Source organism: Ochotona princeps, chromosome 2, assembly GCF_030435755.1.
Source record: "Ochotona princeps isolate mOchPri1 chromosome 2, mOchPri1.hap1, whole genome shotgun sequence".
In the NCBI taxonomy this organism is placed as follows: Eukaryota; Metazoa; Chordata; class Mammalia; order Lagomorpha; family Ochotonidae; genus Ochotona; species Ochotona princeps.
The window spans coordinates 109,783,837-109,853,404 of NC_080833.1; the positions used below are offsets into that span (position 1 = coordinate 109,783,837).

General features: G+C 52.9%; 2 protein-coding genes across 8 annotated transcripts; both read right to left on the reverse strand.

Annotated features, from left to right (window-relative positions):
- Positions 1–3,464: 3,464 nt before the first annotated feature.
- Positions 3,465–43,526, reverse strand: ARHGEF2 (Rho/Rac guanine nucleotide exchange factor 2). 7 transcript variants are annotated; one of them, XM_058660420.1, is made up of 27 exons: positions 43,381–43,526; positions 41,609–41,726; positions 35,129–35,167; positions 32,024–32,141; positions 31,386–31,425; positions 30,114–30,207; positions 19,107–19,251; positions 16,923–16,990; positions 16,515–16,578; positions 15,642–15,771; positions 15,323–15,432; positions 15,087–15,233; positions 14,041–14,291; positions 13,709–13,834; positions 13,319–13,436; positions 12,954–13,202; positions 10,178–10,254; positions 9,352–9,521; positions 8,109–8,176; positions 5,956–6,156; positions 5,550–5,642; positions 5,324–5,391; positions 5,195–5,230; positions 4,986–5,036; positions 4,362–4,805; positions 3,954–4,137; positions 3,465–3,662 (listed from the first exon to the last, which is right to left on the reverse strand). In XM_058660420.1, exons 4-27 carry the CDS (start codon positions 32,085–32,087, stop codon positions 3,589–3,591), a joined length of 3,072 nt encoding a protein of 1,023 aa, XP_058516403.1. In that variant the 5' UTR covers positions 32,088–32,141; positions 35,129–35,167; positions 41,609–41,726; positions 43,381–43,526; the 3' UTR covers positions 3,465–3,588. The 7 variants fall into 7 exon arrangements, with proteins under 7 accessions (XP_058516403.1, XP_058516400.1, XP_058516401.1 ...); XM_058660417.1 differs by having other exon boundaries at positions 5,523–5,642; XM_058660418.1 differs by lacking the exon at positions 35,129–35,167 and having other exon boundaries at positions 5,523–5,642.
- Positions 43,527–55,434: 11,908 nt separating this feature from the next.
- Positions 55,435–60,538, reverse strand: SSR2 (signal sequence receptor subunit 2). The gene is made up of 5 exons (XM_004589023.3): positions 60,349–60,538; positions 59,905–60,003; positions 59,084–59,192; positions 56,992–57,069; positions 55,435–56,020 (listed from the first exon to the last, which is right to left on the reverse strand). Exons 1-5 carry the CDS (start codon positions 60,501–60,503, stop codon positions 55,910–55,912), a joined length of 552 nt encoding a protein of 183 aa, XP_004589080.2. The 5' UTR covers positions 60,504–60,538; the 3' UTR covers positions 55,435–55,909.
- Between the last annotated feature and the right edge of the window lie 9,030 nt (positions 60,539–69,568).

A 69,568-nucleotide genomic window follows, 5' to 3' on the forward strand; every position in this document is an offset into this window, starting at 1 on the left:
GCCATTTGGGGAGTAAACCAGTGGATGGACGATCAGTTACTCTGCCTTTCAAATAAAAGGAGGGGTTGGCCCCTCAAGCCCCACTTGCAGGTTATTCAGGGGCTCCCATATTCACTCAGACCCATAAGGGACAAAGGGTGAGCCTCAGAACAGCTTTCCAGGGAGCAGAGATCCTTGCTCCTGTTTCTGCCAGGCCTCATACTAAGCCACCCTGGTCACACAAGACCTGGGGGGTAGCAGAGCCCCTCCCTAGGATAGAGGCCATGGTGGTGCCTCGGACCTGGTTCTAGACAGTAGCTGAGCACAAAACTCTTCCGCCTGTCCGGTTCACAACAAAGCACGAGGAGGAGTTAATGAGCCTCTCATTTCATTTCCTCTTCTTGATCATGTTTAAACTGGTTCCAAAACTTCCGGGCTGCCGGTTCAGGGTGGACAATTCTATGCCCCACCTAAACTCCCTTCCTTCCGCTCCCCTGCAGCTCCAAGCTCCACTCCGGATATTGGCTCCCAGGGGGAATCTAGGAGTATGGGACTCAAGGTAAATATTGACAAAATCAATAACTAGGTCCAAAGGGGAGCAGAGTGACTGTGTGTGCATGGAACTACCCTTGGAGGGCTGTGGGTACTGGGTAAGGATGAGACCACACAGACGGGCTGGGCGAGAGCCCCTTCTGAGGCAGCAAGCAGGCAGCAGCTGGTCAGGGGAGAGGGGCCTTCACAGAACACCTCGGGAGGCACACCTGGCTCTCAGCTACCATGTGGGGTGGGACACAGATGAGAAAGGGGCTTGGTAAAGGGGCAGCAGCAGGCATGTCTCCTGGGATTCCTGCTTCTCTCATGCCTGTTACAACTCACAGGGTACACAGGGCATGTTGGGAAAACCTGTACTCCTGTCTTGGTGGTCCTGGGACACCACCTTTTTAAGTCCACGCCACCATTGCCAGTCTTCCTCTACAACCCTCCCCCCACCACAACTGCCACTGCTGTTTTGTTCCAGCTGCTCTGAGCTGACAGGACAGCTCTGGAGCTTTTGCTATGTTCTGGGAACCGACAGTGCTGGTATTTTGAGGCAGGGCTGGGTAGTGTGATTGGAGGGGTAGACCTAGGCAGACCGGCCCCTTCTGGTTTTGCCTAGCCCAGCCGGGCAACCCCTCTGCACACAGGTCTGTGTAAAGTGAGCCTCCCAGCATTCTCGCAGAACAGGGATGAGATGCTTCTGCCAAGGGTCATCTGGATATTCAAAACATCACTTGTGGGTCATAGAAAGAGAGATCAAATTAGCCTGGGGCCCAGTGGGGCTCAGTAGTTAAATCCTCACCTTGCAAGTGCTGGGATCCCATATGGGCACCTGTCCAAGTCCCAGTTACTCCACTTTCCATTCAGCTCCCTGATTATAACCTGGGAAAGCAGTAAAGGATGGCCCGAAGCCTTGGGACTCTACCCACGTGAGATGTCTACAAGCAGCTCCAGATTTTGGACTGGCTCAGCTGTGGCTGTTGCAGCCACTTGGGGAGTGAACCAGTAGACAAATCTGTTTCCCCTTCTCCCTGTAAATCTGCCTTTCCAATAAATCTTTCAAAAAAAAATTAGGCTATAGTGCTAATGCTGTGGTGCACCTGTTTAAACTGCCATCTGTGATGCCAGCATCCCATTTAGGTACTGGTTCATGTCCCAGCAGCTCCTATTCAGTTACCTACTCATGTGCCTGGGCTCCTGCCACCCATGTGGGAGACCAGATGCTCCTGGCTTCAGCATGTCGCAGCCCCAACCATTATAGCTATTTGGGGAGTGAACCACACTGGGTGGAAGAGCTCTCTCGTAACTCTTTCGAATGAGTCAATCAGTGAGCCTTTAAAAAATAATAAAAAGGATGCACTGGATTTCAAGTCCTAGTTGCAGTTGCCAGATCAAATGTTGCTGCCACGGATCTTACACAGCCTACAGGTTGGACGCAGTTCCACACACTGCTGAGGACAGCAGGGTTTTGGCAGGGGCGGATGCTGCCCCCAGATTCCACTCCCTTCTAGTGCAGGTGCTGAGCTCCCCCCTCATCCCCTAAGCACCGGGTACGACATGCACACCTTCCCTCCTCACCCCACCCAGGAGGAAGGCATCCACCAGGAACAGGAAGTGAAACTGGTGGTCTCTCCCTGCCTCTACAGGCACTCCTGTGAGGGCTGCCAGAGGCCTGACCCTAAGGCACCAGGCAGGACAGGACAGGAGGCCGGATCTGAAGAATGAGCAGTGCTGAGGACAGAGGACAGCAGGCTGTGTCTGAGCACGGTGTGTGAACATGAAAACACATTTTCTAGAACTCCCCAATGGCCTAGCGCCCTTGGCTTTGTCCTTGTGAAGTGTGGAAAAATAACGGAGCCCCCAACATCTTCTTCTGTGGGTGCCTTCTCCTCAATGAGGCAAGGACTGCCCCCACCAGCAAGGAGGAGACAGGCCAGCCGTTTCCCTCCCCGCCCACCACCCTGGGACATGGCACACAGCAGGAGACACGGCACTACATGGGGTTCCAAGTTTTTTAATTTTCCCTGATTTCTTTTTTTTTGCTTTGATAACCAAATTGACAGAAAAATGACTGGAGCTGGTGGGCTCTGGGGGTTGGTTAAGAAAACTTCCCCCAAATTCCTGCTGAGGTTTTGGGTCACGGCTACCTAGGTGGAAAGCAGAGGTCAAGGGTTCATCCATATGTCCCCAGCCTGTGCCCTTGAACTTCTCTAGACGGCTGAGGAAGAGGTCAGAATACATGCCCCGTGACTGTAGACCACTGGAGAAGTCACGGTTATCCCTCAGCCCCTTAAGTTCAGAGCCGTGAAAATAAAAGGCTACGGTCCCTAATGGCCTACATTCTTAAAAAATATATAGAACACGTGCAGCTGGCTTTGGTACAAAAAAAAAAAGAGAGAGACTGGTCCTTGGGGGGTGGGGATCTGCCTTCCCTGCCCTGCCCCCCCGGAGGGCCTCTATGCCATCAGCTTCAGCAGGCCAAGGGAACAGAGCAGTGCGAGGCCGGTGGGGGGGGGGAGTGGAGGGGGAAGAGAAGAGACCAGCCGCAGCCCCACCCACAACCCTCCATGAAGGGGTCCTGCACCTGCGGCCCTCCTTGGGGACCGGTGTTGCTGGAGGGGTGTGCGGGCCAGAGGCCAGCAGCAGCCGTGGTGCGGTTAAACCTGACTGCACCCGGTAGTGTTAAAGGACAAGGCCCCTGATCCCTATGGCTTGGTTCCCGTGTCCCTGGTCCTTTAAATTTCCCCTTCCCACCCCCATAGCTAATAAACAATAAATAAATAAATTTTCCTAAAGTAGAGGGAAGAAGGCATGAAGGTTGGCATCTGTGGTGTAGCTTCTGGATGCTCCCCCTCCTCAAGGTGGTGGGGACCGTGGCCTAAATCCCTCCTCCCCTTCCCGGGCTTCCTAAAGGCCCCAGGTATCCAAGGATCCCAAGAGCTGGCAAGGACAGTCAACAGTTCTTTGCAATGATCCCTCCTCATTGGCAGAGTGGAGTCCTCCCACCCACCCTGGACTGGCCCCTTCAGTCATGTTCTTCAATGGGGCACAGGGTGGTGGGGAGGAGCCCCCTTAGCTCTCAGGAGCCACAGGCTCCCCGTCACGACTCTCCGTCTCCTCTGGGATGTCCTGCATTCGGGTGAAGTCTGAAGAGGAGACAAAGCAGAGCCAGCGATAAGGAGTGAGCAGGACATCTCTCGAGGAGCCAGCCTCTCCCCTGGGGCTGCACCTCCCACAGATGCATGCGCACTAGGGCTGCAGGGGGCTGGGAGGACAGGTCATGGCTGGAGCAAAGAATGACATGTCCACTTTGCTGCTAGACTCAGCACCCCGTGTCCCTCCCTAGTGTGACGGCAGGGCTCTCAGGGGTTGGTCAGGGCCCACGCAAGGCCCAGGCCAAGGGTTGTTGTGGATCATGGCCACTGCGAGGTTCTCACCTCGGGGACTATGGGGTGGAGATAGCCGGCTGCTTCCTTCCTCTTCACTGCCAGTGTCGGCGTCACTGCTGTCCTGCAGCCGCTCCTCGGGGCTCGCAAGCTCCTGCCTCTCTCGGTCCTCAAAGGGCCGATGGACAGAGCGAGCAGTCACAGGCAGGTCCAGGCGGTCGTGGCCTCGGCTCAGCTGGGGATGGCAGGCCATGGATTGAGCAGTGCTGGGAAGGGTGGCGGGGCCCTGCAGGTGCCTGCACTGGACCTTCTCCCAATGCATGGCTTCAGGAGCTCCAGCCTTGGCTGGTTTTGCCTAACTCCCATCTAGGTTTAATCCTCCCTTCATCAAAAATGCCCTAACTGCTCTCAGGCTCCTCAGGTCACTCCCTGGCCCTCCCACTCCCACAAGGGCCTCACCTGCGGTGGGGTGAAACTCAGGTATAGGGCGTCGCCTGCTGGGAGGCTGCGCCTCCGAGGATCCAGAGGCCTACGGGCCCAGGGCGCCTCAGGCACAAGCGGCTCTGTGTGACCCAAGGCGGCCAGCTGCCGGCGAGCCTCCTCAGCCTCCCGCTCCAGCAAAGCCCGAGCCTGCTCACTCTCGCGGAGCCGGGCTTCCAGGCTGCCGGCCTCAGTGGCCCGCTCTTCGCCCAGCCGCCGGCAGCGCCGCAGCTCCTCCTGCAGCAACGCATGTTGCCGCTGCAGGAGTGCCAGTTCTGTGGCCTGTTTCTCAGGGGCCACGGGGCCAGCCCCAGCCCTACAGGCCTCCCCGTCCCGGGAGTTGGCTCGAGTCAGCTTCTCCCGGCGTTCAGGACCCTCGGGGAACCGCGCTTCCATTAGAGTGTCTTGCTGGGCCACGGCCGCCTGGGAGAGGGAAAGGAATGGGTTCCCAAGGGTATACCAGAACCAGAACCCTGTTTTCTCTCTGCCTCCTCCTCCCACCCCCCCAGGGGTCTGAGATGGCATTCCTGCAGAGCAGGGCAGGAGGGACCACCTGGGCCTGCTAGTGTGACTAGGCCTGGCTCTTCCCCCAGCCCCACTGACCTGGAGGCCGTGCAGAAGTCCATAGAGGTTGACCAGGCGCTGTAACACCTCCTGAGAACAAAAAAGGGGGTGGGGACAAGGCCCAAGTTTCAGGCCAGTTGGGGGGGGGTTACAGCATCTGGAGAGACCTTTGAATTCTCCCCCACACCCCAACACCCCAACTTCACCAAGGCCACCTGCCCTTCAGTCTCCTGTCCATTCTGTCTCACCTCCTGGGGCGCCCTCAGCTGGTTTCCATTCCGGTCCTACAGGAAGGGTAAGCAGAGGTCAGCAGGTGCACAAGTCCCTCTGCCCCCCGCTGCCTCCCTTATCCGCCCTGGCGCCTCTCAAGGACTCACCTTCTGGCTGGAGTCAGAGTCTGCTCTGCAGAGCTCAATGGAACCATTGAAGGTTCGGGCCTCACCGTCTGAAGCGAAGGGGACACAGACAGGCCGGCTCAGCTTCTGGAGATCCCAACACCTGCCCCCTCAATCTCTGGTGCCACCCCTTGCTCCTCAGCCCCCACCAGCCCCCTCAGTGCCCTGCCCTGTCACTCACTGGCAGTGACCCCAGGGCTCGTGTTACCACCGCTGTCTGCTTCCAAGGGCAGGGGCGGTTCTCGAGGTGTCCAGAGCTGCTCCCCTCCAGGTCCCACCAGCAGGTCCTTCAGGCCCTCCACTGAGAGGACAGGGGATGTGGTGAGAGCGGCAGGGACACTGAACTCCACGGGGTGCCATTCACCCACCCACCATACATGGGCACACTTGGGTATCTATCGAAGGTGCCACTACACAGCCCCCTGAAGATGACCATAGGCAGCATGACAAGTGTCACACAGTGCCAGGGACTGGATCTCCTCCCTCTGTCTGCCCCCAGGAATGGACACTCCTGTTGAGCACTGACAGACTCAGGGATTGACAAGTGCTCGTCTGTGTCCAGCTCTGGGCCAGTGAGCATGCAAGCCTGGATCTGTCCCCGGGAGCTCTCTCACCCTCTCGGATGGCATCCTGCAGCAGCCGCTCGCCGCGAGGGGACTCAAGAGACTCGGAGCGGAAGAGGCCCCTGGGCAGGGTGGGCAGGGGCATGCCACCGCCACCATCCTCCTCTGCCTGAAAATGTGTCATTTCAGCAAACAGCCCAACTTTCTCTTGCAACAGCTCCACCAGAGCCCGGTCCTTCTGTTGCAGCTCCACTGTGAAAAGGACAGATGTGTGTCAGGGCCATGACACAGCAAGCTAAGCCTTCGCCTGCAGTCCTGGCATTCCCTATGAGCGCCAATTTGACTCTCAGCTGTTCTACTTCCCATCCAGCTCCCCATTAATCTGCCTGGGAAAGCAGCGGAGGATGGCCCAAGTGCTTGGGCTCCTGCTACCCACATGGGAGACCCGGATGAAGCTGCTGATGCCAGGGTTCACCTGCTGCCTCCCAAGTTCACAGCATAGAAAATCTGGAATGGAGGCAGAGCTGGGACTTTAATCCAAGCACTTGGATGAGAGGCAGGCATCTTAAGAAATTCAAACCTCAAGAGTGTGATGGGCAGAGCCGGGGAGAGATGCGATACTCATTGGTTCCAATAGAGGTCGGGGCTCAGAAGAGAACCAACCCAGGGGTTAAAACCATCAGCTGATCGGAGTGATGGACGGTGGCGGGCACTGTGCTTACTAGTAGTACATGTAGGAGCCTGGACTGGGAATGCCTCAAAGTTTTTTTTAGGGGGATTCCCCTGAACAAAATGGAGGAATCAAAGCATTAATCAAAAAAAGATGGAAAATGGAGTAGATGAATCAACCACCTCAGCTTTATGCTTGCAGCGGAAAACTGGACAAGGGGAAACCCTAAGACGGACTATGTCAATCAGTGGACTCTGCACCAGCCTCATCATACGTGGACTGTTGCTGATGATATGTTGGTGCTTCTAATTGATCGAGGTGACGCTCTGCTGGCTCTGTCTACAAACCTGAGAGGGCCTCCCTAAGAGGCGGTTGAACTTGAACTGGACAAGTGGGATGCTGGACTCTGTATAGTGTAAACTTTTAATTAGGGAATCTCAACGGAACTTGAGCTGTGGTTATGCATCAAGGTGGAGGAATTCATGATGGGGGAAGGGTTTGGGGTGAAGGGGGGGGAATCCCAGTACCTATGAAATTGTGTCATGTAATGCAATGTAATTAATGAATAAATGAATATTTAAAAAAAAAAAAGGCAAAAAAAAAAAAAAAAAAAAAGAAAGAGCAACAACAACAAAAAAAAAAAAAAAAAAAAAAAAGAAATTCAAACCTCTAGTTCAAACTAACTAGTTCCATCCAGCACCTAGTTTAACTTGCATTTATTTAGACTCTGCTGTGTTACTCAATTCTGACCAGTGGATGTAAGGTGCTTCCAGATCTCCCCTTAAAATGGGATTTGGTGCCATGCTGGGCGCCAGTTCATAACCCGGGTGCTCCATTTTCCATCCAGCTACCTGCTTATGGCCTGGGAAGCAGTCGAGGACAACCCAAACCCTTGGGACCCTGCACCCATGTGGGAGACCCAGAAGCTTTCAGCATCGGATTGGCTCAGCTCTGGCCGTTGCGGCCACTTGGGGAATGAATTAGCAGATGAAGATCTTCCTTTCTATATGTCTGACTTTCCAATAAAAATAAAATCTTTAAAAAAAAATCTGATCTGCCTTTCCTATACAAATAAATAAGCCCTAAGAAGAAAAAATAAATGAGCCATTAGCTCTCCTTGTTCCTTTACTTCTCCTGGTGAGCTGGGATGCAGATGTGACAGTGAGAACTTGAGCAGCCACTCTCAAAGATGGACCACAAAGATGGAAGACTGACGGGCGGAGACACAGAGAGAGACTTTTCCATGGACTGACTCACTTCCTAAATGTCCCCAACAGCTGGGGCTAAGCCAGGCTGAAGCCCTGGAGCCTGGAACTCCACGCAGGGCTCCCATGTGAGGCAGGACACCTAATGACTTGAGCCCTTGATACTGTTTCCCAGGGCCTCTGCTAGCAGAAAGCCGGAGTCTGGAAAGGAGCGGAATCAAGGCCAGTCCTCCGTGATGGGATGTGGGCATCCCTATGCTGAGTGTAACGTATTCTGTGACATGGCTATATCACAAATTGCTTCGTGAGCTTCTAGGTGGCAAACTTACTCTTGATTCGCCGCAGGTAAGCCTCATCTTCCGTCTCAATCAGGGGGAAGTCCTCCCTGGATGGGCACCTGGAGAGGGCACAGGCCGGGCGGAGGTAAGGGACAGAGTGAGGCTTCAGATGAGGGATCAGCTCCCAGGATCCTTTGCAATACATTCTGTTCACCCCCACCCCTTTCTGGGGACACCCTGGCTTCGCTTGCTCTCTTTTTCCTTTCCTTTCCTCAGGGCACATTCTCTACGTTTACTGACAGGCACCTCTATGAAGGCCACCTGGGAGAGTGGCATGGAGCTCAACGTTAAGTCCAGGCTTTGGCAAGGCTGATGGTTCCACCATTTACCTGGTGATGGCCTCTCCATCTCATCAGAAAAGGGAGATGACTAACCTACTCCTGGGCACTTTTGTTAGAATGAAATGAAAGGCTGTGGAGCTCTGGCCAGCCGCTACAGAAGGCTCATCAACACATAGCTAGTCTTCCCCGGTGGCAAGTGCCAGCACTACTAATAGAGCGACCCCTGCAGGGGGAGGAGCCTGTCACTGGGGCAACAGGTGTTTCAAATTCACTTTCCTGGAACAGATCATCTCACACTTTAGAGTTCTGAAAAACTTGCTCCTAAGCCTCAACAGCCAAAAAAACACCTAAACTGCACCAGTAAAAACCAAAATATCATCCAAAAAATTAAAAAACAGGTTTACACATTTAAGAATCCAATCCCTGAAAGCGTAAAAGAAATTAAAACATCCTCATTAGCGGACTCTGGGCATTGGCTCTGAGAACGCAGAGATTCATCCTTGTCTGCCCTGACTTTAGACACGCAGCTGACTGGCTCAGGGCAAACACGCACACGAGGACTTGTGACTGAGCACTGCGTTTGCTTGTGGCTCTCAGAGTCGGTGTTGCTGTGTTCATTAGTGCCTCCTTGATTCATCACCAGAAAATACATGGAAAGTGCTATGCAAGTGTAAGAGCAACAGCCTGCCTGCACACCGAGATGGGAATATAGCCGGCCAAACTATACCACCAGCAAGCAGTTAGCTACGCCATTGGATGCCACCTCAGTCTTCTACGCTGCTTCTCCACTCGTGCTACATGGGGAAGGCACTTAGGGCTGTGGGCAGACAAACCGTGACTCTCTAAGACATGGGGTGTGGCTGACCTTCCCTGTGCTGGGCCACCTGGCCTGCCCTGGTGCGCAGGTGCATGCGTGTACACACATACACACTCACACGCACACACACACTCACACACGGACACTCTGCTGAATGACGCGGATCCAGGTGCTGCGGTCCTCCCGGGACGCCGTGTGCACCTCATACATCTCGGGCGGGGCAGCGCTGATGAGAAACATGCCCTTCTCTTGGTTGGCAATGTCCCGGACAATCAGGTTCTGCAGCGACACCACTGAGGACTTGTCCTGCCAGGCCAACAAGAGGAGTGGGGTGAGACTGGGGACTCTTGACCCTCAGGGGACTGTAGTCTCCAAGCCTTTGGTAGAGCCCACAGGCTTGCAGTCACTGTGGGGCATTGAAGAGAAGAGCCCAGTTTTGGGGCTGCTGAGGGGTAAGCTGTGTGCGTGACCTTACACAGCTGGCCTAACAATCGACTTGACTCGCCATGTGCAAGCTGGCGGTGAGGACAGGCCTTTCTCACAGGTACACACATGCATGGCAGTGACATCTGCTAGCTAATCTGCTTGTTATCACAGTGCCACACATCTTGCCCACAGTGTCCGTGGGAGCCTAACTCCAGGACTCATGGAACACTGACTCCGCAGCCGCTGGAGCCCCTTATACCAAGAGGGGGTGCGTCTTCCTGGGATGCTATGACATCACGCATTGATTGCTTGGAATCCACAACACAGTGCACACAACATGAGGACGGTGGTCACACTGCGGTACTCAGTGATCTACATGAGCAATGTCGGCACACACTCAGCAGACACTGCTCCAGCTGCTTCCTTCTCCAAAGCTGGCTAGCTGACTATGGAGGAGTTCTGTTGACTGAGGGCTGTTGCGAGCTTGGGGGGAAGAGATAGGGGGTGGAGGGGGCCTCAGGGAACAGATGTCTCACCAGGGCAGGGAAGATGTACTTCTGGTCCTTCTCCTGGAGAAACACCAGCACATCCGTCATCAGCAGCATCAGCACATCTGGCAGAGGAGGGGGCGGGGTAACGGTCAGCCCCAAGGGTGCAGGGTGGCCAGCTACTGTGAGCGGCTTCAACCCCTGCCTCCCCGTCTCACTCTGTCCACTCCTTTCTCCACCTTTTTTAGGGTTCTTCATCTCTTTTCTTTTTTTTAGATTTAGTATAAGACAGTGACAGAGAAAGTGAAAGAGGTCTTCCATCTGCTGGTTCACTTTCCAAATGGCTGCAAAGGCCAAGGTTGGGCCAGGCTGAAGCCAGGAATCCACAACTCCATCCAGGTCCCCCATGTGGGGCACAGAGGCTCAAGTATACAGACCATCAGCCACGGCCTTTCCAGACACATTAGCCTGATCATCTCCCTATTCCTTTTCCCCTCCTTATCTACTGATGATCTGTAACAGAGTTCACGTGTCTCACATATGCAGTTTTAAGAATAGAATGGCTAAATTCTCGCCTTGCATGCGCCAGGATTCCAAATGGACACTGCTTCGTGTCCCGGCTGCTCCACTTCCCATCCAGCTCCCTGCTTGTGGCTTGGGAAAGTAGTGGAGGATGACCCAAAGCCTTGGGGCCCCGCACCCATGTGGAAGACCAGGAAAAAGCTCCTGGTTCCTGGCTTTAGATTGGCTTAGATCCAGCCATTGTGGCCATTTGGGGAGTAAAACAGTGTAAGGAAGATCTTTCTGTCTCTCCTCTCTGTATATCTGCTTTTCCAATAAAAATAAGTAAATCTTTATACATATATGTATATAATCAGGTGCTGGCATGGTAGTAGCAAACTAATCCTCCACCTCCAGCACCGACATCCCTTATGTAAGGCACTACTAGTTTGAGTTCCAGCTGCTCTACTTCCAATCCAGCTTGGTGCTAATGGACTGGAAAAGCAGCAGAAGATGGCTCAAATCCTTACACCTCTGCTCCCACATGGGAGGCCCAGAGGAAGCTCCTGGTTCCTGGCTTTGGATCAGCTCAGCTCTGGCCATGGCTGCCATTTGGGAAGTCAACCAGCAGACGGAAGACCTTCCCTGTCTCTACTTCTCTCTCTGTAAAATCTACCTTTGAAATACAAAAATATATGTGTGTATATAAATTTTAAAGATTTATTTATTTTTATTGGAAAGTCAGATATACAGAGGAAGATCTTCTGTCTGATGATTCACTCCCCAAGAGGCTGTAATGGCAGGAGCTGAGCCAATCCAAAGTCAGGAGCTTCTTCCGGGTCTCCCATGTGGGTGCAAGGTCCCAAGGCTTTGGGCCATCCTTGATTGCTTTCCCAGACCACAAGCAGGGAGCTGGATGGCAAGTGGGGCATCTGGGACACAAACTGGTGCCCGGATGGGATTTGGGCACATTCAAGGCGAGGACTTTAGTTACTAGGCTACTGCACCAGGCCCAGTATATACATATATACATTATTTATATTTATAACATATATATATATATATATTATTTTTTTTTAATCAAGTGATTCAAGTTTCACTCAGTGCCTTTGGAGAAAACCCTCCTCTCATGACTGCTTCCAGTTTCCTAAGTTAGAGGCCACGGACACTAATAAAGTCCACCATGGGGCTGTGGGGTTCTGTAGTGAGAATGGCTTTAGATATCAGTAGGAAACACATGTGACTCTACGAGAAGGCTCCAGACTGCACCAGACATGGTGGGAATTCACAGAGCAAGGCCCTCAACTCCAGGCCTTACGCCTACCCGAGGCCAGACCCAACTGGGTGTCTGACTTAGAATCCACATCCCTGCGTGGCGCCTCTCCCCACCTCCACTTACTCCCAGCAAGCCCCTGCTGTGGCTCCTTTCCTGCTCCCCACTCCCCCACCCAAGGAGTTCTCAGAGTCCCCCAGGGTCCTGTGTTGCTATGACTAAGGGAGGCGACCAAGGTCAATTATCAAAGACTCCCTGTCATCCATCTGGAAAGGTCACCATCACCCCGCGCCCTCGGTGGAAGGGGGGGTTTGCTGAACTGTGTGGGCCCACGGCAGGGAAGGGCTTTTGCTAAATGCTTCAGAAATATAGCTCTCCCGCCTTGCTATTTTTAACACCCCCCCTGGTTTATATTCTTAGCTGCTGCGTGGGAGGGATGGGAAGGAGAGAAAGGGGATGGAGGAGAAAGAGGCTGGTGGGGACTGGTAAAATCAATCCCCACACTGCCGGCAGCAGGGACTCCGGGACATGGTGCCCAGGCCACCATCCTTCACTTCCAGCACTCGTTCCTCACCCCCATGGCACTGAACCTGCTGCGTTCTGGCCCTGCTTTAGGTAGGAAAACCTTTGCCAGCGCTGTCCAACTCTGTACTTCCCAGGTCTTCAACATGCTTCCTCTGTACCTGCTCTTCCTTCCCCACTTCTCTCCCTCCTCTGGACCCCATCCCTCTACCCCACCAAATTTCCAGAGTTCCTGCTCCTTCCTCAGTCCTAGTGGCCTTAGAGTTTGTCTTCTTCATCAGAACTTGCAGCACTTTGGGCAAGCTGGAGCCCGAGAAAGGCATCCACACAGTGAAGAAGCCTGGCTGGAGTCCCTGAGGTTGAAGGCAGGATTCACACTTTGCTGCGTGAGCAGATACCTCGCTTCCTGCCCCGCCCCACCAGCCTGGCCCTCAGATGGGGCCACCTCTGGGGGAATTCCCACTGGCTGAGTGGCATGCACTTTCCACTTCCTCTTTCTTGCTCTCTTGCCTGCCAGCGCCCTCTCACCTTTGAAGCGGCCAGTGGCCGTCTTCCACAGCAGGCAGCCGTCATGAATGAGCTTGCGCCTCAGAAGCTCCTCCCGGCCGAAGGGGCCCTTGCCTGGCACGGGGGCCTGGGCACGAGGGTCCATGCGGTTGTAGATCTCCTGCAGGCGGGCCCCCTTTTCCAGCTCATGCACGTCCTGGTCCACGTTGGAGAGCAGCTCCTTCACCAGCCCCAGCGCTGTGGTCAGGTCTTGGCGCTCCTCCTCCATCCCTGGCATAGCAGGTGGGAGGGGGGCAGCTCAGCCAGTTTCACTTCAGCCCTAGCTCCCAGCAGTAAGGCTGGAGGCTGCCCAGAGGGCCACCCCTACCTTCCCTGGGTCACCTCACCGTGAGAATGCTGCAGGATGCGGCTGATGAGCACCGGGTACTTGGTGATCCGCTGAGTCACCAGGAGGATACACTCCTGCACCCCATGCCGCTTTAGCACTGCTGAGCGGGTCACTTTCTACAAGAAAAGGGCAGGGTTCAGGGCTGTGGGAAGAGGGCAAGAGACACCAGACACCTAAGCTCTAGGGACTGGGCTGTGAAAATGGGGATCAACCAAAGGAGTGGAAAGTGCCTGGGAAGCAGCCACCAGGCCATGTGCTGCCAGCAGCAGCAGCAGCAGCAGCGAGGGCTGCCTGCTGACAGCATGCACAAAAATATGAGTGAATGTGGCTCCTGAGCTAGCTTCTTGCACCCAGGAGGCCAGGGTTGGGTTTGGGAAGGCCAGCTCACCCGGATAAACTGCTGGAAGCGCTTGTCCCGGGCGTACAGCTCCTTATAGAGCTTCAAGGCCTTGGTGTGGCGGCTGCAGAACTCCGAGTAGGTCTTCCGCATCTGTTCTGCGCTAGGCCCAGAGAACTGGACCCCAGGGGGAGGGTGGGGCTGCATCAGCATCTCTCCCCTCCTCACCCTGTGCACACACACACACACACACATGCATGCCATGCCCCGTCCTCACTCAGACACATGCCTCTTCAGCTGGCCCCAGTCTCCTAGAGTCTGGTGGGAGGTAAGAAATGTCCTCGCCAGGCAGGCACACATCCCTTCCAGGGAACTTTTCCCACCTGGCTGATGAGCAGGTCCCCCAAACGATGAATGACAAAGTTGCGGGTGCTCCCGGGACACAGGGCCTGGCGGCGGCGCTCCAACAGCTGACTGAGAAAGCGTGTGTGGATGTCACTGAGCTCGTCCACACAGGGGAATAGGCCCTGGACGACACCGGGTTCCAGCTGCAGTTCTTCCAGCATCCCCGTGCGGAAAAGGCGAGTCATGATCTTCAGCGTCCTCACGTGGTGCAGCTCCGTCTGGATCAGCTCTGTGGGCACAGCCGGACATCTGGCTTTCACCCTGGCTTGGATGGCCATTATGGCTGGGGCTGCAAGGCTAAAGACCCTCAGGACGCCCACGGGAGGACTCCAAGGCCCCTTCCTGGCTGCCATACTACATTACTAGGTTTTAGGTCATTTTTTTTTTTTTAAAGTTTTGGCAGCACAAGCTGTTAGCTGTTTCAGGGAAAGGAACAGGGGACTTTCAAATGTCAGGCTTCCCCTGGTTTCCAGCATGGTGTTGGACATGGCACAGGCAGAGTCAGGACTGAGGATGAGGGCTGGTGTTGTGACGTTAACAGGTTAGGCTGCCTCCACCTGCAAGCCGGCATCCCACATAGATGCCAGTTTGAGTCCCAGCTGTGCCACTTCCAACCCAAATCCCTGCTACTATGCCTGGGAAAGCAGTAAAGGATGAATGTTCAAGTGTGTGGGCCCCTGGACCCTTGTGAGACCTGGCTCAAACTCCTGGCTCTGGCATGATCCAGTCCTAATCATTGAAGCTTTTTAGAGAGTGAACCAAAAGATTGAAGCTCTGTCACTCTGCCTTTTGAATAAATAACTCAAAAAAAGAAAAAAAAGCATCAAGTTGAGGCCAAGGACAAAGATGGGGTCTTGGAGACCAATAGCACCCAGTGGTGAAGGCCTAGTAGGCATGTGTGGGATGGCAGCAGTGTGGCGACCAATAGGAAAACAGGGAAAGGGTCCTGGGATGGGGGTGGGCAGACAGGACACTGGCTGATGGCAGCAGTGAAAGTGGAGGGGAGGAGAGGGACTTGGCTCACCATAGATGACATCCTGCTGTTTCATCACCTCCTTCTTATGCTGCTGCAAGAAGCTGCCATCCACGGCCAAGCTCCAGGAGTCGGCAGCAAAATCCTTCTCGTCCATCTCGAAGTCACTCATCAGCTCATTGTAGATCACCTCTGCACCTGTACGTTGAGTCAGGTAGCCCCTTAGAGCCGCATACCCTTGCTGGGACCCTACCCGGGCCTGTCTGCTCCTCACCGGGCCCACCCACCTTCGTCAATGAGGGATTCCACTGACAACGTCCGGTTCCGCATGTTGAGGGAGTCCGTGGACTGAGACAAGATGCGGCGAAGCCCCAGGGGGGACTCATCATTGAAATGGCTGAAGGAATTAGGAGGCTGTTGGCATTACCAGCTCGGGCAAGAGCATTCCCTCCCGGCTAGGAGTGCCATGGACAGGATTCCAGAGGCAGCAGGCAGGTGCCCCTCCACCTCCTTCCCTGTGTGTCTATAATGTAGATGGAGAAGGCTCACCCAGCTCCCCAACCCCCGGGGCAGCTCCATTCCCAATTTCCCCAAGCAGGCACTCACCCAGCGATGTTGGTAGTGGAGACACTCTTGGCTAGAGACAGGGAGGAGCGGCCACGGCGGGAACCCAGGAGAGACTGCCGGAAGCTGTCAGAGGGGTAGATGGCAGAGCTTGGCCGCTCCCGGAGGGTGGCTGGGGGCAGAGAGAGCAAGAGGGCAAATGGTAAAGTCTGTTCCTGCCTGCCCAGGATCCATCTGGTCTCCTGGTCTCCTAGGCTCCCATGCAATGGAGACAACAGGAATGATGCGGTCACCTTCAGCACTCCCCAAGAGCCTTGCTTCATCTCTTTCCAGGGACAACACTGTGAGCAAAGTGAAGCTCAAAAAGGCTAAGAGGGAGGCCAGCATGCTGGTGCAGCAAGCTAATCCTCCACCCAGTGGCGTCAGCATCCCATATGGGCACCAATTCATGTCCTGGCTGCTCCACCTCCCTGCTTATGACTTGGGAAAGCAGCGGAGGATGGCCCAAAGCCTTGAGACCCTGAACCCCTGGGGAGACCTAAAAGAAGCTCCTGATCAAAGGAAAGGAAGATGACAGAGAAGCTCAGGCTGTTACTGAGCAGGGACTGGGGGGGTTCCTCTGTTAAAACGCTGCCACCTAAGCTCCCCAGCCGCAGCACAACTGGTTACAGCAGCATAAGGTGCAGGGGACAGGCTGTCCCCAAGCCTCACCCCCATTTCAGCTCTTCTGTCCCAGGCTCTAAGCCACAAAGTCTGAATCAGCCCTTGTGTTCCCCCTCCCCTTTCTCAGCTTCCAAAGAAGGGGGTGGTGTGTCCAGGAATGACCTCAGGGAGGCAGCAGAACCCATGAGGTGAGCGGCCAGGGCCACTCCAGGGGTCTTCCAGAGGACAGAGCCCAGCAACTCCTTTACTTACTCTTACTGCGGAGAGACACAGACTGCAAGGCCGTGTTGTTCTTCAGCAAGGCGGCTTTCTGTTGCTGTGCGGCAGGGAGCGAGAGAGAGACACCAAGAGCAGCTGTCACCCAAGGGTCTCCCCCACAGGTCTGGGGCAGCAGATGGGTGGCTGGTCCTGCCAGAAGGTGCTGGCACTGTGGCTGGGGGTTATCAGATGGCCAGGTCCAATGCTGTGGGGACTACATCTGTAAGCCGGAAGTCTGGCAAACAATGGGGGCTGAGGCCTGAGATTGAAGGTCTGGGCTGTCCCAGGGTAAGGAGGGGAGCTTGAGGCACACAGGGTAGGGAATGAATGGGAAAGGCATGGAGAGGGCACCGCACATTCCTGACCCTCTCCCCCAGCCCGGTGGCCTCCGTGCCATCTCACCTTCTGCTTGACCTTGGTACAGTTGGCCAGGGTGTCTTTACAGCGGTTGTGGATAGTCACATTGCAGGCTGGGAGGGTGGGTAGAGAGGGTAAAGGGGGGTCGGGTGGCACAGGACAGGACACACCCACACGCAGGCACCCTGTCTCCCCACCCACACACCCCCCCCCCCCAGAGATTTGGCCCCCCACCCCCACCCCTCTCCTGCAAGTTGGAAATGAAGTGAGAAAGGGTATGGATGTTTAGGGAAATCAAGCCAGCAAGAGTGGTAGACCATCGGGACCCAAACATGGTGTGAGGGGTGGTCTAGAGGAAAGTCGGGCTGCTAGTGTCAAGAGACCAGCTTGGGAAGCGCAAAGGTGGCTGGGAGTGGCAAGGAACGCGAGAAAGGACTCCCCCAGAGCAGAAGAGAGGGCAGCTGCGCTGTGGGGGCCGGAAGGGGAGAAGAGAAACACATGCTCTCCAGGCACTGTATGTTCCACAGGATCCCAATCCCGAAGGCCCCTGTGGGTGCGATTCAACTATTCTGCTACAGGTGAGCAAGCTTTCTGTGGAGGTGAAGGTACCTGTTGGAAGTCACACAGCCTGAGGCAGAGCTGGACTCAAACCAGACATGGATTCAAACCAGAGGCCACCCTCCTTTCTGCCACCCCATGTGGGTGCTCAAGCACCTCGAAACTGATAGATTAGGTGGTACAGTAGGGGCAGCCCCTGCCCTGCACCTGAAGACTCCAGGCTGCCTTCTCCCCGCAGGCCCGGGGAGTTCTGTTCCACTGAGGCAAGCCCACAGCTCCCACACTCCATCTGCTGCTCCTCCATCCAGCACCGCAGCTAGCCATGGGAGAGGAGGGAAGAGGAAGGCAGGAGAAAAGAGGAGAGGAGAGAGGAGAAGGGGCCAGGCCTCGGAACCAAGACCTTCTTCACTGACCCTTTCCCTGCTGTCCATTTCCTGGAGGGGCCTACAGCCCTCAGCCCACCTCGGCTGCCCCTCCCCAATCCAGCAACTGAGGAAGTCCTGCTAACTCCTTCAGACAATACCCAGCACCACGCTCATTTCCACAAATACAAGGCCAGCAGGGTGGGGCAGAGGGGGCAGACAGAGGTGGAGTTGCAGCTGTGCCCTTCCCCGCAACATCCCTGCCCTGGGAGCCCCTGCTCCTACACCCCTCCAACACCTAGTGTCTCTGGATCGAACCTCCGCTTTCCACCTGCTCTCAAAATAGTGCCGCCTGCCTCCCCAGTTCCCCTGGCAACGAGCTTCCGGATTGGGTACTCTGTCAGGTCTCTGGAGGGATGAGATGGGGTTCCCTCTTCATCCTCTTAACTAAACTGAGCAGCGAGGAAGTAGGGAGGCCTCGCGGACTGGTGCTGGGGGGTTCCTTCCCTAGATCCCATGGGAGATTCCAAAAGTGGGAGCTTCAGGGCCCTGCTCCTGGGCTGCAGCTCACAAAGCCTGCAGCAGAGGGACTGGGGGAGGGGCGGCCAGGGAATCTTTTCTGCCCAGCACCTTCTGGGGAAGGCAGCAATTCCTGGCCTGAACTCTGTCTCTCTAAGGCTACCCTTGGACTTGGCTAGAGGTCAGCAGTTCTGCCCCCATCTCCCAGGACACACACTTTCCTGCTGTATCCCTCTTTTTTCACTGTGCAATCACATTAGAAACTTTGAGACACAGGGTCCTCATCCTGGCCTTTGATGTTAGCAACAGAGGTCTAGGGCTCCCCAGACAGGGAATGGGCAAGGGGGACCACCCTAAGTACCCTGTCCAGGATATGGGCGACCCCAGCCACCAGGCTGGAAGCTTTCCACCCAGCCTGTGTGTGTGCACACGGGTACACACACACACACTTCTGCTTCTTTCCCAGTCAGCTTCCCTGACCCTCAGCAGCTGCTGCAGGGAACCCAGTGGGTGACAGCTGCCAGGGGAGCCCACCCGACCCCCCCCACGGCCTCCTCCCCCCCTTTTCAGCTTTAGTCTTGCTTATGTCTCTGTCACCAGCCCCCACCCTCTCGGCGTTAGCACAAGCAGAGGGGGATCAAGCATCCGGCCCTGGCACCAGGGCCCAGCTGGGACTCAGGGAGCACAGTGGCTCTCACGGAGCAGGGCACAGAGGACAAGCAGAAGAAGGAGGGGGAGAGGGGTCTGTGAGCAGTGAGTCAGAGCACCACTCCAGCTCCACACGACTCACTCGGACAGATGAGGGCCTCCTTGGCTGTGATGCTCTTGTTGCAGGCGTAGCACATGGTCATGCCTGACACGGAGATGGTGGTGAAGAGGTGCCCGTTGGTGTAGCGGGCGTCCTTGGCTTCCTTCATCTTCTCCTTCTCCCGGGTCTGCAGACAGGGATAAGAAAAGACAAGGCCGTGATGCTGGAGCACATCAGGGGGCTGGTGAGGCAGAGCCGATCCTCCACAGGGCCAGAGGCATGCCCTCCAGTAGCTCCAAGCAGCCTGCTCCTAGGGGGCTCCTGGGCCCCAGACCCACCTGGCCCCTGCGGCTGGGCTGCCTCCTGTTGCCACTCATCCTGCCGGCTCTAGGTCTCTGCGTCCTCACTCCACCTCCCAGCCCCTGCTCTGCTCGCCCCCGAGCTGCTGTACTCTCTCCTCCCGTGCTGGGGTGGGGGTGGGGGGGGAGAGAGATGCGCAAGAGAGGAAGGGAGAGCAGGCGAAGCAGAGGGTGCCAGCTCACCAGCGCTTCCCAATCTACGGGAGTTAGCTCCTCTCATAACCATGACAACCAGTGTTGGAGCCGCTGTCTCTGTGGCAGTCACGGGCGGGGGGGGGGGGGGGGGGGGGATGGGAGGGCAGGAAGGCCCCTAGCAGACCGCCTCAAGGGGGCACGCTGTCCACCCCACTGCCACCTCCAGCCCGGATGTCAAGCTCCCAGACCCTAACTCCTCCCTCTGCAGCACTCTAGGCAGCCGGTGCATATCCCCCTCCGTTCCCCAACCCAACCCACAGGCTACAGGACCGGCTTTCCATACAGGTCCCTCCTCCTCCACTGGGACTCTTAAGGAAGGAAGCCCAGCCGGCCCCCTCCAGCTCATTCCAGACAGAAAAGCTCAGAAAAGTTCTCGACCAGCCTGACTTTTCCTCCTCCCCTCCCTGGGGAATGGAACTTGGGACATCCCTCTGTTCTACCACTCTGGGGTCACTGTGAGTTGCCATCCCCGTCACCTGCTCCCTAGGGCCTTACATCCTGACCTCTCCCCTGTTCCTCTGCAAGGCCCCTCCACCTTCCCACAAAGCCAGCTTCTCAGCTTCTGGCAGGCCACTGGTTCTGAGGTTCAGAGAGCCGGATGTGAATACTCAGGGGTTCTAGGACGGAGAATTAGGACTCAGTGGGTAGCCCCCGGGGGACAGATCCTGGCTCCCAGCTTGGGTGTGGGAGCACTCTGGGCCTGGTGCTTAAGGCAGAAAAGGGGAAGTGCAGAGAAGTCAAGTCAGCAATGCAGGGGCCATGGGGCGCTGGCCGCACAGGGCCCTAAGGTCTGCAGACTTCCTATTGGCCCCAATGTCTTCTCTCCTGTCCTCCCTCAGGAGCCCCCTTCATCCCCATTCCCTACTTTGCTTTCCTCCTTTATCCAGCTTCTGGCCTGTCTAGGCCCTATCTTTGCATCTTCAACCCCCACCTCTCCCTCCATGTCCTCCCCACCAGCACCTTGCTCAGCTTGGGCACCGACAGGACATTCCCTTCCCGCCCCCTCAAAACCCTCCTCCCGGCCTCCCAGTCTCCATTCCGCGCCCTCCCTACCTGGATCACCACCAAATTCCCTTTTTGGTGTAACCTCCATCTGTTTGGTTCTAAATTATAGCTCTTTAATTGATTTAATGTCTTTTGAAGGTCGTATTTCCCTCTGAAGAACAACTCCGGCAGAACCTTCAAATCAGGTCCCGTGATGTCTTCCCACTCCCACACACTCTTTCTCCCCTGCTCTCCCACCCTCCTGGCCTGCTCCGCCCAACACAAACTGAAAGCGGAAGTGCTTATATTTACACTTGGATTCAAAGCAGGTAAGGGACACACACTTGAGAATAGAAGCAGAAAAGACAACGTGAACCCACCCAGGCAGAAAATGAGCTACTTCCTGCAGAGAGCATCCACCCCCTTTCCATATTTGCCCTCTACCCTCCCCAAGAACCCACCTTCCAGGCCAGGGAGGACAGCAACAGCCCTATCTGGGGCCTGGACCTCCCTGGCATCAGTGCCCAGGGATGCTGGCTGTTGCCCCTCTACCTGCTGTCACTCACCCTCTCTGGCAGCGCTCTCCTCTAGGTGGGCCAGCAGCGGGCAGCAGCCATAGCAGCAGCAGAGCCCAGCAGGGGCATGGCCAGCTGCAGACGGGGCCCTGGCTGGCGCTGCCTAGCACTATTGTCCCAGAGATGGCCTGTGCCTGCACCAGGAAGGAGAGAGGGCGCTGACCAGAGTCTGTGTCACCTCCAGGACCCAGTGTGCCAACCAGCATGATCCGAGTTGGGGCCTGGCCTGTCTCTGCACAGTCCACAACACCCAGCCTGGTACCCAGAGGTCCCTCTGGCTGTGCTCTGGCCTCTGCACCCAGCATCTATTTGTTCTGTCCCTTCTCATAAACCCCATAGGAAGCCTTTCTAGCTGGCTCATAGTCTTTAGGTAAAAGCACCCAATACAACACCTGGTATACAAAACGTACTCAGCAGATGCCTGGGAACTCAGGGAAACAAGCAAGCAAGTCCTGGGATCCCATCGCTGCTATGGGGAGGCCCTACCTTCCTGGCCCAGGTCCTTTGTTCACTGGTTCCTCCTCCTCCTCCTCTTTCTCTGTAAGCCTAAGATCACAACGGTTTCTTTGGGAGGTCCCAAGACAAACTTAGGCCTTCCTCCCTTGCAGGCCACTCTGGGAAACAAGGATGGGCAAGTGGAAGAAGGCCCCAGGGCTCAGCTGCTGCAATACACCAAGGCCAGCTGAGATGCAAAGGGACACATACATACGATGACCAAGCTGACCCTTGGCTTCCTGTGTCCCCCAGTGGGTGACAGAGCCTCCCCATGCGTTACAGTTTCTTCAGACAAGGCCAAAGCTCTCAGCTGCCCTTGTCTCAGTCAGCCACGTGGTACTCGGACCCGTCTCGGTGCCAGCTGCACCAAGACGAGGGCGGGCAGGGGTGGGAGTGGGAAAAGCTCTGCCCAGACCCTGTCTGTCTGTCTGGGGTCTAGAGTTCCAGCGCAATGGGAGCAGCCATGTGTGGCCCAGTCCCTGGAGAATACGGTGGTACAAGGGCATTGGCTAAGAAGGACACTAGCCGTGGAGTGCCGCTGGGTCACGGGGTTGAGCTGGAGAGCTAACAAATGAGGAAGGAGAGGGCGCCAGGCCACGGGACCGGGATGGTGTCAGGCAGATCTCAGGGACAGGATGAAGACAGGAGGCTGAGGGAACAGGGACGGTAGCCAAATGGAAGCATGCACTCTAAAGCCAGAACCAACACAGAAAGACATCACTCAGCACACACACACAAAGGCACTTCATCTACGCCTGCCTAGTGAACGAAGATGAGACACTGGGCAGTGGGGGTGGGCACACCCCGTGAGGCAAGAAGACGGGTGCCAAGGGCTGCGAGGGGAAACAAAATCAGGCCAAGAGACCCTGAGACGCCGCCAGCATCCTGGACCCTGGCCTGCCCCCCACTCGGCCACACCTGTCGGGCCAGGAGAGAGAGACAGGCAGAGAGAAGAGAGGGAGAAGAGAGCGATGCAAACAGACGGGTGTTTGTGCAAGTGAACAATGGCTGTGCCAGGACTCCCTGCCCTCCTGGCACAGGGCAGGCCGGCTGAGTTGGGAGGAGGGGGGCAGCTGCTGCCTGCAGCCCCACCCCCAGTACCCCTTCTCCACCAGACATAAACAAACCCAGAAGAGCCCAGTCAGTCCCTGAGAAGACCCCTCTCTTACCAAACTAGACTGTGAGAACAAGGCGACCTCTCCATGTCCAGAGGGCGTGGACCCCCTAGCCTGGTGGCTTCCATGCCAAGCTGTACCCCAGGGCATGGGGAACAGAGGCATGCAGAAGGGCAGACATGTATGTGTGCACACACACTAACCTTTCAACTTCCAGGTGTCACGCACAGGAGAGTCACACACTCAAATCTGCCCACTCCTGGATTCTAGGGTCCCGGTTCCAGAGCCCAGGGCAGGGCAAGAGCAGACCCCTCTTCCTTGCCTTTGCTCCAGAGCCCAGCCAAGTCCCAGTGACTTCCCCAAGCTTTCGGCTCCCTTCCCCCATCTGAGTATACATCTCTCCCCTCCCCCCTCACTCAGTTTTCTCTAACCTTCCCGGAGACCCTTAGAATCCTTATCTAATCTACCCCCCAACCATATCCAAAGCCTCAGCGACCCCCCCAACCCACCCCCTGGCAACCATCGACTATTGGTTCCTCAACTCTCCTTCCAAGCCGGTCAAGCGTCTCAGCTCCCTGAGGTGCCCACCGGACCGTGTGTCTCCTGGCCATCCTGCTGGCCCCTCTGCACACAAAGCCAGCCACCTCTCCCATGTCTCAGAACAAAGAACTGGTCCCTCCTCATGCACTCCCCGTTCCGCCTGCCCTCCACACGCTCTCCCTTCTGCTGCTGGGGTCCCAGATCTCTTGGCCTCTTTGTTCTGAGGGACACAAAGGTGAGGCATTTGGGGTCAGAACAGCAGGTTCAAGAGAGCAAGGGGGTGAAGTGGCCCGTGTGGATGTGGAGTTGGTGGAAGTAGGAAATAGAGCAGAAAGGACTGAGGGGGCAGAGGGCTGAAGGTAGCCTGGAAGACTAGGAACCCAGTAAAGCTAAAGACAGCCCATCCTGGGGCACTGTGAAAGGGGCTCCTCGGCGGGTGGACAGGAAACAGCGGCAGCTTATAGCCAATTCCTCCTCCTGCCAACAGGGAACCAGGAAGGCAGGTAAGGCAAGGGGTGGGGGGCATCAGGACCAGCTCTCTGGTTTCCAGCACCAGGGGAGGGGGAGCCTGTACTTCCCACCACAGTATAAAAAGAAAGGAGACAGCTGGTGCACATGGGGGAGGGGGAAGGGGGACCCAGGGCTTGCTGGCTAAGAACCAACTCCCCCTTTCTGTAACCACAGCTTTCCGGAGGCGGCCCTCTCCTTCCGACCAACCCAAACTGACAAACACCCTTCTCCTATGTCCTCTCGGCTGCCCGCATCCCCAAGTCAGGGTCCCCAAGTCTCCCCAGGGGAGAGAAAACAGCCAGGCTTCTTCTAGACGCCCAGTAGTATCCCCCCCAAATACACACACACAACCAAAAACCAAAACAAAACCCCCAAAACCAGAGCATGAAGACCCACAGTTTCTGGCCTACCAGGTCTCCCCAGTGCTGAAGCCAGCAGCCTACCTCTACCTTCCCGGAAGAACCCCTCTCTACTCCTGGGGCCACACCAGGTCTACCCACCCACCTCCCTCCCCGGACTCCCCCCACTGGCTTTCCTTTTTAGGGTGGAACCAAATTTCCGTGGTTTCAAAAAAGACACTCTCCCGCCCGCCCCCCTTGGCGTTTCTCCAGGGTCTCAGCTCAAACGGTTGAAAAAATAAACAAGACGTTTGGAGCTGGGTTTGGGCCTGGCCCGTCCTGGCCTGGCCAGCGCAGCGGAGCCAGCTACTATACCCGATCACTCTACCACACTTTAGCCACCTTGTGTGTGTGTGTGCGTGGGTGGGGAGGGCCTCTGATTGTCTCAGACCCCACAACCAATCCCCAGCCACTGTCCAGGTAGTAGAAAGCAAGTTCCACCCTCCCTCTCTGGCCCTCTACCCCACCGCGTCCAAAGCTCTGCCAACTCAGTAACCTCCAGACAGGTAGCCTGGCCAGCAGCTAGGCAGATCAGGGGCATCCACCACCCTGGGGGCATTCAGAAGGGCGAGGGCTGCTCTCGCCTCTGACCATGTGGGGAGTGTGGGAGGGAAGAGGTTGTGCCAGGCCAGAGATTAAGCCAGCTCTGGGCTGGGTCCTGGCCTTTCTGATAATGCGGAAAACAAGTGCAGCTGCTCCAAGGAGCCAGGAGGCCCTGAGCGCCTGCACCATCTTTCTCCCAGTTCTTACTTCTTCATCCTTGCCTCCCCTGGGGAGAGTGAGAGGTGCTAGAGTATATAGAGGAGTCAGGTAAAACCGGGCCTGCCCCTAAAGACAGGGATCCAGGCGACTGGGAATGGGAGTAGCCAAGGGGTCACCAGGAGGTGTGCAGAGTTAATTGCACACCCAGACTCATGCAATGGCAGGTGCAGGGCCTCCAGACTAGAAGATAAGAGAGTTAACGGGGGAGCTTGGGCGGGAGAGCACACAGTGGATGGGTCCAAGGCTTTCCGGTTGTTTCAGGTTAGGAGAAAAAGGAGCCTGGAAGGCAGGCGCCACAGATAGGGATTTGGGGGGAAACCCCGCGTTCCAGTTTCCTCGGGGAATTGGGATGGAGGAAAGGATCCAGCTACACAAAGCCCTCAGCTCCCTTCACCTGCAGGTGATAGACAGTCCCTTGGTCGTTCTGACCCCAGCCACCCGCCCACCCAGAGGGGAGAGCTGAATCACAGCTGGAAAGTCCATTGGAGAGGAGGAGCTGACTGTTGTCTCGGAGGGGTGGAGGGTTGGCGGCCTTGGTGCTGGTGGTGGGGGGAGGAAGCTGGGAAATCACCCCCGCCCGCCCCCTGAGCAGGATGGCGGGGACAAAGGGGGACCGAGCTCTCCCGGCGAGACAGCCAGAGGCAGGGGACGCGGGGCTCCCCGAGCGCACGACCGCTCGGCAGAGTGGGGGTGCAGGCAGGATTCCCCACCCCCACCCCAGCGCCCCCCCTTCCCGCTCCTGGCCTTACCAGAGCAACTTTATTTCGTGAGGCCCCACTACCGTCCCGGCAGATCAGAGGAGAAGCGTCCGAGCACCAGCCCGCCCCTCGCCCGGGATCTCGGCGCAGCCAGAGGCGCGGGTCGTGTCTCCTACGCAGCTCCCCAACCCCCTCCCCACTCCCTCCGGCCCCACCCACCCCGTCCCGGCCGCGCCGTTCTCCCGTCCGCCGCTCCGCCCGATTTTGGCGCCCAGGAAGCAGGCGGGAATATGGGGTGCGCACAGACGCTGGGGGTGCGGGAGAACCGCTCGGGGTGGGGTGGGGGGACAGGGTCAGGGCAGAGGGGTGTCCTAAGGGCGGGCCGTGACGGAGGAAAGAAGAGATTTGTGAGCCCACCTTGCTCGCCAGCTCTTTGCTCCGTTCAATCCGCGCCCGCGTGAGGGATTCGATCCGAGACATAATCCAATGGCGCGGCGGGGAGGACGCGGCGCGGACCCAGACGTCCAGCTACTATGGAGGGGAAGCGGGGGGGCAGGGGGAGGGGTCCGGCCCGCACGCGTCGGGCTCGGGCTCAGGGACAGGAAGTCTGACTCCCCTCGCCCAGCACCCAGAGCCAGTTCCTCAAACCCTTGTCTCCTCCCCCCTGCCCGACCGAGCTCAGGAAGGGGGAGGCGGAGCAGAGAGAGGGCGGGTACCGGCGAACGGGACGGGACGCCCGGGCTTGTGTTGGGACAGCTTGGAGAAGAAGTACGGGAGGGAGGGGGTGGCCCCTGGACAGGTTTGAGGGGCCCTCCTGCCTGTTTCCGCTCCAACTGCCTGTGGCACCGCCTGTTAGCTCTGCTTATCCTAACCCCCACGGGTACCTAGCCGGCCCGCAGTTGAGTCTTCCTCTCCCTTCGTGAACTTCAGGCTACATGTGGCCAGCCGACCCCACGGGAGGACTTCATCCACCCTCCAGCTCTCCGGGGAAACCGGGGGCCACTTCCTTCCTGGCCCTCGGAGCCCATTTCAAAGCAAAGACCGGAACACAGACCCCTTTTTACCGAGATCGGGTGGGCTGGGGGATACCGAAGCCATGCAAGCTAGAGGGGAAATCAAAGGGGAACTAGAGGCCGGGTCTCCCCGGTGGCGAGCAGGAGGGAGCCAGGGCATTCGCACGCTGTGGAGGTGGAGGCCAGCTTTCCCTCCTAGCTCCATCTCTGCCAGCTGCTTTGGGGGGCTGGCTTGGGGGTGTGTGTGTGACAGGGGGACTCGGTACCCTTGCTGAAGGCTGAGAAGCTGAGGAAGGCCTTCTGTTGCAAAGGAAGCCGGAACCAGACCAGAAGCCGGCCTCCCCTGATTAGGGACAGGGCATAGCCGGTAGCCGCTCAGGAAGGAGGGGGCGGGGCGGACACTGGTCTCTGGAGACCCACCTCCACCTTCGCCTTCTCCTAAATCACTCATTTTGTAGTTCCCTGCTGCCTTGGACGTCCTGCCATTTCTGCTGAGGACCGGAAAGTACCAGAGGGCTTGGGACGCAACCTAGGTTGGTCGGATTCTACCTGCTTCTGATACTGCGGAAGGTGTAGGGGAGGAGGAAGGAGGCCACGGTGGGGGGCTGCAACAGTCCCCCTGACCCAGATCTGGCAGCAGAGCTCCCGGCTGGGCTGCAGGTTTCGAGCCCAACTCAGCACTCTTGAAGGTGCCAATTTTAGCCTCTGCCACTATTTTTGGGCTGTACTGCCTCACCACTGGCTGGGCGGGTTGGACTCCTCACCCCCGCCCCCCCCCCCACGCTGGCTCTTCTGCCTTCCCCTCCTGCCTAGCAACTCTTTCTTCACCTCCTTCACCCCTTCCGCGTTTTAGGATCCTTACTTAGTCAAGATCAGAAAACAGAGAAGGAGAAACTAAATCTTGTGCAGTCCAGGTGGGACGAAAGACAGAAGCAAGGAAGGACTTTCCCAGCCACCAGGCTGGTTCCTTCAGGTAACTGCTGGGGAGACTTCAGGGATCACCCCCCAGGAACTTCCCAACACCAGCAGTCCCCACCCCCAGAAGTTCAGACTTCACCTCCCAGCAACTGTGGGCGGCAAGGTTGAGGAATGCATTACATTTAAAAACAGCCTAGCCAAAGGCCAAAAGCCTGGCTTCAGGGCTTCACCACTGGGGGCCCAGAGACAGGGGAATTGGGGGGTCAGGGAAGCTGGGACCTCAGCTAACTCCCAGGCCTGGTGAGCTGAGGATAGACTCTTAAAGTGCCACACTGTCAGCCTGGGTCTCCCATCCACCTGGGATTTGAACCCCAGGGTTTCTGGGATCCCCCCATCTCAACCCTTTCATAGAGCAGATCTCTGTGAAAACACAGGTTCTGACCTCCAACTCCTTTTGGTCTCCCTCCCAGGCTGCTTCCAATCCCACCTGCTGCTGTCACCCTGCCCCTCACCCTGGAGGTGAAGGCCAGGCAGGGCAGGAATAGTCAACCTTTAAGAATACCTGTGTGTACCCAGCCAGGCCTGTCCGTGCTCAACCTCTTCTTTCTCCTCGACACCCATGACCCCATTCCCTAAACTCCTTCATTCCCACTCCTCTCCATATTTACAGAAAAAAAAAAACAACTTTTTTTTTTAGATATACAAAAACAAAACAGTTTCTGCCAGGATCTAAAAGTAGCCATCCCCTTACTTGGTCCATTTAACTTGCTGAAACGTGCCTGTTCAAGTTTGGGGGTAAAGGAAGGCAGTAGGCAAACAGAGGGAACCCCTAGGTTTTCTGGGCTTGCCAAGTTGCTATGTCTGTCCAAGGAGGCAGCTTGTTTATCTTCCTCCGACTCTGGACCTTGTGAATTTGGGGTGCAGTTAACAGCACTCTTCTCTGGCCATCCAGCACAAGCTGGTGGAAGAAGGGCAGAAAAAGTGGGGGTAGACTTGGGTCTGCTATGGGAAGCAGAGGCCACCCAGCTAAGCCCAGCTCTGGGTGCCTCGGGAGTTCCACTAGCTGTAGGCCAGCTAGGTTATCTGGTCTGCAGATTGGAGATGAAAAAGGCTTTATCTTTGTCAGGGTAGTTATAAGAATTGAATGAGGTGACCTCTGGCAAAAGGTTTGGGTCAGGCAACTAATCAAGGAGGAAGGAATGAGCCACTTCCTTCTCTCCCCTCTCCTCCGGTCCCACCCCTGAAAGCGACCTGCTTACAGCACCATTGCTGCTGTGAGACCTGGGAGCAAGAGAGGAAACTACAGTGGGGAGGGGGCACACTCTGTAGACAAGGAGGGAGCATAATGGCCTAGGAGATGCCAGGCTGTCAGAGGCACACGTGCCCCGGCCAGGCCCTGACGTGTGCTCTGGCACCTCTGGCTCCCTGGCCCAGATCCAGAGTGTCTGCCGCTTTCTCCTCCGCTGGGTGGTTGGTTGTTTTACGCTCTTCCCCAAACCTCCAGACTGCTCACTGGCCCACCCATTGGGATCTGGACTGTAAATGGCGATGGTGCCTGCTTCCCCATCATATCTGTAGCTGACTAGCAGAGAATCAAGAAAACGTGACCCCAGGCCATTCCCAGGGCCTTGATCTTGGCAGATCCCCACTAACTCACTGGCTAACTCCCCTGAGGCTCACTGCCCCCACCTCACAGATTCAAGCCTCTAGCCCATCTGCCTTCTCACCCAGTAAGGAAACCCTGGCCTAGAGGCTTCTTGAGGGTCTCTCAGGGTCCAGAAGACACAGCGAAGTGGGGGTTGGAGAGTCCACCGGGCTAGGGGCTGGGGCCTGGGGCCTGGGGAAGGCCATCAGTGGAAACAGGGCTGGCTCCTCTGCCAATAGCTGAAGCAGATGCAAATGCCTTTTCCACTGCAGACCTAGCCCCTGGTTTTACCAGAGCCTAAGGGTGGGTCAGTAACAGGGAAGAGAAGTGCCCCCAGGGTCAGAACTGCCCACCACCCCCAGGGTGTGGGTCTGGGCTCCCCTAATCATACACTCTTCTGCTTTCCACTCTGCCCACGGTCTAATTTCAACTCCTTCAGCTGCTGTTCCCACCCATCAAATTATGAGTGTAAGCATGTTTTGCAAACCCTGTTACTTTCCCAAGAAGTCAAAAGGATCATTGGCATCATTATCATTATTATACCCGATGGCTAAGCTTTCCTCTGCCCACCTCTTGGCCCCGGAAGGACTCCTGAGAGACAGGATCAGGCGTGCTTCATCTCCTGAGGCTCCCAGCTCTTTCCCTTCTCCAGCTGTCCACAGCTGGAGCTAAGCTGGAAGGGAGGCATGAGGAGGAGAGGCGATTTGCTAGGACATGGAGAGATGGGGAGGGGGGCTCTCTCTATTGCCCTGAGGTTGTAATAAGGAGTGATGGAGAGGCAGTAGGATCCCGCCACCTGTTTGCACCACTCCCCCCCCCCCTTTGTCCAAGCTGACTCTTACCTTGGTCTTTCCGGTCATGGCCAAGAGGAAGCTGAAGGTCCGGCGCAGGGAGGAGCCTGCCCAAGTGCCCGAGCCCCCTTCCAGTTGACTACAGCTGCAGAGAAAAACAGCAAGAGGGGAGGAGATGGAGACGGAGCTGGAAAAGAAGATAACTGCCAGATAGAGGGGAGATGAAGCTATCCTTTTAGCAGAGAGTGCTATGAGGCAGAGGCCATGAGAGAAAAAGGAAAAGACAACTGGGAAAGACGAAGCCCCCCACCCCACACTAAACCTGACCTCTCAGCACTTCCTGGATGTGGATACTCGGGTTTCCCAGGCCCCCTTATTTATGAGGAAGACTCCAGGCTCCACCCCTTCCATGCAGACTCCCCCTTCCTCCCCTTCCTACTTAATCCAGGCTCCGGATGGGAGGGCCCCCTCTCCTCTCTCTTGCTGTTCCCCACCGGAAGTGGGGTGGGGTGGGGGCTCTCCAAAGGGGCAAGCTCCCCTCTCAGAACAAGAGCCTTGTGTACACTGCTGCCGACCATCTCTGCTCTTTGGAAAGGGCCTCTGGGCCTCAGGCCAATAAGGACTGAATTTCCTGGGATTTCATCAGCCCCATCCCATGAGCTAATCCCAAACCCAGAGCCAGGAGGATGTGTCAGCTGGAGAATTTCAGGACCACAAATCCGAGCCCAATATCTTAAAGGGACCACGACTGGCTCCCACTGCCATGGTCTCAGGCAGCTGACCCGGGCTAATCGGGCTTTGGCCATGGCAGACAAATAAACAGGTGCTGATTTTGCATGCTTCTGCATACAATTGCTGAACGGCCTTCACCAGTAGCCGAGACTCCATAGCCTTTGCACGGCTCTGCTCAGGGCCACACCCCATCTGAGCCACTCAAGACTGGTCTACGGTTTGTGGTCCCTGCCGCTCCCAACTGTCCCACAGCCTATCTGCCTGCCCACCTTTGTGTCACTGACAACAACCAGTGACTCCCGCTCTGACACTGCGATGAGTGGCTGGCTCCTTTTCTTTTCTCTAATTTCCTCTCCAACATGGCCTTGAGGCTCTCTGGAACCTGGCAAGCCCTCCCTCACAAAAGAGAAAAGGGGACATCCTAGGTAGTTCAGCGCCATGGGCTTTTAGAGATCTAGGATCACAAACGTGAACGGGAAGTGGGGAGGGCAGTATTTCAGGAAGAGGACAAACTCTTGGAGCTACACCTTTCAAGCACCCAGACTTCCTCGCTCCTCCCCCTGTAGGCTTTGGAAGAATCCCCAAACTCACCGCTGGCTTAAGTCAGTGGCAGAGAACCGAGAGAAATTTCCTGCCAACACAAAAGGAGATGTGAAGTGCCTAGCCAAAGCCAGACAAAGGCTCCTCCAGGGTTACCCCCACCCCCTCCACCTGGATCAGGTTCCCGAGCTGCAGGTGCATGTGACGCCATGGCAGAGGGCGGGCACCAGGGAGCCTGGAGTGCGGGCGGGTTCAGGGCGGGGTCTGAGCAGAGCAAAACCGAATAACTTAGGAATCCTGGGGAGCATGGCTCTATGGCTGCCTAGGCACAGGGTGTGGGGAGGGGGAGAGGGCTGAGGAGGTGGGTGTGGGGGAGTGGCTGCAGGACCCACATGTCAGCTCTGTTTCTGGTGGACAGGAAGGGTACCCTTGTCCTGTTCAGACTGAGTTCCCAGGGGCACACCATCTTCCTTTAACCATGGGGAAGGTTGTGGAGCCTCTGTGTCCTCAGACCCCCTCCTACTGGTCCTGAATTAGATCCCCCCATTTCAATAAAGTCATTGTGGGGGATCCAAAGGCTAGGTGCTTAGATATAAGGACGGACGGCTAAAGCTCCAGATAGCTGGCTCTTGGGAATGACGGAGAGCAGACAGGGGCAAGGCACCTCTTGGCTCCCCAGTTGTACTCACTGGCTGGGTTAGAGCAGTCTAGGAGGCCATTGATGCCACTCATGGATACAGATTTGGAAAGCATGCCAGGGGCGGGATGGTCCAGAGAACCCGCAGCCGAGTGACAGGATTCCTGGCCCTGGAATCACGCCAAGAATCCTCACCCAAAGCCCAGCCTTTGCCCACTTCCTCCCAGGCTCGACCCTGGTCCACAGCACGGGCCTTCATCACCACTCCCAGCTGTCCTCTCCTCCCTCCTCCCCAAACCAAGTCTTGCATATGCCACTTGAGATAGTTGGAAAGTTATTTCTGGTCTTTAGCATTTGTTACTGTGCTGTAGTTCAGGCCTCTCATAACATATAAGCTAAATGAATGGCTTATGGGTCTAACAAACACCACCACAGAGGTCAGGTAGGTGATTTAAAAAACAAAACAAACAAAAACAATTAGCAGTCTGTGTTTAAAGTAACAGAGTAGGATCCAACTGGCCAGTAGCCCAGTGGCTAAAGTCCTCACCTTGCAAGCACCAGCATCCCAAATGGGTGCCAGCTGTAATCCTGGCAGCCCCAATTCCCATCCAACTTTCTGCTTGTGGCCTGGTGGGGAGGGCGGTCGAGGACAGCCCAAAGCTTTGGGATCCCGCACCTATGTGGGAGACTGGGAAGAAACTCTTGTCTCCTGGCTCCTGATCAGCTCAACTCCAGCCATTGCGGCCAGTTGGGGAGTGAATCAGTGGACAGAAGAGCTTTCTCTCTGTCTCTCTTCCTCTATGTATATAACTTTCCAATAAAAATAAATCTTCTTAAAAAAAGATAGCTAAGTAAAAATATTCATAGACTGTGCTCAACCTTTACAGAACTAGTTTTTCCTCATGTCCACATAGAGCTTTAGGAAAACAGGCCAGAAGCCAGTAGTATGGCACAGGAAGTTAAGCTGCTACCAGCAACGCTGCATCTCATAAGGGTGCCAGTTCAAGTCCCAGCTGCTCCACTTTCAATCCAGCTCCCTATTAATATACCTAGGAAAGCAGCAAGAGATGGCCCAAGTGTTTACCCCTTTACCCATGTGGGAGACCCAGCTGCAATTCCAGGCTTCTGGCTTCAGCCTGACAGAACTGCAGCCACAGCCACAACCATTAGAGCCATTTGGGAAGTGAACCAGCAGATGGAATCTCCCTCTGTCGTTGTAACTGCATTTCAAATAAACAAATCTTTGAAAAAGATGGCCATATACAACAGGTTCAGTCACCATTTGGGACACCCCCTTCCCATATCATAATGTCAGTTTGAGTCACAGCTGTTCTACTTCAAATTCAACTTCTGGTTAATGTGTCTGGGAAGTCACCAGAAGATGGTCCAACCACTTGGGTCCCTGCCACCCAGGGAGGAGACCAGGATGGAGTTCCTGGTTTCTGCTTTTGTAACAGTCCTGTCTGTTACAGCCATCTGGGGAGTAAATCAGTCAATGGAAGATCACTCCTATCTCTTCCTCTGTCACTCTAACTTTCAAATAAATACAGAGAGAGAGAAAGAGAAGGGAAGGGAAGGGAAGGGAGTACCTATAGCGGAGAGAAGGCTATGAATAGGGGAAGACAAAGGAAGCCTCCAGGTTTTGCTAGTCTCTCTCTATACACACACATACACAGAGGAGATATATATATATATATCTGACATAGTTATGGGTGTGTTTGCTTCCTAATTATTCATTATACTGGACAAGTAAGTTTTTTTGCTTTTCTTTAAGACTCATGTATTTAATTTCAATGTCAAAGAGACAGACTTCCTTCATCTGCTGGTTCACTCTCCAAACGGCTGTAATCACCAAGTCACAGCCAGGCCAAATCCAGGAACCAGGAACTTCCTCCGGGTCTCCCACACGGGTGCAGGGTCCCAAAGCTTTGGGCCATCCTTGACTGCTTTCCCAGGCCACAATCAGGGAGCTGGATGGAAAGTGGAGCTGCCGCGATTAGAACCTGTGCCCATATGGGATCCCGGCGCGTTTAAGAGGAGGACTTTAACCGCTAGGCCACATCGCACTGGGCCCACACACTGATCTTTCATAGGTTGGTTCACTTCCCAAAAGCCGGTTACAGCAGGGGTGATCAAGCAAAAGCCAGGGACCAGGAACTGTAGCCAGTCTCCCACATTTGTGGCAGAGACCCAGGTATTAGAGCTGTACATGCTGTTTCCTGCAACAGGCATTAGCAGAAAACTGAAATTACAAAACCGGGACCTGAACCAAGGTATTTTGATGTGGAATGTAGGCATGACAACCAGTGGTTTATCAGTTGTACCAAATGCCTACTTTCAAACAATTTTGGGGGGCCTGGCATAGTAGCCTAGCAATTAAAGTCTTCGCCTTGAACGTGCACTGGCATCCCATATGGGCACTGGTTCTAATCCCGGCTGCCCCACTGCTCCCTGCTTGTGACCTGGAAAAGCAGTCGAGGACGACCCAAAGCCTTGAGACCCTGCGGCCATGTGGGAGACCCAGAAGAGGCTCCTGGCTTCAGACTGGCTCAGCTCTGGCCATTGTGACCACTTGGGGAGTGAACCAGCAGATGGCATATCTTTCTGTCTCTTCTTCTCTCTGTAAATATGACTTTCCAATTAAAAAAAAATCTTAAAAAAAAAGTGTAAAAGATTGTAAAACTTAAAAAGAAATCCTTAAATTTTAAAAAAGTAAGAGGCAAGAAAAAAACAGAGCAACACTACATCACAATTAAAGGGGAAAAAAAAGCCTTTGAAGCTGGAAATTACTGAGCTATACCAACCATAAAAGTTAGAGAAGAATGGAACAAACCCAAGGGAAACAGAAGTAAGCCTCCCATAAAGATAAAAGCAGGATCAGTGAAATCATGAAGATAAAACAGAGGTCCTAGAACGTGGAGTTTGCTTTTTAAGAACAGGCAAATAAAATTTTCTGATAAGAGCAATAAAGAAAAGAAAGTCACAAATAAAGTGAGAATGAAAAAAACCAGACTACAGAAAGAGCAGTGATTGAAAAGATAATGCTGCTTTCAATTTCTTGCCAAGTATTTTGAAAGCTCAAACAAAATAAGCAAATCTTTATCCTCCTCCCAAGAATATATATAAAAATTTGTGTATGCATACATATATGACTTACCAAAACTGAATCAAGAAGAAATTGAAAGTCTGAAAGGTCCTATTAAAGAAATGGAAGCAGTAGTTAATCTTCCTATAAACAACACAAAATGAAAACACCAAGTTCAATAGCTTTTACAGGCAAGGGACAGATCTTTCCAGAACAGGTCACTAAAATCTCACATGAATTCTTCTAAAGAGCAGAAAACCAAAATTTTCCAACTCTTTTCCATAAGGCAAATGAGATCTTGATTCTAAAACCCCTCACAGAGAGTATGACAAAGGAAAATTATGGGCCGACTTCTTGTGAACCCAAGCACAGAAAACTCTCAGATGAAATACCAGCTAACTGGAGTAGATTCTTAATGGCCGCAGGTTATTTGCCATTCCTCTCATTTGGGAGTCTGTGTCCTCACTTCTGAAATAGGGTTGGCTTGCGATTAACTATGATGAATCAAACGGAACAGAAGGGCATTAGATGATGTTTGGGGGCCTCATCTTCCACTGGCTCATCTGGAATGTTCTTTCCTTCTCAACAAGCCTAAGCCAGCATTGCAGAGAAGCTGTGTGGATGTGAACCAAGGAATCACCGCTGGCAGCCTGCCAACGACAGGTGCATCGACTGTCCTTGGCCTTGTCCAAGCGCCAACCCCCCACCCCCGCCCCAGACAGCTGCAGTCTCACAAAGGAGTTCGGGCAAAAACGTGGAGTACAGTCCTTCCCAACCCGCCCACCCAATGAACTGTAAGAAGGAAAAAAATAATTATCTTAAGCCATTAAACTGAGGTTGATATATTATCTAGTCATGGATGGTTGACATCACAAATACAGCCCCTGAATGTATAAAAAAGATGATTCTATAGCATAGGGCTGTATTTATACAAGGAACATGAGAGTGGTTTACCACAAGAAAGATCTTTACTCACAGCTGACCTCACTAACATACGAGAAAAAAACAGAATCATCAGGGACAGTGCGGTGGCATACAGTGCTGGCATCCTATGTGGGCACCTGTTCATGTCCCAGCTGCTTCACTTCCAGCCAGCTCCCTGCTCATGGCCTGGGAAAGCAGTGAAGAATGGCCCAAAGCCTTGGGACTCTGCACCCATGTGGGAGACCCAGAAGAAGCTGTTGGCTCCTGGTTTCATACCAGTTCAGCTCTAGCCATTGTAGCCACTTGGGGAATGAAACAGCAGATGAAAGATCTCTCTCTAAATCTACCTTCCAAATAAAAATAAAAATAAATAAAAATAAATAAATCTTTTCTGGGCCTGGCGGCGTGGCCTAGCGGTTAAAGTCCTCGCCTTGAACACGCCGGGATCCCATGGGAACTGGCAGCTCCACTTCCCTTCCAGCTCCCTGCTTGTGGCCTGAGAAAGCAGTCAAGGAAGGCCCAAAGCCTTGGGACCCTGCATCCGCATGGGAGACCTGGAGGAGGTTCCTGGCTCCTGGCTTCGGATCGGCACTGCACCTGCCATCGCGGTCACTTGGGGAGTGAATCATCGGACGGAAGATCTTCCTCTCTGTCTCTCCTCCTCTATGTATATCTGACTTTCCAATAAAAGTAAATAAATCTTAAAAAAAGTCACACAGAAAAGCTAAAGATCAGAATGGTCACAATAATCTTTTTTTTTCTCTAATGTTTACTTGTATTTGTTATCCGAAAGAGTTACAGAGAGGAAGACAAACAACAGAGAGAAAGGCAGAGATCTTCCACCTGCCAGTTCACTCCCAGGGTGTCAGGCTGAAGAGTCAAATAGCCAGGACTATTTGGGTCAGGTGAAGACCAGAAGGCAAGAACTTTATCCGGGTCTCCTCTATGTTCCTTTAAGTACCTGCCACTATTGTCCTTGACCTTCCAGGGACATTAGCAAGAAGGTAGATCAGAAGCATAGTAGTTGGAACTCCTTGATCTAGGACTCAGACATGAGACAGGAGCATCCTGGGCAGCAGCTTATCACACAACACCACAAAATCCACCTCCTTCTTCCATATTTTTCCTGTTTGTTTGTTTGAGGTTTATTTATTTTTATTTGGAAGGCAGACTTACATAGTGAAACTGAGACAGAGAGAAGGAGAGAAAGATTTACCATCCTCTGGTTCATTCCCCAAATGGCTTCAACAGCCAGAGCTGGGCTGATCTGAAGCCAGGAGCCAAGAGTTTCTTCCAGGTCTCCCACATGGCTGCAGCAGCCTAAGGACTTGAGCTCCCTGATCACGTGCCTGGGAAGGCCCTGGTAGATGACCCAAATGCTTGGATCTCTGCCACCCCTGTATGAGAGAAGGATAGAGCTTTAGGTTCCAGGCTTAGCTATTGCTTGCAGCTGTTTGGGGAGTTGAGAATCATCAGATGGATGCTCTCTCATAACTCTGACTTGCAAAGCCAATCAAGATTTATATATCTTGCAAGTTAGAGTTACAGACGGAGAGGGAGACAGACAAACAGAGTGAGCGCTCCCTCCCCTCTGCTGTCCACTCCCCAGATGGCCACAATGGCCAGCACTGAGCAAGGCCGAAGCCAGGAACCAACAGGTTCATCTGGGGTTTCCCAACTGGGTGGCAGGGGCCAAACACTTGGGTCATCTTTCATGGCTTTTCCCAGGCCATGAGCAGGCAGCTGGATCGGAAGTAGAACAGTTGGAACTTGAGCCAGCCATCACATGAGATGCCAGCTTTGCATGAAGTGGCTTTATCTGTTACACCACAATGCCAGCTCCAAAGTGAATAAATAGATAAATAAGAGTCACTTAGGGGCCACCAGAGTGGCAGACAAGCTAGCTAAGCTATAGCTTGCAATGCTGCTTACCTATATTGGAGTGCCAGTTTGACTCTTGGCACCTCTCTGCTTCTGATCACCTCTCTACTAATCTGCCTAGAAAGACATGGGAGGATAGTTTAAGACCTTGAGCTCCTGTCATCACGTGGAAGATCAGGCTGGCGTTCCCCGCTCCTGGCTTCTGCCTGGCCCAGAGCTGGCTGGGGCAGCATTTCTGACAGAGAACCAGCTAAGAACGATGTGCTTCTCTCTCTTCCTTTCTCTGTCGCTTTGCCTTTCAAATAAGTAAGTAAGTAAAATAAGTAAGTCTTCCTTTAACTAACCAAAAAGTCACATAGTAAGTTTTTACTCAAAACCATGAACCTGAAAACCTGATAGAAAAGTGGGCAAAAAAGACAGGAATAGAATTTTCACAGAAGAGCAAGCACAAACGGCCAAAGCACGTATGAAAAGATGCTTGGTTGTGCTTGCAACAGGGATAATTTGAATCAAGACTACAACATGCTTTGTAACCACTCCACCAGCAGTCTGATGATGTTAAGGGTTAGTTAAGGGTTAAGTGGTGGCAGATCCACAGTGGGAACCCCTGGATCCCACTGAGAAACAATGTCACTTTGTCAGAAGGCACCTGCACACAGTGCAACAATTCCCCTCCCCGTCCACATCCCCGGTCCACATCCCGGGGCCTGAGAGATAGACAGAAAGCTGTTCTTAGGAGTGCCCTTGAGAATGATAAAGTGGAAACCTCCCAAGGTCTCTCCATCAGCAGGAAAATGGAATCTAAAGAAATAAGACAGAACCATTCATGTAACACATGGACACAAAGGAAATATCATGTTGACAGAGAACACGAGTCACAGAAAATTCTGGAGCATATGACATCATTGTTCCAAAATTCACACACACAAACACACACAAAAACAAAGATTATTAGGTAAGATCTATTTATGTTAAACTCATGGGCTAAAATTCCAGTTAATTCGGTGGGGAAGCCAGAGAGAGCAAGGAGGGAAGAAGGCAGGAATAACCACCTCAGAGATGTGTAAATGCTCTCCCTCCACACACCAGGGCTTGTCGAGTCAACCCCACGGAGTTTCTTTTCTTCTTCTTCTTTTTTAAATATTTATTTTTATTGGAAAGTCAGATGTACAAAGAGAAAGAGAGACATAGGGAAAGATCCTCCAACCGCTAATTCACTCCCCAGGTGGCTGCAATGGCCAGAGCTGAGCTGATCCGAAGTCAGGAGCCAGGAACTTCTTCCGGGTCTCCCACATAGGTGCAGGATCCCAAGGCTTTGGGCCATCCTCCACTGCTTTCCCAGGCTACAAGCAGGGAGCTGATGGGAAGTGGAGCAGCTGGGATTAGAACTGGTGCCCATATGGGATGCTGGTGCATGTGAAGCAAGGACTTTAGTCACTAGGCTACCATACTGGGCCCCCAAAGGGGGCTTCTAAAGTCCTCCTAGGTCCTCTATGGGTCTTAGGATTCTGGTTTGAGATTCCTATTCCCTGACCTCGCCCAGTTATTTCTTGAGCATACATTCTAAAACATGATATGAATCGGACAAGGGAAAAACAACATAATGGAGAACACAGGTCCCATGCCAGAACAACTGAAAAACAAACAAACAAACAAACAAAAACAATGAAACATCCAATTTGCCCAAACGAAAATCAGTAGTAGAGCTAGACTTGGCTTGTGGATTGGTGGTCAGTCTGCAAGCCCTGTTGTAGCATAATGAGCGGGGGGCTCAGGGTTCTTGCCCATGGACTCTGGGGGAGTAACTATGCTTCTTATGACAGCAAGAAGGAGAAAACAAAATCATCCCACAAGCCAGGAGAACACTGAGTGCAGGTTTTAAAGAGGAGGCAACGGGGCGAGTATCACTGTGGTTGAAATATGCACATCTCTTGTGAAGTGTCTGGGTTTCAGTCTCAGCTCTGCTTCTAATTCCAGCTTCCTACCAATGTACCCCTTGCAAGGTACCTGGAGATGGTTCAAGGACTTGACTTCCTAGGACGCCCAGATTCAGTTTGGGGCTGCTGGCTTCAGCCTGGTCCAGTTTCTGATGATGTGGTCCCAGCTGCTCCGCTTCCCATCCAGCTCCCTGCTTGTAGCCTGGGAAAGCAGTGGAGAACGGCCCAAGCTGCACCCGCATGGAAGATCCAGAAGAAGCTTCTGGCTACTGGCTCCAGATCAGCTCAGCTCTGGCTGTTGTGCCATTTGGGGAGTGAACCAGTGAATGGAAACCCTGCCTGTCTCTCTTTCTCTTTGTAAATCTGTCGTTCCAATAAAAATAAATACATCAGGCCCGGTGGCGCAGCCTAGCGGCTAATGCCCTCACCTTGAATGCGCCCCGGGATCCCATATGGGAGCAGGTTCCAATCCCGGCAGCTCCACTTCTCATCCAGCTCCCTGCTTGTGGCCTGGGAAAGCAGTCAAGGATGGCCTATTGCTTTGGGACCCTGCACCCACGTGGGAGACCTGGAGGAAGTTCCTGGTTCCTGGCTCTGGATCGGCGCAGCACCGGCCGTTGCGCTCACTTGGGGAGTGAATCATCGGACGGAAGATCTTCCTCTCTGTCTCTCCTCCTCTCTGTGTATCTGACTTTGTAATAGAAATAAATAAATCATTAAAAAAAAAAAAAGAAAAAGGAGACATGGTAACAGCACAGGGGAAGTTGTGCAGGAGAGGATAGAGTGCCAGATAGGGAAAAGTCACAAAGGCATGCAGGGGAGAAGGTGGGGGTGGGGCACTCTGATCCATTGCCTCCAGCCTGTGCTGCCAGCCTCCAGACTAGGCACTTTAGGTGTCTTTTCCCACCTCACAATTGTGGCTCTACAAGATAAACTTTACTGATGCAATTTTCAGAACGAGCAAAAAAAAAAAAATCACCTAGCTGGTATAGAAACTCTCTGGGAGGTACTCAACGCTAAAAGCCTGTTCTTTCTACCGCACCACTCTGGAATGAAGTGGAGGAGACTGTAGGCATGCAGGGGCAGATAGGCAGGGGTGGGGGTAAGATGGGGTCCTGCCTCTTCCCTCTCAGGCTATATGACGCCCCTCTCCATCCTTCAGTCTCTCTCCCCAGTCAGAAGCACCCCAACAGCAAGGCTGGGGTTGGACGCCCTAGTTAGCTAGAGGATGAGGCAGGGAGGAGGGGCAGCCTCGGCCAGCTGACTCACTGGGGCATCTTGAACTGCTCTGCCTGCCATGATGGTGGTGGTGGTGGGCCTTCCTCCCTGGTTGGAGACCCTTGCCCTGCCAGTTTCTGTTCCCATAAGCTTGAATCTGGCAATCCTTTCTCATGCAGCATGAGCATTGCGTTAAAGGACTCTTGTCTCTTGGGGGGTACCAGATGCCCAGTTGCATCCTGCAAAGAGCAGGCTCAGCTGGGAAGCATGGGTCCCACGGAAAGAAGTGGTTCTGACAGCCAAGGGTAGGAGGGAACTGGGGCCTTTTTTTTTTTTTTTAATGAGACAGGAACACAGATAGCCACAGCCACACAGTAGCCCAGACACAGAAAGGAAGAAACAGAGCGCCATAGAGAGACAGCCCAAGGCAGGACATGGCGAGCCAGGGAGGGAGCACACAGAGCAGCACACATGGCTGATTCAGAGGCAGGCAGATTAGAGTCACAATAATGCACGGACTTGGACAGAGAAGAGGCACTGAGGGGAAGCAAGGAGGCCACCCCCACCCCTGTGGGAATCCAACCATCCATACCGGGCTGGAGGGCTGGCTCCCCGGGAATTGCAGGCCGTCAAAGACGTCCAGGTCCTCTTGGCTTTGCAGTAAGGGATTTTCCTGGGGGCCTGGGCATGCTCTTGCCAGCAGTCTCCTCCTGAAACACACATTGCCGCCACTGCCCGCCGTGTCCTGCGGCTAGTGAAGGGCTCTAGGGAGGAACACAGCCTTGGCCCGGTCCTAGTGTTTGCCCCCAGCCCAGCCCTTCCTGTTGCCATAGGCGTAGCCTATGACCCAAACTGGCGTCTCTCACCAGCCTTGCCTTGGCAAAGTTACACAGTAGGTTGTGGACAAGGGGCGCCCCCTGTTGGTCAAAGAACAGCATGTTGCTCAATAAGAAAGCCAGCGTTCCTTCCCGCCTTGACAGGTTGTCGCTGCAGTTCTCTGCCCCGACCCACCAGAACAATGCATTCAGGGTCTGCCAGTCCCCTTGTTCCCAAGATGCAGGGCCAATGCCTGGCCATGAAATGGACAGTGCCTTACACTGTCGGTGTCACTTAAGGGGTACCCAGGGCATCTCTGTAGGCTTGGAACAACACTCCCACCCCAAGCCCAGGGCTCTTACCCCTCACTCTGCCACCAGTCCTGCCCAGGCGTGAGCTTGGGCAGCCTTGGCTGCTCACCAGAACTAAAGCACTCGTCCCAGCCCCAAGGATGTGGGGGCGGGGAGGGGGTCTGGAATGGGCATTCTCTTTCTGACTTCTTCTGCCTTTGTGGAAGTGGTCAGGGATTTTCTAGGGCCACAGGCAGGTAGGGGTGGGGATGAGGAAAGGAGAGCTGGGTCCCTCTCCCTGTGTGTACCCAGCCTGCACAGAGCCCCATTCCTGGAGGGCTGCTCCCCTCCACCCCCATGCCCACAACACTGAGCTATAAAGCAGCCCGCCATGGCCCCTGTGTTCTGTCTCTGCCTGGACCCAGCACGCTTTGCCAGGAACCTGAGAGAGCAGCAAACCTGCGGTGCCCACCCTGGGATCTGGAAAGGCAGGACTCAGCCTCCCCTAGGGGCCTCCAAGAGGCCTAGATGCTGCTGCTTCAAGGAAATCAGGTGGGATGGGGTCTTCTCAGCTGTGGTGTCCCCCAGGGAACAACATGGTGGCTCAGCAGGCTCCCATCCAGTTCCCTGTTCATGTGCCTGAGAGGCCAGTGGGGATGGCCCAGCTGCAAAGGCTCTTGTACTCACACAGGAGACCCATGTGGAAATCTAGGCTCTCGGCTATACCTTGAACCATTTCCAGCCATTGAACCATTTGGGTAGTGAACCAGCAAATGAAAGATAACTAATTTTTATAAAGATAAAATAACATTAAATAATTTTTATTAAAAGATTTAACTTATTTTATTGAAAAGGCAGCTTCATAGAGAGAAGGGGAGATAAAGATATTTCATCTGCTGTTCCACTCTCCAAATGGCTGCAATAGCCAGAGCTGCGCTGATTTGAAGTCAGGAGCCAGGGTCTCCCACGTGGGTGCAGGGTCCCTTTAGGGTCCCTTCAGGCCATCCTCAGCTGCCTTCCCAGGTCAAAAGCAGGGGACAGGATAGGAAGTGGAACAGTCAGGACATGAACTGGTGCCCATATGGAATGCCAGTTCTGCAGCCAGAGGATTAGCTTGCTCAGCTACTGTACTGACCCCAACAAAACAAATTTTTTTTTTTTAAAGGTGCCAAGGACAACAGCATATTCTTTCCTAGCCACTGTCCCCAAGGCCTAGGGCTTGAAATTAGGAAGGACAAAGGGGGATCCTGGGGCTTACCTGCTCAGTGGGTCCTGGCCAGGCCCCCAGCTGTGTCTTTTGAATGGGTCATAGCCTCGGCTATCAGCACGGAAAGCCCCGCACCTTCGGAGGGGCACTTCATGAAAGTCACTCCTTGCCCCCTTGACTCCCTCGCCCTCCACCTCCTGCTCTTCGTCCCTCTGCTCCCTGGATTCCACAGCGGATAGACAGCGGCGGGTGTGGCCTTGAGGCGCGGCATCTCCATCCGCGACGAGCACCTCTGGTACGGCTGTGTTCATGGGAGGCACGATCTGGCACGTCTGCGAGCGGGAGAAGGGGCACGTGAGTGAGCGGGGTTCTAGAAGGCCAGACTCTCTGAGCCGGGACGATGTCATAGTTGGGCAAGGTCACAGTTTGGCAAGCATCCCCCACCCCACCCTCTACTCCCTGCCCTGGCATCACTAAGGCAGGGAACTGCAGCAGGGCCAGCCTGGAACTGTGTGAACTAACTACCCAGGCCTGTCCAGAACCTAGGTGCTTTGGCTATCACTCCAGGATGCTTCCTGGTATGTCCAGACATTCTCCCATGCCCAGCTTTTCCTGTCACCGGGCACCTCCACGGCGAGACAGTCAAGCAGAGGGAAACACTGCTCCAGTCCTCGATGTACACCAGTGTGGGAATGCCTACATGCACCTGCACATACACACATGCGCATTTCTATATGGGCGTGTAGGAAAGAGTGTGACTTGGGGAAGACTACCTGGCTGGAGGATGCCCAAGGCCAACCGCAGGAGTCTCCACTGGAGGCTCTAGGCTATCCCGGAAGTAAGCGGAGACAGAGAAAGGAAGTGGGAGGCAGCAGGTACCCTGGGAGAGGTCCCTGGAGGTTCCAATGGTCAGCATTTGTGGCCCCAGGGTGTGTGTCTGTGAGTGGCTGTGGGAGTGGGAGGGTGGGATGAGAGAGATTCTAGACCATTAAAAAGTGAGGCGTGGAGGTGAGGATTATTTCCTTGTAAACCTAGGATCCTATGGGGAAGTGAGTCAGCCAGACAGACCTCTGTCCTTGACAGAGTAGGTCCGTTACCCATCCCCCACCAGGCCTGGCTGGCTGACACACTGGTTCAGCTCAGTGTGTCCCAGAACTAAGAGCTCTCAGGACCTGTTTGTTAAGCCCCACTCCAGAGAAGTACCAAGCTTTTCAGAGCACCTTGGAGGTGTCAGGGTGGGAGGGGAGGCAGCATTTGCTGCATGCCTGAGTGCCCTCCCCCCCAGACCTGGGTCTCTCTAACCTGGCTTATGGGATGAGTGTGCCCAGCTCCCTTGTTGTCCTGACCACTCCCAGCTACTAAAATGTAAGGAGTGCCCAGGAACGCCAGGAAACTGTGAATCAGAGGTGTCAACCATTGTCCCCACCACCTTTGGAGTTGTCTGCTCCATCTACTTTCCCCTCTCATGGCAGTCAGGCCCCCAGCCCCATCCCTTGGGGAGCTGCTGCAAGGAGATGGCAAGTGTGTGCATCAGCAACTATATGTCTACAGGGAGGGAGGGAGCCAGGTGCCCAGGCCTCTGCAGATGGCATATCCTGCTGCCCTGTGGGGGTGCAGCGAAGGAGACAAAGGCTTGGGAAGTTGGTGCGTGCCCCACCTGTACCTGTCATATCTAGGGGACAGTACAGAGGGGATACTCTGCCAGCCTCTAGAAGAACTCTTGTCTCCTCAGCTACACAGTTGGACCCTGCATCATCTGGTGTGCTGGCTCCTCTCAGGATGGCGAGAGATGGTCCAAAGGCAGAATGTGAGAGCCAGAACTGGGTCCCTGCCCACCGGTGGCCTCCAATGCTGGCAGCCGACGGCAGAAAAGGTTGGGGTGGGGAGAAGAGTAGGACCTGCAGGGGCCCTGGTGTGTAGTGAGTACCCAGAAGCACAAAGTCTACTTGAGTGGCAGCCCCTGCTGCTGCAGGTACCCAGCCTCTGCCCCATTGCTGTGCCCACATGGTGAAATTCGACAAGATGAATGAAATGTTCCAAGCTGGGGCCCTGCCCTCTGCCTGGCACCGACCGTGCCTCCTGCCCCTGCCCAGGAAGAAGGGTGAGCAGTTGACAGATATGGCTGACTATGGAGCTCTGGTCTTTCACGCTTCTGCATCCAGCACAGAGCAGTTGAAGGCTGGGATGCTTAAAAAAATCAGCCCCCCACCCCCGGGCCCAGTGGGGTGGCCTAGCGGCTAAAGTCCTCGCCTTGGACACACTGGGATCCCATATGGGTGCCGGTTCTAATCCCTGTGGCCCCACTTCCCATCCAGCTTCCTGCTTGTGGCCTGGGAAAGCAGTCAAGGATGGCCTATTGCTTTGGGACCCTGAACCCACGTGGGAGACCTGGAGGAGGCTCTTGGCTCCTAGCTTCGGATCAGCGCAGCGCTGGCCATTGTGGTCACTTGGGGAGTGAATCATCGGATGGAAGATCTTCCTCTCTGTCTCTCCTCCTCTCTGTATATCTGACTTTGTAATAAAAATAAATAAATCTTAAAAAAAATCAGCCCCAACCTCACAGCACCCGTGCCTGCATGCTGTCAGTTTCTGCTCTGTGGAGGGATGGAATTGGTCACCCACCACCTGCCTCATTTGTTAATCCCCCTTCTCAGAGTCTTCCTGTTTCCTGACCCATGCTTACTATGTGATAATGCCCATGTGTTGTACTCATTCCTTTAAAGAGATGAGGATTATGGGAGTGGCATTGTGCTGTTGTGTTATCTGCTCCACTTCCGATCGAGCTCCCTGTTAATGTGCCTGGGAAAGCAGTGGAAGACAGCCCAAGACAGCTTGGATTCCTGGAAGAAGCTCCTGACTCCTGGCTTTGGACTAGTCCAGCTCCAGCCATTGAGGCCATTTAGGGAGTGAGTCAGTGGATGGAAGATTCTCTTTCTAAATCTCTCCTTCTCTCTCTGTAACTCTGTCTTTCAAATAAAAGTAATCTTTGCTTTTTTTTTTTTTTAACTAAATGTTTAAAACAACAAAGAGATAGCAAGTCAGTCTCAACTCCCTCCCAGAGATCTTTCCTGCCACCGCCCAAAGCCCATCTTCTGCCTTACAAGCTGTGGCCCCCATCACTGCCTCTGCTTCCTTGCTTTTTCTCTCATCACCTCTCTCCCGGTCCTCCCACCTCTCCCTGGGCCTCCTGGGCTCAGGAAACCCCATGAGGGAGTGGCCAGGGCTGGTGCTCGCACAATGGCTTTATTTAGCTCTGCTATGAGATCACATCATGTCACATCACTGTTTCCGCTGGGAGAGATAGGAGCTTCTGAAATAGATCTGGGATCCCACGGTGGAGATGGGGCTCGGGCAGGGGCGCAGGAAAGGGGCTCGAGGAAGTCTTTGTCCTTCTCTTCCTGCCTCTGCCTTGGATGGTTTTCCCACCCCGTTACAGGCGTCAGGCTCCCCTCAGAGAGTATCACCTTCAACAACTGCACTAGTCACCAGTGATTTCCTGGGAATTCTACTGGCGTGGGGGAGGTGGGCAAGACAGAGTACTGTAACAGAGGGAGACACCGGTTGTTCAAACCTCAGAGCCCAATTTCTTTAAGTGTTCCAGGACTTTGAAGCCCACTGTGCTTGCAAGCTCTGTTATCTTCAAGAGTCACATGACCTTGGGACCTTGCTTAATTTTCTTGAGCGTCACATTCATCTGTAGCATGATGGGAATGAGAATTCCTGCCTTGTAAGAAGGTAGCTGTGGGGAGGTTGTGCTGATAATGCAGGCAATGCTCAAAGGATTGCGCTAGACACATACTAGGTGATCAGTAGGTGTTCATGTTTGTTTAAAAAAACACTTCTCTATTTTTATTGCAAAGGCAGATCCACAGAGAGAAGGAGAGACAGAAAGATCCTCCATCCACTGGTTCATTCCCCAAGTGGTTGTAGCAGCCTGAGTCAGTCTGAAGCCAAGAGCCAGGAGCCTCCTCGGGGTCTCCCACGCAGGTGCAGGGTCCCAGGGGCCATCCTCCACTGCTTTCCCAGGCCACAAGCAGGGAGGTGGACACAAGCCAGTGCCCATATGGGACCCCAGCACATGCAAGGGGAGGACTTTAGCTACTAGGACTTTAATACTGCACTGGGCCCGGTCGGTGTTCATGTTATTGAGAACAACCGGGAACAGAGGGCTGGAGAGAAAGCCAAAGACAGAAGCAGAAACACACACTAAAAAAATGTTCATGGAAGGGGACCAGTGTGATGACTCGATTGGTTGGTTAATCCTCCACCTTCAAGCGCTGGGATCCCATGTGGGCGCCCGTTTGTATCCCAGCTGCTGCACTTCCCATCCAGCTCCCTGTTTGTGGCCTGGGAAAGCAGTTGAAGATGGCCCAAAGTCTTGGGATCCTGCACCCACGTGGGAGACCCAGAAAAAGCTCCTGGCTCCTGGCTTTGGATCAGCTCAGATCTGGGCATTGCAGCCATTTGGAGTGAACCAGTGGATAGATCTTTCTCTCTGTCTCTCCTCTCTGTAAATATTCTTTTCCAATGAAAATAAATGTTTAAAAAGATTTATTTATTTTTTGCAAAGTAAGTTATACAGAGAGGAGGAAAGACAGAGTGGAAGACCTTCTGTCTGTTGATTCACTCCCCAAGTGACCGCAGCGGCCGGTACTGTGCTGATCTGAAGCCAGGAGCCAGGAACTTCCTCCAGGTCTCCCACGTGGGTGCAGGGTCCCAAGCCTTTGGGCTGTCCTCGACTGCTTTCCCAGGCCACAAGCAGGGAGCTGGATGGGAAGTGGAGCAGCCGGGATTAGAATCGGCACCCATATGGGATCCTGGTGCGTTCAAGGCCAGGACTTTAACTGCTAGGCCACAGCACTTGGCCCATGAAAATAAATCTTTTAAAAAAAATAAAGATGCTTGAATTTCAATATTTTTTTTGCTCCTGAATAAACTTATTTTCTCATTTCTCCATGAACTTCTGGAAGTGACACTTTATGATGATGATTCATTCTTTCATTTTTAGAATGGTTAGTGTTTCAACTGGTCTACTTGTGATCCAGCTCCCTGAAGATGTCCCTTGGAAAAGCAAAAGATGGCCCAAGTGGTTGGGTCCCTACACCCACATGGGACTCCCAGGGGAAAGCTCCTGGTTTCCTGGCTTTGGTTGACCCAGCCCTGGTCATTGTGGCCATCTGGGAAGTGAACTAACAGGTGGACGATCTCTCTTGTCTCCCTCTCTTTCTGTAATGCTTTCAAATAAATAAGCAAGTCTTGAAAAATAAAAAGAAATAAAGGAAAGCAGGTTTCAAAAGAAATTGGATGGAAGTTCCCAGGAAGTTAAATGTGTGCATTCTGCTTCCTTTGTTATCTTGCAAATCTGAAGGAGGTGCTGGACCCTCAGTTCTGTTTGTTGCCAGTAAACACTGAGACTATAGCAACCTTGTGAACAGCAGGGCCTGGGGCCTGGGGGCACGTTGTTTTTCAGCAGCCCAGGGGACTTCCTGTATGGCTTCAGGGGCTGGGTCCTAAATCTCCTGGGGAAAGCCACACAGAAGATTCTTTCTTGGGGAGGAAGGGCAAGGCCAGAGGACAGGGTGTGCTGGCTTCTCTCCTCCAAGTCCCCTGACCCTGCCTGGGGGTGGCACAGGGTCATAGCAAACCCTTTGATAGTTCAACGTTTGACCTCCCATGGAAAGTAAACCATTAATCTGAAAACAGGGCTCAGACAAAGGCTGCCCGGGGAAGCACACACCACCTCCTGCTCCTGCTCTCAGCCAGCCTGGGACATCCCAGTCCGCTGCAGGGGCACCTGAGTTGCTGCAACCCTCCCCACAACCCCTACTCTGGCCTGACTTCTGGTGTCCTGGAACTCACTGTCTTTCTCTGACTGGCCCATCACCTGCCAAGGAGTAGTATCACAATGCCAGAGATGCAAAGAAGCCAAAGGCTACCAGAGGACTCCTTCACTTCATTCATCCAACTTTACTTCAGCGCCTATCAAGTTTCAGATTGAGGAAAGAGGAAATCAGAAGGGTCTACATGCAAATACAGTGGGTATGGGGTATGGAGGGGGCCTCAGTGCCCTCCCTTTGCCTATGTGGGCGAATATCACCTGCCCATATCAGCTTCTGGGATGCCAACCACCCATCTGGCTTCCAGGACCACTCAGGGTAGCTACCAGTATTTTACTCTCAGTACTTAACTCTGTGTGTGCAACATGGACGGGGCAGTAGGTTGCTTTAGCCCCCTGAACTGACTGCACCCTCCATAACTAGTCAGCAAACAGGCATCTCAAACACCCTCCCTCAATTACCCCCACCCCCTGATAAAATCAACAGGCCTTATGCTGTCAGTTAGGAATTTTGTTGCCTTAGGCTTCCAAGACTGATTACCTATTTTTTTTGTTGTTGTTTTTTGCATTTGTTCTGTATTTTTAAATCAACTGAGGAACCCTTTCTCTTTATCTCTGCTAAAGCTATAGCAGTCTGCTGATTTGCATTTACCAGCTGCCTGGGACCAGCACATCTGATGCTATGTGGGGGATAGGGAAGAAACGGGGCAAGACCAACCATTTCTCTTCTGTCTCCTGCCAGTCTCTTGGCATGAGTCCTGGGTACGATGCCAACAGGGTGGGGCAAGAGGTCTGAGGTTCAGAGCCACACACCTGAGAAGACTTTGGCCACTAAGGCCCCTGGACATTAACTCATTAGATCCAAGGAAGCAGTGAAGGGCAGTGAGTGGGGCAGAGAACCCCTAGTCTGCTCATTCCTGAATTTTGGGTGCAAGTTAGTGACCCTTTACATCTCCTTCCGCCCCCCCCCCGGGGGGGGCTAAAAGGAACCAATGTCAAGGTCAGAGGAAGGGGAGCCCTAGGAGAATTAGGATGTCAGGGTTTCAAGATTCCAGAGACAGAAGATGTCTTTGGTCTCTACACCTACTGAGTAAGAAACAAGACCGAGAACACAATGGACTGGGCTGTGTGATGCACTTGAATCTGAACCCCTGCCCTGTCACTTATCTCTTTTCATCAACATGGGTTATTTAAACTTCTCTAGGTCTTATCTTTAATATAAAGTTTCTGGTATGTCAATCGTACAGGATTATGAGGATTAAGAAAGAATGTGTATAAAGGATTTAGCATCATTTGTCCAATAAACCGTGTTGATGAACCACTAGCCTGGATTGTGGCTCCCTATTTACACACAGTATGTACACCCCCTGACACACACACACACACACACACACACACACACTTCTCCTAATCAAATAAAGGAGCTTGTTGCAGTAGGTTGGGTAGAGAATTGGAGTTTTGAAGAGATCTGTTTTTGGAAATGGGAAGAGAGATGATCATTCAAGAGAAGGCAACTCACCAGATCTGGGCGATATCCCAAAGGTGGGGCACCTGCTGCTGCTCTCAGTTGGTGCTTTCAATTGGGGGAATACTCCTGTTCCCAGTGGCCCCTTTAAGAATCCAGTCCGGCACCTCGGTGGGGGTGCCTGTCTCTTAGTCCTTTGGAGGGAACCGCTCATGGTCCACAAGTTTGCATAGGAGACAGGGGACTCATTCCAGGCCAGACCAGCAGCAGCCTCCTCAGCTTCTCTAGCCCTTCCCTTCCCCGCCCTTCTTCAAACACCCTGGACAGTGCAGCACATGGGCCTTTAACCCCTTCAGCGCCAGGGCCCCACCCTCAGCAGGTCCTGACCTAAGGGTGGCCTTCAGATCTCGGAGGCTCAGTGGTGATGATGGGAAACAGGTGCAAGAAGCCAAACTGGGGTCATCCTGATGAAAGAGAATGTGATGACAATCCCAGGGAGATTGCTTCTTCCATCCAGTCAGGCAGGGACTAGAGAGAGGCTCGGGAAGAGGGGGAGGAGAAGAGGACTTTCCCCCTCTCCATGGGGGAGGGGAGAGCCCACTGATTGGAAACCCACTTAACAAAAAGGTCTTCATGGGGTCAGCCATGTCCCCCACCCGCTCTCAATTTTGGCTTCCAGCCTGCCTGTCCCGCTGGTCCCTTTAAGAGGCAGGTTCCACAGTACAGGAGGAAAGACTGTGTGATGAAAAGTGCAGGGAGGGGCCATCACCAGGCAGCCACAGGCGAGGAGGGCCCCAGCCAACAGGAACTGGAGTGACCAAGCAACTAGGCACACATCACTCAGCTTGTTGTGGATACGGCATGCCGGCAGGATATTTGATCAACCACCACCCCCTCACAACTACCCTGATAGCAGCTCCTCAGGGTGGGGGCGCTGACTCACCCTTGTCCCGCCCCAGGCAGATGCTGGCCTTCGGGAGGTAAAGGGGAACCCTCCTCTCTGCAGAGCACAAGGTGCATCTTTGGAGCTGGTAGTGATGGTGGTGGCGAGGGTGGAGGGTGGGCAGTGGCTCTGATTAACAGGACCCTGGGGGCGTTAGCCCTTCACCTGCAGTGCTAGCAAAGAAGACGCGGAGGCGGCCACTTTTGGGTTACCTTGAATGGCCCTGTCCCTTTGCTCTGATGGATGAGAGGATTAAATCGGGTAATGCCCAGTCGATCCCTGCTCTACCAATTCTTAACGTGAGCAAGAGAGGTAGAAGGTAGCTGCTGCCAGCTGCTCCAGTTCTCACTGTACACCCTTTCCCAGCTTGCTGGGCTTGAGGCACACGATCAGAGTGGCAAGTGTGATGATGGGATCCTCTGAAACCCTCCACTCAAACAGTCTCACAGTGGACCCACCTGCACGAGTCCCAGCCTTGCCAGCTTCCCGTCCCTTCCCTGCACTGCTCCAGTGCTCCCAGCTGGTGGGAGAGTCCTGTTTGCTTTCTTTGGGTAGAGTTCCAAAGCCTAGTATCTAAAGGGATTGGAGTCAGGGCCCAGGCTCCTCCTGGTACCAGTGTGTGTGTGTACGTGGATTCCAGCTGCAGGACTAGATGATGTGGGCTGGTCTCCAGGGACAAGAGGGCTCTGGCACTTGCTGGTCACTGGGTGACTATCTGTATTGCCCTTTAAGGCGGAGCCTCAATTTGGGCCCTTTATCTCCAGGAAGGAAGCCTGCTCAGCACTCACCTTCCCTGTCCTCCACAGATCCACACAGGAGCTGAGACCAGGGGGTCACCCAGGACAGCTCTGGCTCAGTGTGTGGGGGACTGCCTGCCACTTTTCCTCCTATTACAAGCAGCCTAAGAGGGCTCAGTCCAAAAGTCAACGATGCCAACAAAGCCTGTCTTTCTATAGATTTTCAGAGGCTCTTAACTGTCTCCACCAGCACCACTTAAGGGAGGTTCGAATTCCACCCCTCCTCCCGGGAAGCTGACCTCCTGAGAGATGAAGTATTTGGCTTGTCCTCAAGGCCCCTGCGACATGAGCTGCCTTCACAATGCTTCTCTTGTCATTACCTGGGTTCCCCTCCTCTTCTACTTTTCCCCTGTAATAGGGGTGTGGGGGTGGGGGCAGGATGCAGAGCACCCAGTCCTGCAAGGAAAGGCTCCCCACCTGCCCATTGGGAGAGGAGTCCCTCCCAAGCCAGGCAGAGGAAGCAATCTGTGAGCCTCTGGAGTTTGGAAGTGTATCCCATCCTCCCAGCCAGGAGCCCTGCTCTCTGGGCTCAACTCACTGAACTTCCAGTGGAGCCTACAGAGATGCCAAGTGGCATGGTCCCATCCCCGGAGGGAGACAGAGGACAGGTTAATTACAGTCCTTGACAAAATGAACGGACCCCTAGCTTTACTTTTCTTCCCTACACTTGTTCTCAACCCTAAGCCTCCGATCCATGACCCTTCCCACACCCCCACCCCATCTCTCCTGAGCAAATCCAAGAACACAGTAAACAAAAGCTGAGGCCATCCTTTCTTGCCCTCTGACCTGACCAGTCCTGGGGTGTCCAAATTGCAGCCCCTGGAAGAGGGAGGTGAGCTGGCCGAGGGTGACTCCATTGGGAGCCTCCCGCTGTCTCCATGTCCTTTTCATCCTCTCGAGGCCCCTGGAGGTTCCCACTGCTGGGCTAAGCAAAGGTTAAACCAGTTGGGCAGGGGAACTGGGGGAAGCAGAATCTAAACTGGGAAACTTTTTCTAGCGGCACAAACAAAGCAGGCGTTTGTTGGGTCTCCCTCTTGCCTGAGAGGCTGTTGTTGACCGACCACGGCATTCCTGGGTCTCGGCTGTGCAGAGTCAGCTTACAGTGGCTTCTCCTGCTGTGGCAGCAAACGCTTCTGCCTTCCTGGGGAAGGCTAAGGGTGTGCTTGTGGCCCAACTCAGGAGGTGCTTCCTTTGGGTTGGAGAAGCTACTTCTTAAACACCCAAGTGGCCAACATCAGATGGGCAATGGGGTGGGACCCAGCTGCCTGAGGCATGTACCTAAAGGTAGGCCTTTGGCTTGAGGGGGAGTTACGGTTGGGAGACGGACATCATGTACTGGAGAACCTGGGTTCAAGTCCCAGCTTTGCTTCCTGCCTCCCAGGTCCAAGTCCTTGGGTTCCTGCCAGGTAGGAGACTCAGAGACTCCTGGCTTGGAACTGGCCCAGCCCCAGCTGCTACGGGGCATTCGGGGCATCTGGGAAATGAATCAGGTGATGGAGGTTCCCTGTCTTTCAAGTAAACAAATAATTAGAAGAAAAAAAGAAAGCAGTAATCAGACCAGAATGGCTCCCAGCTGGTTCTAGGGACAGGCCTGGGAAGGGTCCTCAGAGGTCTCCCAGCTTGGTTGCAGCACACGCCAATACAAGTAACGGTTGGGCCTGGACTGGACCACAGCACCTGCTGGCACACGTGGAAGTCAGGTTTGAGTACAGGCCTGTTGGGGTTCTAGGGAGGTGCACATGAGGCTGGGTCTGGGGACAGGATGGGATGGGTTGGGCTGGGTTGTAGCACCTGCTGGCACATGTGAAAGTCAGGTCTGGGCACTAACTCGGTAGGGGCTCTTAGGAGCTGGCCTGATGGGTCCTCTGCATCTGATCCCCAACCTCAGGGAATACCACATGCACATCTGGCCTCAGAGCACATGCTGTGGGACTGGGCTTCCCCCATTGCTTATTTCATGGAAGGAAAGACAATATACCAGGATAAGACAGCCGACTCAACAGAGGACTTCGAATGCCTCACCATAAGATGTAAAGAGAAGCAGGTTGAACAACCACTATAGGCCAAATTCTCCAGCAAGATCTAAGGCAATGGACATACCAAAACACAGACAGGCAGCGATGAAACCAACAACAGACTACTCAGGACATTCTTCCCCTATCAGGGACCCTGGGGACCATCTGTCTCCTGGTGCTGATGTGATCTGGCAGCAAGGAGTAGAAAAACATCTTCCTCCCCAACTCCTACCCTGCAGTCACAGGAAGGAGGGCAGGATCTTTCCCCTTACTCACCTTTCCCCCATCCCTACCCATAGCACCCAGAGACTTGCATGGGTCTGCAATCCCCTCACCTATGTAACAGACACTTAAAATTAAGTAAATTTGGGCCCGGCGGCATGGCCTAGCGGCTAAAGTCCTCGCCTTGAACACACCTGAACACACCGGGATCCCAAATGGGCGCCGGTTCTAATCCCGGCAGCTCCACTTCCCATCCAGCTCTCTGCTTGTGGCCTGGAAAAGCAGTCGTCGAGGACGGCCCAAAAGCTCTGGGACCCTGCACCTGTGTGGGAGACCCGGAAGAGGTTCCTGGTTCCCGGCTTCGGATTGGCATAGCACCGGCCGTTGCGGCTCACTTGGGGAGTGAATCATCGGACGGAAGATCTTCCTCTCTGTCTCTCCTCCTCTCTGTATATCTGACTTTGTAATAAAAAATGAATAAATCTTTAAAAAAAAAAAGTAAGTAAATTTATTATTTTTTTAAAAAAGGCTGGTTCTCAAGGTGTGGGTGTGGCTGTTCCCCTGTGACCATTTTGTCCCACCCAGTCATCCCTGGCTGTGCAGGGCAGCAGGGCAGGTGTAGCGGAGTAGGTGAGCATGCGAAGGAACAATCCAAGGAGAGTCAGAGATTTAAATAAGGGCCTGAGACCTCTGTGGAAGCAGGACCCACAACCCTGCAAACAAGGGAGCACCAGTCAGCTCACCTGCTCACAGGGCCAGGAACCTGGAACTTGAGCTTCAGTGGCTCCCTGGGCTCGCCCAGAGGACGGAACAAAGACAAGGCAGTGTGGCATTTTGTTTTTATTAGAAAACCCCATTCAGTAAGCGCTTGGCTGACTCAAAACAAAGACCTTAGGCCTCCAAGGGCCCACAGCTTCTGTTTCATCTTCCATACTCTTCTGAGGTGGAGGGGGGAGTGGGTGCTGAGGGGGTGAAGAGGGTGTCAGGTGGTCTCTGAAGTGCGCCTCCTGGACTCCTGAGAATTCACTTTGCCAGCAGTACACCCACAGCACCTTGGGAGAGTCCCAGAGGGGCCTCCTAGGCTCCGGGCAGCTGCCAAAGGCATTCCTGCTTATATGGCTTCACAGTGGAACCAAGGATGCCCTCAGACTCTTGGGCCCCGGCTCCTTCCCTCTGGCAGAGGACAGGCCAGGACCCAGGGGAAGGTGGTCAAGGGCCGAGGGAGAAGAGACTGCATTTGACATAGCCCTGGGAGTCTGCAAAGCACCTGGATTTCTTAGAAGAGGGCTGTAGAAGCCCCATTCAGTTCTTCTTGGGTTTCGGGGTGTCGTATTTCCTCTTGCTAGAGTACCATAGTAGCAGGGGGATGCCGATGGAGGGAAGGGTCATGACCCCGAAGGCTGCCCAGTCCAGCTGTGAAAGAGAAAAGCCATGCTTAGAGAGGGCAGGTGCTATTTAGCTTTTTTTTCCCTCCACCTTTGGCCAGCAAGGTTCTTTTCTGATCCCTGACTGCCTCCATCAGAGCAGCTCTCTTCTAGGACCCATCTCTTTTCTAGGCTATGAAGTCAAAGCCAGGCTTGCCTCAGCCTGCACTGGATTCCAGGCCATCATGGAGAACGGGAGTAGCCCGACAGCGGAGTCTCCTGGGATACCACCAACTTACACCTCAGATTCCCTTTTCCACTCCTCCCTCTGCGTGCTGCCCTGCAACGCTGACTGGACTGCATCCCATTGCTCCTCAAAGCTGAGCTGCCCCAATATCCTGGGACATCTGACTGTTTCTTTCTGACCGAAACAGCCCTTGCAGAAAGCCCTCTCCCTAGCTCTGGAAGTCGGGCTCCACGGCCCGCCCTGTCGGTGACTTGCAGGACGCCTCGGCCACAGCCGCCTTTTTCCCGCTTACTCGTCCAGCCCTCCACAAACTGTCATGTCGCTAACAAAAGGGACCTGCTCATCATTTCTCCAACTGAAGTACTGAAGGAGCAGATTCCCTCACTCAGCACTCTCAGCACCTCTTCACAAAACATCCTCTCTCCTCAAACAGCCCACTTCCAAGTTCCTACCTAACTTGCCCAGCACCCCACGATTCTTTCATCTTTGAAACTTCAAGACCAACCCAAGGCTGTAAGATGGGGCTCTACTCAAGGCAGCACAGAGAAAGGCCAGCTGAATGGCCCTGGCAATTACGCTCTCATTGTCAAAGAACGGTGGGCATGGTTAAATTGGGACATTTGGTGGCTGCCTCTATCAGAAACACAAGCAAACAAACAAATCAGATAGGCAGGGCAAGAACCAATCAACAAAACCAATCTTCTAAGGAGGTTGAAAGGCCCACAACTGAAGTGGTGCGCTTACACCAGAGGAACGATGGGAGAAAAACTTACAAAATGGGGGGAGAATCTCCTATCAAACTCCCGCTGGGCCAGGATGCCTCCCTGTCCAGGTGCGCTGGTAGAGCCAATCTGAAAAGAAGAAAAGACGGGGGATTAAGGATAGTCTCTAGTCCATCTCACCTGTGAGTTCCAGCCAACCAGACCCTAAGGATCAGCTTCTTAGCTCCTGCAGATCCGAGAGAGCTCAGAGGGAAAGTTGAACTGCAGAGCTGATGAGTGTCTCGAGAGGGTCACCCTCACGGAGGGATACACCAGGAGCTGGGAGACCTCTGAAACACCTCCTAGTGAGCGTCTACAGAACAGGGCCAGTCAACTCAAGCCAAACCCGTCCACCTTTCCCCTCGTACTCTGCAAAGGGGCGAGCTGCTCCCCACCCCTGGCTCCTCTAAGGGGCCAGGAGTGTACTGGAAAAGACTCACCCTTGGCAATCATCTACTTGTTCCCTAAGTGTAAATACACTTCACTTCTTGGCTTTGCAGGGTTGAAGGATTCTGACAAGCAGAAAGCTCTACCCCAGTGTATGCTAGCAGACAAGGGGTCTGAGCCTGCCCCACATTCCTGTCTTGAAGAGAGGCAGCCGAGAGCTTGCAGCACACTGCAAACAACTTTGTCCCACAGTGGTAGCAGAGCCTTTGACCTATTAACCCATCCGGTACCAGGCAGAACCACACAGTCACAGGGGCACACGATGTAGAAGAATGACAAGATAGTGGCTCCTCGTGGTCAGCAAGAAGAGATTACCAAAGGGCACTGAGGGTCGGAGACTCTCAGGTTTCTCAGTTTGACGGCTGATTCTGCTGATTCTGGTTCCTTTCCTACCACATCCTCACTGAGTAGTCACCAGCCATTTGCATAGTCTTGTCACAGGGCCACCCATTTTGGCTTCATAAATGTATAACCTAAGCTGGTTTAAGGGTTGGCAAAGTCTCCTAACCTTGGTATTCTTGTGGGAGTACACATCTCAGGGGCTCCATACATGTCTGCGGACTTCTCCAGCAATTAAACATTATTTACTGGGGATGGAGGAGGGTACGATTAACTCAATGTCTCAATTGGTTAATCCTTCCCTTCGAGTGCTGAGGTTCCCATATGGGTGCCAGTTCATGTTTTTGCTGCTCCACTTCCCACTAAGCTCCCTGCTTGTGGCCTGGAAAAGAAGTGGAGGGTGGCCCAAGTCCTCTGGTCCCTGCACCTGCATGGGAGATACTAGCTCCTGAATGGTTCAGCTCTGGCTGTTGCAGCTCTCGTGGGAGTGAGTCAGTGGATGGAAGATCTTTTTCTCTTTCTCTCTATAGATCTGCCTTTCCAGTAAAAATAAATCTTGAAAAAAACAAAAGTTTTACTACTCGTACCTGCTATTAACAGGATGCAGACATAAAAGGCAAAATCCCTGGATGCATTTATGTGTAACTGGAAGGTGGCAAGGGGCAAGAGGAAAAAGCCTCCAAGCCAGCCAGTAACTCAATGTTTAAGCACTATCAGCGCTACGTGTACATGTGATCAATCACTATCCTCTGAAGGAATGAGACAAGAGAAAAAGGAAGTGTAGAATGGAAAAGACAGGAACAAGGATACGCAGGTCAAGCTTAAGACATAAGTCTGGAGAAACTTTCAAATAACCCAGCGGAGGCAACAGAAGACTTCAAACGCAGAACAGGGAAGAAGGGTGACATGAAGGAGCTTGTCCTTAGGAGGAACAGAAGGACTATATGGGCACAGTGAGAGAGAAAGCAGGAGAGGCAGAGGACAACTCCTGGGAGGTGTGCAATGAATAACAGGAAACTGGCAGTAATCCGACAGCAACACAGAAGACGTACTGGGTAGGTAAGGACAAAAATAAACTGAGCAGACTAAAAGGAAGGCATGAGGAATGAAGGGAAGGGAATGCTATGCTATGCCTCTCCTGTCCATCTCCACCACCAGCTCTGGGTCATACAGTCATACTTCTTTGCGACAATACCAAGTTTTCATCCAAGTTTATGACCCATATTCAGAATGCTGTGGCTACTGTGGAAATTTTCTCCAAGGTTTCATAGGGAAGGTGAATCCATACTAGATGCAGCTAAGGGTCTGGGGAACTCACCACAACAGGCCCGTCCTCCTGGGCCAGGTAAGTGATGGTCGCTGAGGTGAAGTTAAAATACCCAGCCTTGAGGGGGCGCAGGACCACGGTGTGGGAGACGTTGCTGGCGCTGGTCCGAGAGTTAAGGAAAGTGAAAACAAGTGAAGTGGTCAAGATTTTTCAACTTAGGCACTGCATGGACCATTCACAAAACATCTGCCAATGTCCATAGTGATCTGCAATACTCAGTAGGAACAAAAAAGACTTTTTCAGGGCTCAAATGTGTGGTACAAAACGTCTTTCTAGACAAAGTCTGTCTTTCCAGCCAAAGGCAGAGGGTCTAAGCTACATACCAGATCAAAGATTGTAAAGGATACTTTCAAAACAACATATGTTAGAGTCACTTAAGCTCACTGAAAAACTTCTCACTGACTGTAACTGAAGAAACTGATGGCGGGGGGCGGGGCGCACAGTGAGCCGGGGAAGAAAACAATAAATACAAAGAGAATATTCACCTTCTCTAGAAAATCTAAACATACTTTAATTTGCAAGGGGAAATAAACCCAATTCAATACTCAGGAAATGACTGGCAAATCACAGACTCACTGACTAAGAGACTGTGACAGGCTACCCAGGCTCTCTAGGCAAGCACTCCAATGGATTTCTTTTAAAAGCACCTAAACATCCTTGCATGACCCCAAAGATGACAGGTGACTAGCCACGTACACCCAGCCTGCTTCAAGTATCCTCGCTACTTCGCTGGGAATGCTTCATCATTCTCTCTCCCACTCGCACTCACAAAACCACCACCAAGCCTTCATAATCCTGTGCCAAGAGGATACGGGGCAATCCGGTCCCATTTGACATTGAGCATTCCAGAGACAATGCCAAAGTCTTCTGGAGGGAAGGAATCATCTGATAATTCCACATCTAACGCAGCACTGGAAAATGAAAGGAGCAGAACAAGCGTTAGTAGTCACAGGCATAAAGTTATAGCAATCAAAACTGGTACAGTGCCACAGGAGGCTAATCCAGCACCATATGGGATGCCGGTGCCACAAGGCGGAGGATTAGCCTGTAATACCACTGCACAGCCCCTCTCCCTCCCCCAAAATGGTCTTTTACAGTTCACAATCCAATAACATCTGCCTTTCCAAAAAGTAGGCCCAGCAGTAAATTCTTTTACCCATGAAACCTGGCACTGGCAGTCTCCCTCAGAAAAATCCCACATCCCTGCTGAGATGCTCCCGGTGCCCCCATGGACCAAGAACGCGGAATCCCCTCACCTGGAGCCCACATTGTAGATGTTGTATTGCAAGGTCAGGTCGCGCCCCTCCACTGCATATCTGTTCAGCAGCGATTTGGACGCCAAGAGTCTGGCTCCCTCCTCGGCTTGAGTGACAGCACACACAGCCACTGCCACTAAGGCCAGCAGCCTCATCTGTAGAGATTCCAATCGAGTGACCAGTCCATTCAAAACCGGGAGAAGCCAACAAAATCCCCCTGGCAGCCCCCCTCCCAGGCTCCTAGCAAAGTAGCAAGCACCCACCTGCGCCGACCCTTCCTCCTGACGCCCCTAGCATCTCCACCTGCAGCCCCCGCATCCCTCCTGCCCTCTTCGGGGTCTCTGAGTGGGCAGCCTGTGGCCAGCAAGGGGCTTCCCCAGCACGCCTGATGCCGGCCATTCTGGGGTCCGCAGAGCATCTAGCGTCCCCGCGCACAGCAGTCCCCACGGCTGATGCTTTCCGGGGACGCCCCTCCCCCATCGCTCGCTCGCGGGGTCCTCCCGAAGTTCCCGAACCGCAGCCCCCAGCGCAGGCCATCCCTCTTACACCCCGACTCGTTCCCGGGTCCCATTCCGCTCCGTCCCCTTGCCCCATCTCGTCAAGGTGACACGTCCTTCGGCGCACCGTCCTGCCCCCCTGGAGCTAAGCGCCAGGCACTGCGTGAGGGGCGGACAGGACACTCGCCTCTCCGGCTCCGATCCCCCACGCCTCAGGACTCACCGTGGGCATCCCAATGCCTTTCGGGGAGCCACCTAGACAGGAAGAGAGCGTCAGCACCCGAAAGACCGGAAATAAACTCAGGCCGGAACCCAGTTACTTCGCCCAGTGCCTTGTGGGAGTTGTAGTTCTTGGAAGAAGCGCCACCTTTCTCTTTGTAGGGCTTACCCGGTTGGACTGTCTGGGAGCCCTCTGGCCGTTTTCATGGCGTGAATGATCGGCGTGTTGTTAAGTGGTTTGGAAAATTAGGAGACCTAGACATTGAGATCATCGATCTAGACTGTCGGGTGTGATGTCGAATTAGGAATCAGAAAAGGCTGCTCCCACTCCCTGATGAGAAACTGAGTCAGGCCCTGCACCAGCAAGTAACCTGGCCCTCCCTGCGTGTTATTTGCAAGGACTTGGAAGCACCAAAAACTAGATCCTTTTTTCTCCACTCCAATCGTAACTGCTGTAGTTCATGCTCATTGCTGTGTGTTGGCAGTGGCTGGGGCTGGGCCAAGCTGAATCCGGGAACCAGGAACTTCATGCGGTCTTCCATGTAGGTGCAGGAGTCCAAGGACTTGTACCATCTTCTGTTACTTTCCCAGGTACGTTAGCAGAAAGCTGGATCAGAAGAGGAGCAGCCTGGACTCAAACTGGTTCCTGTGTGGGATGTTGGCATTATAGATGGTAGCTTAGCCTGTTATGCCATGGCACCCACCCGCCCTGTGCTTTTAAATCAGCTACCTACTAGATGCACTTTCCCAAACTGCATTTTTAATAATAGACCCTGTGTTCAGAGGAAGATAAACTGTGAAGTTTCGCAGTCATGTCACTTACTAGTTAGGGAACTGTGAAATGACGATGACATGATGCCTTGGTTCTCAAGTCTATAAAATGAGCAAACGTTGGAGGAGGTTGGAGCAGCATTGTGGCATGGTGGATTAAGCCTGGCCCGGGGACTTGCATCCCATTGAGAGTTCTGGTTTGAGACCCTGCACTTCAGCTTCCTCATGAGAGTCCTGAACAGCAGCCAATGGCTCACTACTTGGGTTCCTGTCACCCATATGGGGAAACGGGGTGGTGTTTCTAACTCCCTGGTTTTTGGTCTGACCCAAACTGGGTTGTTGCAGTCATTTGGGGAGTTAACCATCATATGGAATCAATCTATCTCTCCCTCCCTCTCTGTTTCTTTGACTTTCAAATAAACAGATGAATTCTTTTTTAAAAAAGATTGGTTGGGCTTGGCAGCGTGGCCTAGTGGCTAAGGTCCTCGCCTTGATCCCATGTGGCCGCTGGTTCTAATCCCGGCAGCTCCACTTCCTCTCTATCTCTCCTCCTCTCTGTATATCTGACTTTGCAATAAAAATAAACCAATCTTTTTTTTTTAAAGATTTATTTTATTTTTATTACAAAGTCAGATATACTGAGAGGAGGAGAGACAGAGAGGAGAAGAGACAGAGAGGAAGATCTTCCGTCCAATGATTCACTCCCCAAGTGACCGCAACAGCTGGAGCTAAGCCAATCTGAAGCCAGAAACCAGGAGCTCTTCCAGGTCTCCCACACAGGTGCAGGGTCCCAAGGCTTTGGGCCGTCCTCAACTGCTTTCCCAGGCCACAAGCAGGGAGCTGGATGGGAAGCGGGGCCACCGGGCTTAGGACCGGCGCCCATATGGGATCCCAACGCATTTAAGGTGAGAACCTTGACCACTATGCTATTGCGCAGGGCCCTGAATCTTTTTTTTTTTTTTTTTTTAAGCTGAAGGATCAAATAAGATCTGGTTAACTGCCTGCCATATGCATGTGTTCAATAACTGATAATTATCACTAACTCTTATTCTGTGTCTTCCTAGTAACATTCTTACACTCCTCATGTGCTTTTGGGGCAGCTAGCTGCTTTGTACCTATCACTGCTCTAGGAGATGGGAATACAGTGATGACCAGGATAAATACAGTGGGCACAGGTGGGGGCTTTGTGTGCTAGTGAAATAATACAGATTACCTGCATTGATTCTGCTTCCCCCATGCTCCACCTCCCAGACCTGGGGATGCATTAGTACAAACAAGAAGTACTCCAGAGCTAAGAACTCACACTTTTTCCCTGGGGCAACCTCCCACCTGCTCCTACCTCAGGCCCTTCAGAGTGCAGCTCCTCTGAAAAGTCCTTTCTCTTCTTTTCCCGTATCCCAATCTGAGCCAGAGCCTTCAGGAGCCTGCTGGAGTCTGATCCTGTTGTAGGGAGTTTGCCTTGCCTTGGATGCCACAGGCAGTTTGTTAAAAGTAACAATGTGACTTGGTATAGAAAAGCAGGGCAGACGTTCAGGAATCTTGAGTTCACAGCATGCTGGTGCCAGAGATGGAGGTCAAACTCCACAGGCAATGATGTGTGAGTGCACTAAAGACTGAGGTCAAGGACTGTGGGTGAGGGTCTGAGTTAGGCAACAGTCCAAGGCCACAGGACTATGTGCTTTAAGATATCCTTGAAGCAGTCATAAACTGACTTAAGTACTTGGGTCACACTGTTGCTTCCTGATCATCAAGCATTGACTGGTTAACATTAGTATGGGACATAGCTATCAACATTTCTGCCACATCAAATCCTGTAATTTGCCTCCCCAAGCAGTTCAATAAAAGATTGAGACAGCCAACCTGCTAGGTGAACCTCCTTCGCCAGAGAAGGGAATTCCCTTTGACCACCTGCTGTTGTAGCCTTTACCTTGTACCTGCATCTTTTCTTATTTTCTCAAAAGCATGTTGCACCCTCTCCAACTCAATTCATGCCATGCTGGTTGTGATATTAAATACACCTTTTATAGCACCATGCTTTCATGTTTTCTTCTCATTGTTTCCAACCTGGAAATTGTTCTTAATGATCATGTCCCGTTTCTCTAGTGTGCATGCATCTAAAGGCCCTACTATGATGCAGAGTGCCCAGGAGGTGTAAGAAATGTCTCCTGAGGTCCCAGCACAGTAGCCTAGCGGCTAAAGTCCTCACCTTGCACACACCAGGATCCCATGTGAGCGCCAATTCAAGTCTTGGCCACCCTGCTTCCCATCAAGCTCCCTGCTTTTGGCCTGGAAAAGCAGTCGAGGATGGTCCAGAGACTTGGGATCCTGCATCCACGTGGGAGACCCAGAAGAGGCTCCTGGCTTCGTATTGGTGCAGCACCAGCTGTTGCAGCCACTTGGGGAGTGAATCATTGGACGGAAGATCTTCCTCTCTGTCTTTCCTCCTCTCTGTATGTCTGACTTTGTAATAATAATAAAAAAAATCTTTATAAAAAAATATTTATTTTCTTTTTATTGTAAAATCAGATATACAGAGAAGTGGAGAGACAGAGGAAGATCTTCTGTCCGATGATTCACTCCCCAAGTGACCGCAACGGCCGGTGCTGCACCAATACGAAGCTGGGAACCAGGAACCTCTTCTGGGTCTCCCATGCGGGTGCTGCTTTCCCAAGCCACAAGCAGGGAGCTGGATGGGAAGCGGAACTGCCGGGATTAGAACCAGTGCCCATATGGGATCCCGGGGCTTTCAAGGCGAGGACTTTAGCCGCTAGGCCATGCCACTGGGCCCAGAAAATAAATTTTTAGCAACAACAAAAAGTACAGCACATCAATAAGACTCATAACAGGAAAAGAAAAGAGAGAGAGAGATGCCTTCAACCTTGCTCTGTCCATTCATACACCAACCCTTCTCCTGTCTCTACCCACCCATTGTGTCACTTGCTCATTCATTGGTATGTTGGTATATTTAGGATCATTTTTTAAAGATTTATTTATTTTTTATTACAAAGTCAGATATACAGAGAGGAGAGACAGAGAGGAAGATCTTCCGTCCGATGATTCACTCCCCAAGTGAGCTGCAACGGGCTGGTGCTGTGCGCCGATCCGATGCCGGGAACCTGGAATCTTCTTCTGGGTCTCCCACGTGGGTGCAGGGTCCCAAAGCAATGGGCCATCCTGAACTGCTTTCTCAGGCCACAAGCAGGGAGCTGGATGGGAAGCAGAGCTGCCGGGATTAGAACCAGTGCCCATATGGGATCCCGGTGCGTTCAAGGCGAGGACTTCAGTCGCTAGGCCATGCCGCCGGGCCCTAGGATCATTTTTTAAAAAAGATTTATTAGAGTACAAGAATCAAGATGGTAGAATAGGGTAAGGACACGTTTAAACAGATGGAGAAACATTAACCAGTATGAAGCAAAGAGGGCACATTCCAGGAAACAGAAGAGGACAGAACAACAGCAGAGGGACAGCTGGAGACTGACAGACACAGGAAAGCAGTGGCCACAATGGTGTGGTGTTGCAGTGACTGATACCCCAGCCTTATCCAGCAAGTGGTGATATGAATCTCTCCGGCAGCCAGAATACACCAGCAACCAGGTGGGAAGGGACATTCACCAGGAGCACAGGAGGTGAACCCAGACAAAGAACTGTCCATCCTGCTGGTCTGTTTGATTTTACCAGGAGCAGAGACAGAGTAGCAGATCCCAGACGGGCAGTGCGAAAACAGGGTGGATTTCACAACCCAGTCTGCACACTAGAGCAGTATTGGGTGACATTTTGTTTAAGGAGACAAGGACTATGGACAGTTTTGCACTTGCACTGACTGGCAGTAAACTCAATTCTGGCTCAGCGAACTGCAACAATGTGGCATCCTACAGGTTCCACCCAAGACAGGTTCCAGTAGCCCTAAGACCTGATGGCCAGCAGATCAAGAACTCTAGTAGTGGCATATCAGAAGCCATTTTATACACTGTGGAAAAAGTTTAAGACTGCAGGGACAACAGTGAGCTGTGCATGTGCTGAGCTGGGAACAAACTCACTGGACTTAGTGCATTGTACTGGTCCCACAGGAAAATAATACTGACTGCAGCATTATACGGGTCAAAATAGGTATGTGTGGCACCCAGACCTAACAGTCAACAGGTTCCAGCAAGATCAGCACCACCAACAACCTAGCTATATAGGACACCTTGTGTCTCCCTAATCCTGGGACCTGCTCCAACTGAAAGTGGGAGAGAGGTTGTACAGACAATTATGCAGCCTCAGCACGATATCACAGGAGGTTGAGATTGGTGAGCCAGGAGCTGGGGCTGTGGAGACCACGGTGGAAATCTAACATAAGAACCCAGACCTGGAACTTGCTGGAGGGAGTGACACAAATGGCTGCAAGCAAAGAGCTGTGTGGCAATGGCAATAAGTAAAATCGAACTGTAAACCTGTGGTGACACAGCTTAGAAACCTGCCCCAAGGAGAAGAATCTGATAACCAGAAGTACAATGACCGAGAGTAAAAGAGACAACGGCACAATGAATATTACTGAAGACCACCCTGCAAAGAAGGAAAACCCTATGCCAACCTCAGAATTAACTGAGAAAATGGGGATACAGAATTCAAAACACTTGTCATAAAACTTATCAATGAGAAGCACGTAAAGCAGGCATTCAAGGAATATAAGGAATATGTCGCACTGGAAATGAATCAAATGAAAGCTGATATATCAGAAATGAAGAATACAGTGGAGCAAATAAAAAGTACAGCGGAGAGTCTCCAAAATAAAATGAAGGAGGCTGCCGGAGTCCAGCTCCAGCCTAGAGTTCAGAGCTCGAGAAGGGTGCGTGGAGTCGGCGATAAAGAAAAGACACAGACACTCTTACTTGGTGGCTTCTTGCTATATGCTTTATTCTCCAGAAGAAGCTGTCCTTTTTATTTACTTAGACACATCACTAGCCTCTGCACAAACGTTCAATTTTTTATCTTTAACTTTAGAACTAAGACAGCATACACGGATGTTCAATTAATTTTTACTTCATGGTCAACCAGGTGCTCTTAAAGATAACTCTGCAAGTTACTATAATCAGTTTCTTTAAAGCAAGCCATTATTCATTCTTCAGAAGTAGCCATTAGGTGACAGCCAGAACTCCAAGGCTGAGGCACAGATGGTTACCTACTCATTAGTAAAACATTCCTACTACATTTTATTTTCACAACTTATCTATCACTTAATGGGAGAAATACATCAAAAGGGAAAAAACATAAGGATCTAAGACAAAAGTTTCAAACATTAAATCCCCCTACAACTATAGGCTCTACAACCTCATAAGCAATCAAACAATAATCAAAAGTATATCTCTGCGATGTTAATAGAATCGCCCTATATTTCCTCTAGTTAAAAAGTTATAAAAGCAGAGCCGTTGCGGCTCACCTGGGGAGTGAATCATCAGACGGAAGATCTTCCTCTCTGTCTCTCCTCCTCTCTGTATATCTGACTTTGTAATAAAATAAATAAATCTTAAAAAAAAAGTTATAAAAGCAGCTAAAACAGCTACATTTTCTATGTTCTAAAGAGTTGCAAGGACAGGCTAACCTTTAAGGTCACAATAACTATATTTTTTGCCATAGCAGTTTCCACTCATACTCCCATCAATTCCGTTAGTTTGTGAAATTCTTATTAAGCCATTTCCCAGAAGGCATGCTATATGTCTGGGCCAGATTTCAGGGCAATGGGTAGGCACACAATAAGGTGTCCAGAAATGGCATGAGTTTAATTGTACTCCTGTGTGCAGTTAAAGTCCCACTCACGAAGATATTATCAATAACATTAACTCTACATTAACATTAACATTACTTGCCAAAGCTATTTTACAGGGGCAAACAATGCCTCAATAGATTACAGAATTCTTAGTGGGGTGCTTCAGTGTCTATGCAAAAAGGTGGTGAGACTGTGTCAAGGTGATCAGAGAGAAATCCGCCGGGCCCTGCCAATCAGCTGGAAGCTCCCCTGGGCCCTGCCAAACAGGGGAGCTGTTCTCTTCACACCTTCATGCCATCCATACCAACTGCACAGACCCCAGCAGGAGGCAAAAGAAAAAATCTCAAATTTAGAAGATATTTTCTGTCACCAGGGGAAACAAATAAAAAGCTGGAAGCAGATCTGGATCAGGCTAAATTAATATTCAAGAATTGAAAGACATTATTAAAAGGTTCAATACAAGAGTTATGGGATCCATGGGCCTGGCACAGTGGCCTAGCGGCTAAAGTCCTCGCCTTGAACACACCGGGATCCCATATGGGTGCCGGTTCTAATCCCGGCAGCTCCACTTCCCATCCAGCTCCCTGCTTGTGGCCTGGGAAAGCAGTTGAGGACGGCCCAATGCATTGGGACCCTGCACCCGCGTGGGAGACCCGGAAGAGGTTCCTGGCTCCTGGCTTTGGATCAGCGCAGCACCGGCAGTTGCGGCTCACTTGGGGAGTGAATCATCGGACAGAAGATCTTCCCCTCTGTCTTTCCTCCTCTCTGTATATCTGACTTTGTAATAAAAAAATAAATAAATCTTTAAAAAAAAAACAAACTTTCCACATTTATAAAAAAAGAGAGAGAGACAGAATTATGGGAATCCCAGAGGGTGCAGAAAGAGAAATCAGTTTCCAAATGTATTTAATGAAATAATAAAGGAAATTTCCCTAATCTAGAGAAATAATTGGGAAACAACATCTAGGAGGGGCAGAAAACCCCCAGCAGTTTTGACAAAATGCGATCTTCACCAAGACACATGATAAATCTTAAAAAAAAAAAAAATTCAGGCCTGGTATGGTAGTCTAGTGACTAAATCCCTTGCCTCTCATGTGCTGGGATTCCATATGGGTGTCAGTTCTAATCCTGGCGGCCCTGCTTCCCATCCAGCTCCCTGCTTGTGGCCTGGGAAAGCAGTCGAGGCTGGTCCAAAACCTTGGGACCCTGCACCCATGTGGGAGACCCAGAAGCTGCTGGTTCCTGCCTCCTGATTGGTTCATCTCCAGCCATTGCAGCCACTTGGGGAGTGAATCATCAAACAGAAGACCTTCCTCCCTGTCTCTCCTCAATTTATATCTGACTGTCTAATAAAAATGAATAAGTCTTTAAAAAAATATTAGTCTTGGGCTCGGCAGCATGGCCTAGTGGCTAAGGTCCTCGCCTTGATCCCATGTGGCCGCTGGTTCTAATCCTGGCAGCTCCACTTCCTCTCTGTCTCTCCTCCTCTCAGTATATATGACTTTGTAATAAAAAAAAAGCACAATAAATCTTTAAATATCAGTCTCGGGCCCGGCGGCGTGGCCTAGCGGCTAAAGTCCTCGCCTTGAAAGCCCCGGGATCCCATATGGACACCCGTTCTAATCCCAGCAGCTCCACTTCCCATCCAGCTCCCTGCTTGGGGCCTGGGAAGGCAGTTGAGGATGGCCCAATGCATTGGGACCCTGCACCCGCTTGGGAGACCTGGAGGAGGTTCCTGGTTCCCGGCTTCGGATCGGCGCGCACCGGCCCGTTGTGGCTCACCTGGGGAGTGAATCATCGGACGGAGGATCTTCCTCTCTGTCTCTCCTCCTCTCTGTATATCTGACTTTGTAATAAACATAAATAAATCTTTAAAAAAAAAACAAAGAGTTGGTGCCAATCAGGCCCAGAATAACCTCCAGCTGGTGACTGCCTTTCTGCTAGCAGAGTTAACACTTGCCTAGGCAGTTGCATACAGCTGGTGGGC

Coding starts and splice junctions, on each gene's coding strand:
- ARHGEF2 (XM_058660418.1), bottom strand. CDS start 32,087: ATGCTTTCCAAATCTGTATCCATGAGTGGCATCAATGGCCTCCTAGAC. Junction 30,208..31,385: donor GCCACTGACTTAAGCCAGCG/GTGAGTTTGGGG, acceptor TTTTCTCTGCAG/CTGTAGTCAACTGGAAGGGG. Junction 8,177..9,351: donor ATTCAGCAGAGTGTCCGTGT/GTGAGTGTGTGT, acceptor TGCCCTCTCCAG/GTGCCCATCCAGGGAGGACT.
- SSR2 (XM_004589023.3), bottom strand. CDS start 60,503: ATGAGGCTGCTGGCCTTAGTGGCAGTGGCTGTGTGTGCTGTCACTCAA. Junction 60,004..60,348: donor ATCTACAATGTGGGCTCCAG/GTGAGGGGATTC, acceptor TTCATTTTCCAG/TGCTGCGTTAGATGTGGAAT. Junction 57,070..59,083: donor AGGAGGACGGGCCTGTTGTG/GTGAGTTCCCCA, acceptor TCTTCTTTTCAG/ATTGGCTCTACCAGCGCACC.